Source organism: Impatiens glandulifera, chromosome 3 (assembly GCF_907164915.1).
Source record: "Impatiens glandulifera chromosome 3, dImpGla2.1, whole genome shotgun sequence".
In the NCBI taxonomy this organism is placed as follows: Eukaryota; Viridiplantae; Streptophyta; class Magnoliopsida; order Ericales; family Balsaminaceae; genus Impatiens; species Impatiens glandulifera.
This window is the reverse complement of record NC_061864.1, coordinates 24,069,158-24,141,246: the sequence shown is the minus strand read 5'-3', so window position 1 is coordinate 24,141,246 and position 72,089 is coordinate 24,069,158. Positions and strand designations below refer to the sequence as shown.

Sequence of the window (72,089 nt, the reverse complement as noted above, 5' to 3'; positions counted from 1 at the left end):
CGCTTGGTTTGATAAATTCTCTACTGTGATCACTTCAATAAGATTTCATCGTAGTCATCATGATTCGGCATTGTTCATCAAGTGTACAGATCGAGGCCGTATTCTTCTATCTTTATACGTTGATGATATGATTATTACAAGTGATGATATTGACGGGATTGGGCTCTTGAAATCCGAATTGGCTCGTAGTTTTGTGATGAAAGATTTGGGGATGCTACATTATTTCCTTGGGATTGAGGTTGGTTTATCTCCAAAGGGGTATATTTTATCTCAGTCAAAATATATAGGTGATATATTTGATCGTTCTCGTCTTACTGATAATAAGATTGTGGATACTCCAATTGAAAACAATGCTCGGTATTCCCTAACCGATGGCTCATCTTTGCCAGATCCAGCCTTGTATCGTACTATTGTTGGCAGCTTGGTTTACCTCACCATCACCCGTCCTGATATTGCTCATGATGTACACATTGTTTGTCAGTTTGTTACTGCGCCTACTACAGTTCATTGGAGTGATGTTCTTCGTATTCTCCGGTATCTTCGGGGAACTCAATTTCAGAGCCTTCTCCTTTCTTCCTCTTCTTCCTTGGATCTTCGAGCGTTCTCTGATGCTGATTGGGCTGTTGATCCCTCCGATCACAAGTCCATCACAGGGTTTTGTATCTTTCTTGGTGATTCTTTGATTTCATGGAAGAGTAAGAAGCAAGATGTGATCTCTAGAACTTCCACGGAAGCTGAGTATCATGTTATGGCCTCTACGACCTTTGAGACTGTTTGGTTACGATGGTTACTTGCCGACATGGGAGTCTTTCTTCATGAGCCTACTCCGTTGTTCTGTGATAATTAGAGTGTCATCCAGATTGCTCGTAATTCGGTGTTCCATGAGAGGACGAAACACATTGAGATTGATTGTCATGTTGTTCGACATCACTTTGCAATCGGTACCATCACATTACCATTTGTTTCTTCCTTTGTGCAAATCGCCGACTTGTTCACCAAAGCTCTATCCTCTTCTCGTTTTCGTTTTTTTGTTACCAAACTCTCAATGCTCATTGTTGCTGCATCATGAGTTTGACGGGGATATTAGCATTTTAGACCTTTACTTTTATATATTTTATTATTTAGTCTCTTTGTTGGCTTATAAATAAGTCTTTCATTGTTTTCTATTTTATTACATTTAATCAATAATAAAACCCTAGTTTCTCTTTTCTCTGTTTTCTATCAAAAAGAATATATGACTTTAGAATTTTTTTTGCCAGTATTTTATTAATATGAAAAAATCAATTTATAACTTATAAAAATAAAATGACTTAGTTTTAATTTCATTAGGTGCTGAAACGCTAACGGATCGCTCGATCGCTGATGGAACCAAACGAAACACGGATGGAATGCTCTGCGTTCGCGTTTTCATTTGAAACAAATTCATTTTACGCCTAGTTCGTCTTCCTCATCGCGGTCGCCGAAGGGATAAGGACGAACCCCATCTTTGATTTTTTAAAGATGGAACTTAGTCGTTACTCAACCTTTCCGGCTGATTCGAAAGGTGTAATGATCACCCTACCACGGTGATCATTTCTCCTATAAATCTAGGCATCAATTATGCCTATTCTGGCAAGTTGATCCAATAATATAGCCAAAAAGTCATTAATGACTTTTGGCTGATTAGATCCACTTGAAGTTTCCACCGACTCAATAATGCTCTAAATAGTCTCCCTCAACACTTTCGACGGTATGAGATAACATCTCAAGCCTCAAATCAGAAGAAATAAAAATTCGACATTAAAGCTCAAAACTTCGGATGTTTCAAAATTTCTGTATAAGGCTATAAAGCATGGATCCATGCATCCCAAAAGCTTCATTAAGGTCTAAGAAGTGTTCTCCAATCTTTGGCATGCTTCCAATCACCCTTTAATTCATACTTCTAGTTTGATATTGAAATTTTTATATTTTCAGATTTCATACGTTTGTATACTGTCTGTTTGTTGAATTTTAGGTTTGGAAATCGATCCTAAGATCATGTTCAAGCTTTCTGTTAGGTTAAAATCAATCAATAAACCTTAAATAGAAAAACCCAAATTTGAATTTTAAAAATCCAAAAAATCTGGTTTGATGTTGTTGTGCTAATCATCAAGAAAAGTAGTTCAAAAAGCTTCCCAACATGTTTCTATCGATGTTGAAAAACTATTTAGTTCATGGAGAAACACGTTGAAAAACTATTTAGTTCATGTTTGATCCACCTCGATCATATTTGATCAAAATTAAAAACTTCAAAATAATTGAAAATTTTGAGTTTTTGAATTAGTCCAAACGAATAATTAGTGTTCATGTTTTAGTACCAATCAAGTATATGAAGTATAAGGAAGCGATTGCGAGCTCCTTTTACTTCAAAACAACTTTAAAACCAAAAACCAATTTTAGGCTATAAACTATTTTGAACGAATTGATCATCACCCAGGTCGATTGATACATTGCGATGATGTTCTGAATGTTCCTGAGAGCTTTGTAAAGCTACCCAGCCCCTTGGATCAAAGAATCCAAGCCTCCATAAAAATTACAAAATCTATAATTTTGTAAAGCTATCCCGACCTAGGACCAAGATATTCAACCGAGAGTCTTCGGTCAGGACCGAGAGATCTGACCGATAAAACTTAGCTAGGACCAAGAGGTCCAACCGATGTTCTTCATCTACGACTGAGAGCTCCGACCGATGATTTTTACATCCGACCAAGAAGTTAGATCTAGGACCGAGGAGTCTTGTATCCGACCGAGAACTCATGCATCTAGGACCGATGACTTCCACCAAGAACTGTTGTATCCGATCGAGAATTCTGGCACCCGATCGAGAATTCTAGTCTAGGACCGATAAGTCTTAGCACCCCAACCGAGGGACTCCCGCATCTTGACCGATAAAATGAACTCAGGACCTAGGACACCGGTCGTAAGGAATGTTTCGTTTTCTTTTTCAAATTCCAAAATTCTTTTTTTAATTTTGAAATCTCAATCCATATTCTGAAAATCCCGAAAAATTAGAAAACGACTTCAAAATATTTCCACAAAAACATATTTTTGACAAATGCTCGCTTAAGATTTATTTTTAAACTCTAATACCTTTTAAACTGATGTTCTTCAAGTATTTTCCTCCATAGTCAACACCATGTGCAACTGGTACTAGCCTTTAAATAATTGTTGTTACAATTATTTAAATAAAACTAAAACCTATGCATGCTTAGGACCGGAAGAATAATCTATTAAAATAAAACGTTATACAAATAATTTTCAAAAACTCAATTTATAAGTAGAGACTATTTTTAAAACGTGTATGGAGGATGAAGCGCAAAAACCTTTTCCCAATTATCACCAAGTTACGAACTAAAAGAAACTCTGTCTAAAAATATGTTTGCACACGTATTCCATTTTTATTGACAATTGAAAGTAAGGTTTCGTGCACGTCCACCGACGAAAAGAAAATAGTCCAAGCTTGAGCAAATTGTGAGAAATACAGTGGTCAAACGTTGGAAAAAGATTTGGGTTGTATTTTTAGTAATTATTGATTATAGTTTTTTTTATTAACACTGATTTTAATATATCATAGTAAGAAGAGGTATCGTTTTGGACCATACAATTGAGACATTCGATACTCAGTCCAGTCTAAATGTAAGTCATATACATTAAATTCATTCAATTTTTTTATATATTATTTTCAACTTCAATTGCCTATAGTTTTATTAATCTCCTCTTTTTTGGGTTAGGTTGTAGTAGAACCAGTTGTATGTTCTACAAACTAGAGTTGAGTTTGCCCAGAATTAATTTTAATAGACCTATTATCCTCATTTATGGAGATGTTATTGGATTAATAAAGTCAAGTCACCTTTGTTGATTAATCTATCTTCAATTATTGATCTAACTAGGAAGTTTTTTTTTACGATAAAGTTGTATGTAACGCCTATATGACAAAAAGCGAGCATGCATGTTATGTGGAAGAACATATATGTAATACTGCCAAAGGATTTTGAAAATGATATAGGACCAATGTCAAGAAGACATACACTGATTTTGAGTTCTACAAGTGATAAGGTTGCTGCACTCCCAAAAATACCCTACTACAATTACACAATATTCATTCTACTTATGCAAATTTTGTCTCTATGTTTTCACACAATTTAGTTGAATTAACTATCTCATTATCTCGACACATGATTGTATTCAAATTGTGTTATAGTATATATTTTGTTACATCATTAAATGCATTAGTTATAAATGTGCATTGCATCCTTAAATTAAACACGACTTATTTATTTAAGCAAATACATTTTTGTCCCTACAAGTCATGCTTGATTTTTTTGTTATTTAATTTCATGCTAAATACTGACCTTACATGAATTAAATAAAGCCGTTTTTAGTGCTTAAAATATTAGCTTAAAACATATAATAATAATAACCATAATATTGGAGGGTTGTTTTAGGTTCAATGGACAGCGTTCGTTTGGGGTGTTTTTGGTATTCGAAAGGCTGAATTACTCTCGAGGGCGGTAAGATGATTAATCCTTAACCAGATTTCTTGATTCTTTCTATGATTTTATTTTTATTTATTGAGAGATATTTCTATTATTATATCAGGATGATGTCAATGAATTAATCCCTATTTAAATATGGTACATAACCAATCAAAAATCAAATGCTTATGGTTTATGCAACGGTGTAGAAATAATTAAATTGTGCTCACTAGTTGATAAAAACAGTCAATAAATAAGAATTATGGCTCAAACAAAAAAATCACAGCAATAAATTCATATTTAAACACAAAATATATTACACGTTATTATTGTAATACATGATTATTGTTATGGTGCCACTATATTCAATTGCTATGGTAATACATTGTTATTTATGGCACCCTGTATTAACCATATGATCATTACAAGTCTTCTCTTCATATTTACAATTTTTAGTTCTCAATTCTTTTAAAAAGTTCTATCATTCTCAGCCTCCAGCGTTTTTAGTATCCACCTTCAGCGTGTTTATTTTTCTTAGCAAGTCTAGTATTAACAATGTCAATTTACTACATATCTGGATCAACCAAAGCCCATAAATCACATCCTAGTCGAGGTTTCAATATTTAGTTTGAACCGAATATTTGACCAAATTTGAATTCACATAATTCAAATTTCATTTTCGGTTTTCGAATCGAATTTCAAACCAATTCGAATTCAAATACAGTTTTCGACTTGGTTTTCGAGTTGGAGTTTATACTCGAAAACCAAATCGAAAACCAAATTTATTTATTATTATTTATTATATATAATATATAATAATTTCTCTTTTATCTAATATATTCTCTAAACATAATTCATTGCGGCCGGCCACTCATGAGTTGCTGCCACCTTATCTATATTCTCTAAGGGTGTGTTTGATGAGGGGGAATTAGAATTGGAATTGACATTGGAATTCTAATTCCAATTCCATGAGAATTGACATTGAATTACAATTCAATTCCTATGTTTGGAAAAATAATAGAATTGTAATTCAATTCCAATTCCTATGTTTGGGAAAATGATAGAATTGTAATTCAATTCTAATTCCTATTTTTGTAAAATAAAATATTGATTCAAAATATTAACTTTTTAAATATGTTTTCACGTTTTTGGCACGTTTAATACGTTTTTGACATGTTTAACACATTTTTACACGTTTTTGGCACGTTCAAACACGTTTTTGACATGTTTAACACATTTTCACACTTAAAACACATTTTCACACGTTTAACATGTTTTTCACGTTTTTGGTATGCTTAACACGTTTTTGACATTTTTAATACGTTTAACATGTTTTTCACACGTTTTAACAAGTTTAACACGTTTTGACACGTTTTTAACATGTTTAAACGTTTTTCACACGTTTAACATGTTTTTCACGTTTTCACACGTTTAACACGTTTTTGGCATGTCTAACACGTTTAATACATTTTTGACATGTTTAACACGTTTTTTCACGTTTTGGCACATTTAACACGTTTTTCACACATTATCCACACATTTTCACACGTTTTTCACGTTTAACACATTTTTCACACGATAAACATGTTTTTCACGTTTTTCACACATTTTCACACGTTTCCACACGTTTTTCACGTTTTAACACGTTTTCCACACGTTTTAACACGTTTTCACGTTTTTCACGTTTTTCACACGTTTTAACAAGTTTAACATGTTTTTCACATTTTCACACGTTTTTCACGTTTTTCATACGTTTTAACATGTTTAACACGTTTTTCAAGTTTTTCACATTTTCACACGTTTAATATGTTTTTCACGTTTTGGCACATTTTTAACATGTTTAATACATTTTTCACACGTTTAACATGTTTTCACGTTTTTCACACGTTTAACACGTTTTTGGCATTTCAAACACGTTTTACACATTTTTGACACGTTTAACATGATTTTTCACGTATTGGCACATTTAACACGTTTTTCACATTTAACACGTTTTTCACACGTTTAACATGTTTTTCACATTTTGGCACGTTAAACACATTTTTGGCATGTCTAACACGTTTTCACACGTTTTACATAATTTTTATACGTTTAACATGTTATTCACGTTTTGACAAGTTTAACACGTTTTTCACACAATTTTCACATTTTCACACATTTTAACACGTTTTTCACATTTTCACACATTTCTCACGTTTATAACACGCTTTTCACATTTTTGGCACATTTAACACGTTTTTGCCATTTTTAATACGTTTAACATGTTTTTCACACATTTTGTCAAAAACGTGTTAAACATGTCAAAAACGTAAAAATATGTTAAAAATATCAAAAATGTGTTAAACGTGCCAAATAAGTGAAAAACTTGTTAAACGTGCCAAAACGTGAAAAACGTGTTAAATGTGTCAAAAACGTGATAACGTGTCAAAAACGTGATAACGTGTTAAATATATGAAAAACTTGTTAAACGTGCCAAAACGTGCAAAATGTGCCAAAATGTTAAAAACGTGTTAAATGTATTAAAAACGTAAAAATCATGTTAAACGTGTTAAACATGTCAAGGACATGTTAAACGTGTCAAGGACGTGAAAAACGTGTTAAATGTGTCAAAAATGTGTTAAACGTGTCAAGGACGTGAAAAACGTGTTAAATGTGTCAAAATATGTTAAACGTGTCAAAAACCTGTTAAACGTGTCAAAAACGTGTCAAAACGTGTTAAATGTGTTAAAAAAGTGAAAATAATGTTAAACATGTCAAAAACGTGTTAACGTGTCAAGGATGTAAAAATGTGTCAAGGACGTAAAAAACGTGTTAAATGTGTCAAAAACGTGTTAAACATGTCAAAGACATGAAAAACGTGTTAAATGTGTCAAAACGTGTTAAACGTGTTAAAACGTGTTAAACGTGTCAAAAACGTGTTAAACGTGCCAAAAACGTGTTAAACGTGTTAAAAACGTGAAAATCATGTTAAACGTATCAAAAACGCGTTGAACGTGTCAAGGACGTGTTAAATGTGTTAAGGACGTGAAAAATGTGTTAAATGTGTCAAAAACGTGTTAAACGTGTCAAGGGCGTGAAAACGTATTTAATGTGTCAAAACGTGTTAAACGTGTCAAAAACGTGTTAAACGTGCCATAAACGTGTTAAACGTGTAAAAAACTTGTTAAACGTGTTAAAAACGTGAAAATCATGTTAAACGTGTTAAACGTGTCAAGGACGTGTTAAATGTGTCAATGACGTGAAAAACGTGTTAAACGTGTCAATGACGTGAAAAACGTGTTAAAAGTGTCAAAACGTGTTAAATGTCCCAAAAACGTATTAAACGTGTCAAAAACGTGTTAAACGTGTTAAACACGTGAAAATCATGTTAAACGTGTCAAAAACGTGTTAAATGTGTCAATGACGTAAAAAACGTCTTAAATGTGTCAAAAACATGTTAAACGTGCCAAAATATGAAAATATGTTAAACGTGTGAAAAACATGTTAAAAACGTGTTTAATGTGTGAAAAACGTGTTAAACATGTAAAAAAATGAAAAACATGTTAATTTGGAATTACAATTCCGACCTAAAATGATTGGAATTGAGAACTATCAAATTACACTATATTGAATTCCATTGGAATTCTAATTCCAATTCCAATTCTTAATATTAAAGTGTTTGACAAACATAAGAATTAGAATTGGACCCTCCAATTCCAATTCCAATGCCAATTCCAGGGTTATCAAACACACCCTAAACCTAATTCCTCAGTCGCCTACCTCATAAATATTCTTTAAACCTAATCGTTCTCTATTCTCTAACATAATCAAATAATCTCTCTAGTCTCCTTCATCTCTATTCTCTTAATTAACATAATCCTCCAACCGTCATCTCTCTCCCTCATTTTTATTATCTTAACCTAATACTCTAGCTGCCACCTCCCTCATTTTTATCTTTATTCTCTTAACCTAATACTTTAGGCGCCATCTCCCTCTTTCATCTCTATTCTCTTAACCTAATACTCCAACCGCCACCTTCCTCTTTCATCTCTATTATCATATTAAAGAGCCTCATGTGCCCACCTCTTGTCCAGCCATCCACTTCAAAAATTAGACTATAGATCTAATCTCACCATCTTTGCCCTCTAGAACTTTGATCTATCTAATTTCGTTATTTCTGGAGTACTTCTTTTCCAAGACTCTTTAAGTATTGATCTATCTCCGTCGTTTAACATATATTTCGAATTCAAAATCTTTCTGCATCGTTCAACGTCTATCTCTGTCTTTCTACATCTTAATTCAAATTTTGTTTTGAATTAAAATATTTTGAATTCAAGATTTGACAATAAAAGAAAAATAATATCGAATTCGGTTCAAATTCGAATTATTCAAAATTCGAACCGAATATCAAATTTGAATTCAGTTCGGTTTTCGAATTAGCTATAAAAAAATAAAAATCCGAAGAAACCAAACTCTGGACTCGAATAACTCGAAAACTAAACTGATGAACACTCCTACGTACCCTCGACCCTAAAATGTAAATATAATAATGAGAACTTATATTAAAAACTCATGCAACAAAAAAATGACAAAAAATATAGGTAATTTAACTCAAAAATATATTCACGTCTAAAATTACTAATTAATTGTGATTTAAATCCCCCAACAAACTCACAAATAATAATTTACAAGAATCAGTTTCAATTTGCAGAAGACTTGAAAAAAAATTAAATTATAATCCCAACTAATATCCTTTAAGGTGGGTGAAATGTATATAATAGTTGTTTCATCAATACATTAAAAATCAAGGAGTCTCATCTTCTCACACATATCAATACTAATACCTTCACTAATGCCCTCTAATGGCAGCGGAAAAATCATTTCCACTCTTAATTCCCTTTTCTCTTTTAACAAAATGAACAGTAAAGGAAGGTTTCATATGATTCCGAAAAGTGACTCACTTTCAGATTATCAATACCTTCATTTCTATCTCATAGCAAGGTTAAAAAAAACAGTAGATGTGAAATTAACAATGGGATGCCGAAAATAATCTTTCCGATCTACACAAAACAAAGCATAAAACAAGATATCTATACAGAAAATTCACACACAAAAAAAAATAGATCTACAAAATAAAATTCAGAAAATTCACACAAAAATAATAGATCTACAAAATAAAAATTTGCATTTCTGATCCGCAAGAAGACAAAGAAATGGCATAATCCAATGAAGATTTTCGTCGGTAGAAGAAGATTTTCGTTCGGTCAAAGACGGAGGTTGAGAAGGGAGAAGAAACGAAGGTGCGAGAACGAACTAAGAATAAAAAATAATTGTTCAGTGAATGTGAGCATATGAGACCCAAAAATATTTGGGTTTGAGGAGACTTAGGCATTGTTTAGAAGAAGGGGTTTTTTGATTTTGTTTGGGTTTTATAAGAAAAAAAAAAAAAATAATAATTCTCACTTGATAAAAAGTAAAAAAAATCTGGTTTTTAAAATTTAAATATTAATTTGCCCTTTGACATTAGAAGATATGGTGTAAGTGAGAGAATGATGGTTTAGAGAGAAAAGATAAAATTAGAGGGTAATTTTGGTATTTAAACGAAAAAATTATTTGATTTAATGATTGATAAAATATTTGGGTTTTGGGATAAAAACTAAGTTTTATCCGAAAAACCCTTTATCAAACAAGACTTAGGGAATAAGACACAAAACTAAACAAATTTGACATGTAAGCTCTCCCATGACATTCCTCCATACTACCGACATCATTTACCCTCCTCTATCTTTTTCAGTGAAATTTATTCGATAATATAAATATAATTAAAATGTCATTTTATATTTATTATTCAATAGATAGAACACACGATGAAGATCAAATGATTACTAAAAAGCAGAATTTGAAATGTTAATAGGCCTCAAGGGCTGGTCTAATTCGATAGGTTATTTAAGTAGTAGTTTTAACAACTCAATAACGACGACTTATACTGCAGTCGGACCGTCGTGATCACTTTCGCCGGTGGCGGCTGTTGTACCAGAATCAGTTATCATCTTCTTAAACTCATCGAAACTAACAGATCCATCTCCATTAGAATCCACAGGTTTGATCATCAATTCACAATCATCAACAGAACATTTCTCACCTATATTCGTCATCATCTGTTGGAGTTCACCTGATGAAATCAGTCCATTGTTGTCCTTATCGTACAACTCGAACGCGTCCTTCAGTTCCCGCACGCCATTCTCTGAATCATCGCCGCCGCTGCTGCCGCAGAAGGTGGTGAATTCCTCGAGATTGAAGAATCCATCGCGATCTGTATCGATTGCCTCCATCATTCGTTGAACTTCATCTTCGGAGGTATTCGAACCGCATGCTTTCATTACGTGGACAAGCTCTGTTACGGAGATCTTGCCGTCGCCGTTGGTGTCGAAACGACTGAATACTTTCTTTACTTCATCTGGGTTTTGGAGATAAACCGACTTATTATTGGTAGCCATTGATGTTCTTTTACAGAGTTTGTGATTTGAGAAAGAAGAAGACTGAATGATTCAATTATTTAAAGACAACCAACAAAACCCTTCACATTTACATGTCCACCATTGGAGGTGCTTTCTTTTTTCTTTTTCTTTTTACTTTATAAATAAATTGATTAGAATATTTTTATTTAGTAATATAAAAAGAAGGGCAAATATGTTTCTTTCATTGTGTCCATACACGTGGTCATAGTGTATGGAAAATCTTGTCTAGTTGAGGGCCCACTTTGATAGGATAAGATAACAAAAGTCTCAAGAAAAAGATATTTTTTATATGAATATCCTAATATAGAAATCAGTTGGTTTGATATGGGTTATTTCATTTATTTTGAAAAAAAATAAAAATAATAATTACTTCATTTATTAAAAAAATTAATTAAAATTCGTGCGAGAATATTAGATTCTGGTGACTCGTGAGCATGTTTCTTATTATAGTTTTCATTGAACTTTAATAAACATAATTAAATTTATATATTTATTTTTTTATATTTTATAATAATTTAATAATTTAATAATAATATAAAATTTTCAAAATATTAAATATATATTATATTAAAAAACTTAATTTATATAATTTTATTATAAATTTATTGTATTGTTTTAAATGATATGATATAAACTGTGAGCGTGAATTTCTAACGTAGGAATTGTAATAAAATAAAATTTTGAACTAAAATAAGAGGGAAGGTAATTAGGGCCTTGTTCGGTTATGGTTTTTTTTAAATTTAAGAGTGAGAAAAATTGAATGATGGATAATAATTTTGATGAAGTAATGATTATTTTGGGTAAAAAGACTTACAGAATATTGAGACATATAAATAAAATATAAAATAATAATTTAAATTAGAGGCTATTTTAATATTTTGGTTAATTAAATAAGTGATGTGATTGTTAAAAAATGATTAATAGAAAAAATAATTTGATTTGAATTTTTAAAATAACCAAAAAGAACAAGACCTAGGTAAATAGGTTAATTGCGTCATTGTCAATGACCAAGAACATATTGTGTGTTAATGCCGTTGCAACATCCATATATTTTGTGATTTTGGTAAGAACATAATAATTCGATTATTTAAGAACGGATTCTGATTGTGAGAGTAAACAAATTTACTCCCGTTTACACACATCTGATGTGCTTTTTTTTTTCTCTTTCATTAGTCAATAAATCAATAATTTTAAAACTTTTTAAAAGTTTTGATTGATTATTAGTTGGTCATAAACTCTTTAAAACTGAAATTAACTAAAAAAGGAGTACTAGTGTTACAAGTTATAATTAAAGTAGAACATCAATAAATGAATGTTCGATAAATAAATAATTTCGTTTAATCAATAAATTTATCTGGTCCCAACTTTAATGAATAACATCGTTTAATACATTAATGAATAAATACAAATTAAGTCTTTACATTCCCTAGGTAAATATAAATGAATAATTATTATATTTTAAATAATATATTTTATTTATATAATATATCATGAATAATACATCTCATCGGTTAAATTTCAAACACATTAATTAATAAGTCATATTTTTTCGAAAAATACCTCCAAAGTTGATATTTTTTTCTAATACAATTAATCCACATTGCGTTTCAGGAACATTTGAATTTAATATATATATATAAAATGATATAATTAATAAAAGTCAAAATATCATCTAAATGAATTATTATTCATTTATCAATAAATAAATATTATATTTATTAATGGATAAATAAATAATCTCATCAAATGATTTTTTTCCCAATATATTCTAGGAAGATCCCCGTGCGATGTACATGGATAAAATATATTGTTATAACGTCTCGTGTTCATCAAATTTGGTGTTGAATTAAAAATATAAAGTGTTATTAACCTAGTTGGTTAAAAAGTTATACTTGCGAGTTCGAAACATACCTATAACATTTTTAATTTTATTTTTAACCGTTTTAAGTTTATGGGCGGGTCAACTCAGAATTCGACCCAAATATTCACTTACTCTCACAAATATATCCAAATTAATCACAACTCTCGACCCGACAATTCAGACACTTTCAAAATTAAGCATCATTATATATATATATATATATATATATATATATATATATTAGTTAGTTAAAAGTTGAACTTATATTGTTACAACGTTCCATGTTCATCAAATTTGGTGTTGAATTAAAAATATAAAATGTTATTAACCTAGTTGATTAAAGAGTGATACTTGTTTTGTTAGGTTGCGAGTTCGAAACATACCTATAGCATTTTTAATTTTATTTTTAACCGTTTAAAGTTTATGGGCGGGTCAACCCAGAATCCGACACAAGTATCCATTTACTCTCACATATATATTCAAATTAACCACAGCTCTCCCGGCAATCCGGACACTTTCAATATTAAGCGTCATTATATATATATATATATATATATATATATATTAGTTAGTTAAAAAAGTTGAACTTATATTGTTACAACGTTATGCGTTCATCATATTTGGTGTTAAATTAAAAATATAAAGTGTTATTAGCCTAGTTGGTTAAAGAGTTGTACTTATTTTATTAGGTTGCGAGTTCAAAACATACCTATAAAATTTTTAATTTTATTTTTAACCGTTTTAAATTTATGGGCGGGTCAACCAAGAATCTGACCCAAGTATCCATTTACTCTCACACATATATCAAAATTAAGCAAAGCTCTCGACCCGACAATTCAGACACTTTCAAAATTAAACATTATTATATATATATATATATATATATATATATATATATATATATATATATATATATATATTAGTTAGTTAAAAAGTTGAACTTATATTGTTACAATGTCCCACGTTCATCAAATTTGGTGTTGAATTAAAAATTTAAAATGTTATTAGCTTAGTTGGTTAAAGAGTTTTACTTGTTTAGTTAGGTTGCGAGTTCGAAACATACCTATAACATTTTTTATTTTATTTTTAACCATTTATGGACGGTCAATTTAGAATCCGACCCAAGTATCAATTTATTTTCACATATATATCCAAATTAACCACAGCTCTTGACCCGACAATTCGGACACTTTTAAAATTAAGCATCATTATATATATATATAATAGAATAGAGTACGAGAAATTGATGTCATAAATTATGTCGAGAATAATGTCTAGTATTTGAGTGGAATTGAAAAAATTATGTTCATTTCATTCACAAGCTTCATATAAACATCCACTCTCTCTTCTAATTAAATAAATATTTACTCTCACCTAATTAAATAAAATATGCTCTCTCTCATGATTCTATTCTCTTGTAGTAAAATAATTCTTAATTATTTTTTTCACGTCTTTCTGGAAGATTTGCTCTCTCATAATTCTATTATCTCATAACAAAAGTAAAATAAAATAATTCTTAATTTATTTTCTTTCCACGTCTTCTCTTTTATAATTATAAAAGTGTGTTTGATTGCTTACGAGTGATTTCAATATTAAATCTTATGTCAGAATAGTCAGTGTTGTTATGTTAGGATCATGATCAACGATAGAGACGGGGTCTGACTATGTTGAACGCTTACACATATTAACTCTGTTAGAAGTTAATATCCATTTCTATTATTCGCAAGTCATCACAAACTCCCGAACGGATTTCAAGTGCATAAATGTTTGTTTAGACTTGAAGCAGTAAGTGAATGAAATTGAAAAGAAATTAACACAAGAGACAAGAGATTTTATGGATGTTCGTAACGAAAGCTCCTACGTCACCCCTTCTTCTCAACATTGAAAAGGATATTCACTAGAAGATTTTGTTTAAATACAACACTTGTACAAACCCAGCCGGACAACCAGGACTTAAACACTTCCTGTTTCTAAACTCCTAGCACACAAAAACTCTATTGAACAGAAACAACTTTTGTCAACTTACAACACTGAATACTCACACAGAATAGGTAGTATGTAATACAATTTTAATACTCTAACAAACTCGAAAGCTTTTAGGACTCTGAGAGCTTGAGAGAGTAGTGAGAACAATTGGTGTTTTGCTTGTAAAAGCAGTTGATTGTTAGAAAACTTGTGTGTAAAAATGATGATAAAATTGATAAGGCTTTTTGAAAACTTGTTGAAAAACTTGTGAGACAAATTGTCCTCTGTCTTCTTAAGTATGTAAACTGCGACAGACATGTAACAAACATATTTGCTTTAGAGGACGCTTGTTCTAATTTGATTGGCTGAGTTCCAGAATGGTAAATCAAGGAGGATCTTATTTGATCTTGTCTCTACTTGGATGATATTTAACCAAATTCTCATTAAAGGGATTACGATGTACGAGGATTGTACAACTTAGAGGGTTTGAGTTATCTTGGTTCATAATAGTCTTTTATATGAATGGTTTTGATGCCGTGTTAGAGTGCTCATAACGAATACTTATTTAGGAACTAAGGTTGATCAGATATAGGAAAGTTCTTTGTCAAAATGTCGGACTTGGAAATTACCGGAAGCGCCTTGTGTAGGACCGAAGTGGTAAAATATCGGAGACGCTTAGTATAAAGCCGAATTGATAAATAACTGGAGACGTTTATCCAAAAATAATTTGGATAAACTACCGTTTGCGCCTCTCGATAAAATACCGACTTGATATAAAACTGGAAGCTTACTTAATACCGGACACATCCTAGTATAAAATGCCGATTTCATTATAATACCGGATACGTCTCAATATGAAACTGAATATAAAATATCGGACGCGCCTTTGTAAAATACCGAGTCACAAACTACCGGAAGCGCTCCAATATATAACCGAAGATATAAAATACCGGATATGTATTTGTATAAAACCGAACTTGCAAACTACCGGATACGTATTTCTATAAAACTGAACTTGTATAATATCGGATACGTGTTTGTATAAAACTGAACTTGCAAACTATCAAATACGTGTTTGTATAGAACCGAACTTGCAAACTACCGGATACATGTTTGTATAAAACCGAACTTGTATAATACCGATTTGGAGATAAAATTGGAAGCCTCTTTTTAAAAACCGAAGTTAGATCAAATGTCAGATTTGATCTATTACTGGACAACTTTTATTTTTCGGTTTTCTTCAATCAGTACAGAATTGATTTAACACATTTCAGTTCTTTATTTATACACTTATAGTTATAGTTTATACTTTTATTTAACATGTTATGAATGCTTTAATCATAACTAAGCAATTTGAACTTGCTTTGAATCTATTCGACGGGGTTTCAATTACAAATTTATAGCCCGATCCCTTCATGCCAGGGACGGACCCATGATTCGGTGGTGGGGTGAGCTTAAAAGGAATTTAGGGTGGGCTTAAATAAATAACGAGAAAATTTTGAATAAAATAAGTAAATAAAGGTAGGTTTTACCATTTTTTAATAACTAAATAAACAAAATAGTGAATTATATTGATTTTATTTTTAAAATTAGGAGTAATGTCACATTTTAATCGTAAAAAAAATAAAATTGAGTGGGCTGAAGTCCAACCTGAGCCTCTACATAAATCCTTCCCTTCATGCTAACTTTAACAATCAAAAGCTTATGCGAATTGTAAAGTTTAGAGAGGGCTAATGAAATGGTTATGTTAAGGAGAATCAAATGTATGTGAGTTAAATATTGTAACATGTAATATCCTTATTCATGACTTTGCAAAGGCAAGAGAACCTCATATTTCAGTTTATTCAAAATTGAAAATAATTGAAGAGTTAATAATTGAGATGTTGGAACTAGATTTCATTTGTAAGATTGAGAATTATTTAATAATTTATATAATTATATATTATAAATATATTTAACACTTATTTAAAAATTATTTTGTCGTATATTTAAATAAAAATAAATTAATCACATTTATCTATTTGCCTCCCTTTTATATTACTATATTTTTTCTCTTTACATATTTATTAAATTAATCTTTTAATATTTATTACAATTTATATTTTTATATATTTATTAAATATACGATTATTTTATTTTTTTTAAATTTAATTTTCTTAAATATTATATTTTTTAATAAATAATTATATATATAGATAGTTCTGTTTGTATTAATTATCTTATAATATATAATTATATAATAAAATTTAAAATATTTTCACATCCCTCTCACTAAAATATTCAAATAATTTTATAAAAAATATTTTTTTTATACATTCTCTCTACATATTTATTATATTTATAATTAATTAATAAAAATTATTCATTATATATTTTATTTGTTATTCATTCACAATGTTTAAATATATATAAATTCATAAAATTATAAATTAAATTTAATAATCACAAGCGGTCCAATGGTTAAAATATTCACATGTCAAACTCGAGACCAATGTTTGAATCCCAACACATCTGAATTCTAGAGTAGGTATAATAAGAATTAAAATGAAAATGGTGATGGTATATTTGAGTGTGAATGAAGGGAATTAATACGTGAATGAGAATTTGAAGGTGATGAATCCTTTAAGGATAAGATATGATATATGTGAGGTGATGTTAATAGGGGTGTTCAACCGGTTAAACGGTTCCAATTAATTTTAGTTTTTACCTATTATTTTACAAACCGGTTAACCAACCAATATTGGTATCCGAACCAAAGCAGCGCTAGAAGAGGAGAAAAAAAAAATACGAAGACTAAAATTATATTATAAATATTTAATTTTTGAGCTTTTATCTAAATTTTTTATTTTTTCGTGTGTGAGGTTGTTTGAGTGTTAGTTAACTATTCAAGAAATTTTTAGCATTTTAGGAAACAATTTAAAACTACTATAAGCTCTCATTTTGTCATAATTCAATTTATAAATTTCAATTTGATACATTTGAGTTTGATATATTTGATTAACAATTTATAAATTTCAATTTAAATTATTGATTGAGAATCACTACTAACCTAATTTAAAAAACTTTATTTTTTTTTTTGAATTAAATTTATTCTATTAACTTTATATTGTAAATATTCAAATTTAAATTGTGAAAATAGAAAAATGGATTTGCCCTCAAGAACGAAAACTCCAAAGATATCACAAGAAACTAAATTATTTGTCAACAACTTGCCAGCAACGGTTAACGTATCATATAGAAGAAAGGAAGAGAGAGAAAAGCTATAGAGATTTTAGGTTTTTGGCGAAAATTTCGGCAACAATTTATCTCATCACGAATACACAAATAACATGATCGGCACGAACGACACGATCGGTACGAACAACACAATTGACACGAACAGAATGATCAACAAGATATTATGCTCGCGGTTCGCTCGTTATGTTCGTAGTTGCTAGTTGCTTTGGGTCTCTTTCGGCACAATCGATAAAATCGACACGTACGACACGAACGACATAATAACTTTAATAGCTATGTCGTTCATTCATCTGCAAAACTTGGTTGGAAGGATAAAGTTTCTAGTTTACCCTATTCTGTAATAGTTAGGATTTCTAGTGTACCCTGTTCTATAATTGCTCTTTTTGTTGTTGTTTTCTGTTCTTCATTAAATTGGAAGAAAGAAAAACAATAAGGATAAGGAAGTCAAAGAATTTGTGATGGAAGGTGTAAGGGAGGCAACTGAAAATGAAATTGATAGCATTGCTTAAAGAGATTATTCATAAAAAACAGGAATGCAACAAAAGTCAATAACCAATTGCTGATAAAAATTCTGAAGAAAATTTAGTAGGAAAACAGGGGAAGAAAAAAGGAATTTGGAAAGTTGTTTACAATGAAAGAACAAATCTCTTTGGACTTAAAAATCAAATCACAAAGTTCCTGATGCACGCAAAGAAATGAGAGATTGTTCTCAACAAAGAAAAAATGCAGCAAACAACCGTCCAATTAAATGTACAATATCTTAAAGACTGAAATTTACTAAAAAAAAGGAAGAGTATGAAAAGATAGTAAACTGGTTAGTTTAAACAATGAGGGAGCTGATGAAGTCCCCTAAATCTAAGACTTATACTATCAGGAGCAATTTCAGTTGGAGAGTAAACGAAGTCTATATAAATAATGTAGGAAAGAAAGTATAGGATCATGCTTATAAAGGAAAAATCTACTTGGAAGATGTTAAAACAAAAGTGGAGGTACTCACTTCTCCTTTTGAATTTAAACTGCCAACTGAAGTGGAGGAAAAATGTGTTAAAGAATGGGAAAATGTATTGGTTGGAAACTATATAGGGAAGAATAAAATATCATTCTCAGTCACCAAGGAAGTCTTAATGAAACAATGTGAGTAAAAGGGACTAGAGAAGGTTTCTGCAAATATACATGATCTCTATTTTTTACAGTTCAAAAAAGAATCAAATTTGGATGATATTCTTAAACATGGGCATACTTATATTGGATCCAACTGTATGAAGTTGGAGAGATGATATGAAGAATTGAACTTACTAAGCAAACCAAAAGAAACAACCCAAATATGGTTTAAGCTTTGGAACATCCCAGCACACATGTATAATGCAGAAGTTATAAGTCACTTTGCAAGTTTATTAGGGAAACCAGTATACATAGATCCAATTATAGAAGGAGGAGAACAACTTACCTTTGCTAGAATAAGTATTAAAGTGCATCCTCGAAGTACGCTTCCAAAGAACATGACAGTAGTTGACAGGAAATGAAAGTCTACAATAATGGAAATCTCATATGAATGGAGGCTAAACATGTGTGTTTTTTGTAATACTTTTCAATATGTTAATACTAAATGTGAAAAAGTAATTGAGGAAGAGCATAAAATCCTAAAAGTCCAAGATGAAGAAAACAGAAAAATGAAACGGAAGACTCAAGGATCAAAGAGCATATTGGGGAAGTTAAAGATCAACAAGGAAAAAATACAGAGGAATAAATTAAGGAAAAATCAGAGAAGTAAGAAAGTAATGTTGTAGAGGAAGAAAGCAAGGTAGAATCAGATAATGAAGAAATCAATGAAATTGATGAAACAGGGGATTCTGAAGAAGATAAACATAAATGCAAGGAAGAGGAAGAGGCAGAAGATGAAAGCAAAGATACAACAGGGGGGAAGGAAACTAAGGTTGTTGATCCTCAATCACGGAAAACTAAAGTAGAGAAAAGTAGTGACAAAAACCTTGAAATCCTAAAAAAGAATACATTTTATTATGTTAGTACGAGTTCATATAGAGAAAGATTAAACAATAAGAGCAGACATACATCATCATCTGCTTCAATTCAATCTCCCTTCATAAAGAACACGAGAAGATTGAGACGTGGAAGAAGGCTATATGGTCAAAAGTTGGATATAGAGACAACATAGGTTGGGATAGCTAGATTGTAGTCTTTGTTTATTTTAATCTGTATTTTGTAATGTGATTTGATTGCCACAATTCAGAAACTTTTGGGTATTTTGTTTGTCATCTTACAATCAAAACTAGGGTTTGTCTAGTTTTGATTATTGACCTCTCCCACTTTTGGGCTTTTTAATAAAATGGTATTAAACTGTTTTCAAAAAAAAAAAAAACTTGCCAGCAACAGGAATGTTGAAGATAAAATTCGTTGACCAAGTCACAACTCACGATTTGTTTCTATTTTATTTTATTTTTCTTATTTATTTCATTTAAATGACTTTGAAAAATTTATAAAAACTCAAGAAAATAAAGATAATATGTTTTATAAATTTAATTTTTGGATATATTTTTTTAAATATTTATTTTAATTTTTGTGTCCCAATTATAAAACTCCAAAAATTGATGCGTTGATTTATTTATAATCATAAAATTAATTTATGAATATAATAAATTTTAATTTCCTTTATTTTCTTAGTTTATTTTTTTATTTGTGAATAATTATTATCATCCGTTATTATATTTAATAAGTATTATCTTTAGATTTAATATTAATATTTTAGATCGGATAGAAATTGACTAATAAACGAATAAAAGAAGTGTAAAATATTTTTTAAAAATGGGCAAAATTTTAGGAGTAAAGACTGTGTTTTTACCGAACATGTGAGACATAGCGCAAAAGCTCATTTTCACGTGTAACTAAGCACTGAACCCTTAAATAATCTCTTTTCAATTGTTTTACATGCCAATAATTTATTTTTCCTAATTTTATAAGAAAATTTAGTTGGCGACTCTTTAGTCACAAACTGGTATTTAAATAATTCCCCGATTTGATTTATTTTTATTTCAAAATTTTCAAAGAGATATTTATATTTTATATTTATTTCTTAAAAGTCGATATTTATTTCTTTATTTTGGTCCACCTCGATACTAAGATAGTAAGAAAGTAGCCCGAAATCACTAATCTCGAACTCCTTCATCATCTGTTTTTTGAACTCCTCAACACCCTTGATTCTTGATCCTGTCACGATCAAGTTGTCGACGTATACGCCAACAATTAGTACTTCTTATCCATGGTTTCTCGTGTACATAGGCTGCTCTTGAAAACATTTCATGAAGCCAAGACTTGTCATTCTCTTGTTGAGGAAAATGTTACACGCCCTTGATGTTTAACGTAGTCCGTAGAGAGTCTTGTATAACTTGTACACCTTGTGCTCTTTATGCTTGATGATGAAGCCTTCAAGTTGAGCGACATAGACTTCTTCTTCGATATCACCATTGAGAAATGCTGATTTGACATCCATGTGGTGGATCTCCCATCAACGGTAAACTAGGATGGCAAGAATTAGCTTTACTATGTTAAGTGCAAAGGTCTCCTCTAAGTTAACGCCTTGCTTCTGCACGTAATCTTTCGCTACCAATCTCTCTTTGTGTTTAAGGATGTTGCCTTTACTTTCTCTTTTTAACTTGAAAATTCACTTTAACCCAATGGTCTTGTGATCGGATGGTAATTCGGTGAGCTCCCATGTCTTGTTGTTCCTAGTGGACTCGAGCCTTTCTTCATGGCCACATACCATGGCTCTTTGGTTCTCACCTCGTGATATGTTGTTTGCTCGTCGGTGGTGAGCAACAACAATTCATCACGATTCATTTCTATTAGTGGTGCTTCTACATAGACATCCCATTATAAGATTTCGAACTCCGCGAAATTTTTTACAAGCTCATTGTTGTCGTTGCACCACTACCACTTCTTCTCCTCCTCGAACACGATATCATTACTCATACAAATTTTCCCGCAAGCTGGATCAGGAAACCTATGCACCTTGTTTCCGTCTTCGAAACTCACATTTCCGGTGATTTTCTTGTCGAGCTCACTGAGCTTCTCTTGATGGCTCGTCATATGGTTGTTTGCTCCATTGTGAAGGTACCACACATCGGTCTGATTATACTCATCGCCACTTGCGAGAAGTTTCTCCTTGACTTTCTTTTCATTGAACATCACCACCTCTAGTTCCTCTTTGGACGACTCTTGCACGAACTCTTCGAGGTTTGTCTCATTGTCTTCGGGCAATGCATTCATCATTCCCTCAATAAACATTAATGCAGACTCCTTTTCATAGAAGCTAGTGAGGTTTGCCTCATCGTCATGCCTTTTATTAGGGAACTCAGACGCGTAGTGCCCGTACTTTTGACAAGCGTAACACTTCAATGTGCTCTTTGTCTTTGCGAGGCTTGGTGTTTTCTTGTCGAGGTGAACTTTATGCATGACCTCGTCCTCAACCTTGCCTTTTACCACCACCTCGGTTATTTCCACCGTTCCCACTACAATTCGATGATCCGGAAGAAAAATTGGTTTCCCCAATTTTCTTCATTCATGACATCCATTCATCTTGCATGAACAATATATACTCCTCCTATTGGTCTCTACAGCCACGAAGTCTCTCCTCATGGACTTTGAGATGACCAACGATCCTCGACGGTCATATTCTTGAGGTCACCAAATTGCTCAATCACTGTAATGATCTGCATGTATGTTTGTGGTACAACTCTAAGGAAGTTCTTGACGACGAAGATCTCCTCCATCTTCTCTCCTAATGAGCAAATACCAGTCGCGATGGTTGTTAATTTCATGGAGAAATCATCCATCGATTCCCCATTCTTCATACAAATCACCTCAAATTGTGTCTTCAAGGTTTGCAGTTTTGCCTCCTTGACTCTATCCACTCCAACATACATTGTCTTTAGCGTCTTCCGCGCTAGTTTGGTATAATCTTTCTCGGCCACCATTAGAAGGACGTCATCGGAGAGCACTTGATAGATGGCGACGAGGCTCATCGTCAAAAGATCATCTAATTAACATAAAAGACGATAAATGCTCAAGTCCAATAATAATTAAATAAGGCATAATTGCATAAAAGATAATAAAACAATCAATGCTTAGACTCACACTAATTGGAATTTCACATCATGTTGAAAGAATATCAACACAATTAAGGTTTTTCACAAAAATAGATTATGTTGTTATCACCTAGCTTTGATATTAATTGTTCGACCAACAATGCATACATCATCGGGGAGTCACTCATAAAATTATCATATTGTAATAGTTTAATTAACCTAGGTTATATTATCTATATTTATTGAGGTACATATTTATAAACATAATTCCAATAGAGCGCGCCTATTAAGATATAAATTCTAAACAAATAAGCCCAAACTTATATATTTTTAACAGTAGGTCAAACCACTCCTCCATCACGACTAACATGATGGCTATGGAGCGGTTGGAGGTCATCGAATATGCTAAAATTAACTTGTAGAGATTTATCATTGGATTAATGTGACCTCTCACTAGATTATGAATTAATGTAATCATGATTTTGCTACTCCATAGATAGCGATGTAGTACCTTCACAATCTTGAAGGCGCTCAAGGAATCCAATCCCGATTTGGGTTCGTTGAGGAATAGGACAATTGGGACGTGAATTATATTGATTCTGATCAAAACCCGACGATGCTCACCGTTAAAAGCTCATCTAACCTTCAGTTCCGCAGCTTCCTAGAGTCCTCTAACCCCCGGACAATTAGTTTATTGTAGTAGTCAAGGAGGGGCATGTAATAACAATAAAATCTTGATTGATATCTATTCATTTGGTTTTTGTACTCTAAAGTTGGTTACTTGTAGAAACTCAATTTTTATACCCAAAATTAAAACAAGTCTACCCAATTTTGTATGATGATCATACTTGATTATTGAATCGGGAGAACAAAGTCAAAAAAATCACTTTGAGGAATTGGCATGGAGGGACCCTCGATTAGTGGTATAAACGCCAATTTCCAAAAATATTTGAGCTTCATATTTTTTCATACGTTTAGAATTTTTGTATTGAAAAATCATGAACTTTGAGTGTAATATTGTTGTTGGACAAAATGTACTGAACAACTGGTTTAGGCTCATTTGTGTGTCCAAACGTTAATTTTAAAAAAGAATCGGATATCGGTAAACCATAAATATTTCGACTGACCGGTTCAAAAAACATTGAATTTTGAGTATATTATTATCGTTGGTAATTTTGTGCAGAAGGCATTGAAAAGGGAAAAAACGTCAAAACCGAGTTGAAATTAGATGAGTCGGGAGCAACTATACGGGGTCATCATTCCAAACTTCGCGCCCAAAAGGATTCAAAATCGTGTGTGTTGATGTCATGTTAATGCCAGGCACACAGATCATTTGAAAAGTGGCTAAAACCATGTGTTTTTGGTTGATTTTTGCTAAAGAAAAACTGGGAGGAGCTCCAACTTCAAAATATCACCCAGGACGCTACACTAAATGAATTTAAGTGTTCTTGGATGTTTTGAAAATTTGGGAGAGTGCTCTACCACATTCGTTTCTGCCCGGATAATATCAACGCTCTTAGACTCCTCAAATCGGTGATTGAAGACGATACGACTAAAACAGGATCAAACCAGACATGTCTTCAGTGTTTAATTCATAACTAATGCTACATGGCTTAGTTTTTGTATTGTGACCTATGGTTGGAAAGCTAAGTCATTGCTTGTTCGAATGGATCTAGTCCCTTGTCCTCATGCAATGGCTAAGATAGTCAATTTAGCTTGACAGCATGATACAAGTTTACCCATCTCGTTCCAAGAGCGATCTGGAGCATGAGGTGACTTTGAAAATTTATATCATTTGTTTGGCTCAACTATTTTGAGAAAACGAGATACTATTGGAAATTTATTTGAGTTATATTTCATTTGATACCAAGTAGCGGTCATGGTTCGAATTACAGCCCACGTGAGGTTGCCCATTTGGCCGATAAAAATGATTGAAATATAGAGTGTCCAGTTACCTACAAGGAAAAAATATGTTCGGGGCGCGACTATGAAGAATGTTAGGTCGATTGAACTCAAAGAAGAAGTTGAAGCATTGCCTAAAATTTAATTCCTAAGTTACCCCTTTCCTAAGGGGTATTTAAAGAGATTGCCTCATTTGGGACGAGTGAGTTACGACCATCGAGATTCATTTTTACTAAAATCACACTTGAAGGAGATCCAGATGGATCTTAAAAGTTTCCAGTGAGTTGAACTTCAATTGTCTTCTTTGTTTCTTGTCTGCTTCAGGTAGGTTTCCTTGCTTCATGTTATCATAATCATGTAGGACGCCAGTTATGTACACCGACACCTTTGAACATTTATTTGATTAATTAATTTATGTTTGAATTTATTAATTGTTGAATGATATTTGGATTGATGTCTGATTATTGGTTAAACATAGCTGCTAGAGTCCTAGGATAGTTGAGTCTAGTTCTAAAAGAGGCTTGGTCATGGTTAGTCTCAATTCAAACATTCTTCTTCACCGGAATATTCAAATATTGGTCGCCGGAGGAAGAACCGTTGGCTAATTCTTCAGCGACGTTTCATATGGCTTCTTCGGTGCGGTGTTGGTGCATTCAGATCTTTAGAGGAGAAGGAAGGCTCCTATGATGATTGTGAAGCCATTGCATCGTCGAAGAGGAAGTTACATACGTTAATCGTCGTCTATATTCTCAAATCCGTATGAGAATCAATCTTGGATTCCCCTACTTGTCGTTTCTTCATCTCAAAATTCCTATATGAAGTCGTCATTGCTTCGGTGAGCCTACATTGCATTCAGTCCTTATCTTCAAGTGCATCAGCATAGTTAGGACGGAGTCCGCTGGAGGCGTTGATGTTCCAGATCGGAAGAACATAGTGCCTATTTGTTCTTCGACTTCAGATTCTGGAATACTTTGAACAAGCAACAAGATGACGAGATTGAGGAGAACTCCTAGGAGACCGTGGTTGTCTTCACCTGCTGTTGGAGATTCTCCTACGCCGCATCGGGAAGGAGCACGAACAGACTGTCCGAGGAAGACAACGAAGGCGACATGCCTTTTTCCTGTTCTTCTGTCCGAATTCCCAAAGTTTCAAGGGATATTAAAAGAGGCACTTGGAATTTTTATTAATTTAAATTTGTCTAGAAAGTTAAAATCCGGAATTAATTCTTAATTAAGAATTAATTAGGCCCCTAAACTTCCAGCTTTGTCCAATTTCAACCCCAAATTTCCAAAATCGAATTATTTTTTGAAAATTCGATTTCATTTGGTCCCTGGATTTTTTTTCAACGTCCAATTTGGCCCTTCAACTTTATATTCATCTAATTTTGGATATAAAGTTTCAATTTTCTAACTTTTGGGAAATTCCTTAGGACTTATTTGGATTCTTTTTATGTCAAACAATCGTGTTCTTCCAATTGAAGCTTTCAAAAGATTTTATAAAAATTTCAAAACTTCAGGGATGGTTTAAAATATCATTTTTAAAAAAAATAATATTATCCATAATTTGTTAGACACGTTTGAAAAATGGCTTATTTTGGAATGCTCAATTCGGTAGTTTCATAGCCTAAAAAATTATGAAATTATCGCAGTAGGTTCATAAATATATTTTTGACCTCCTTACAAATTTTTAGAACACTTTCAAAAAATAGATCGTTTTATTAGAGTCATATCGGGTGTCTTGCAACCCCGAAAAATTCCGTAATAAAGAGTAAAGTGTTTCTAAAAATATGTTCGACATGCACAAGGATTATCAAGAATTTCCAACTCCTTTGGGAAAATCCTCGATTTCGGTTGTTGCATACATTAGGGCTCCAATTTCCCTCTTCGTTTTTTTAATCCATATTTTCGTGAACTAGTGAAGTCCTTCATGTACAAGGATTCACAGTCTACTAACAAGTAAACAATTAAGAAAATTAACAAATTTGAGAGTTCACATTGTGGTTCACATGTGTGCCCAATAAGCGCATTTGAGGATCCATTTCATCTTTTTTACGTCTAAGAATATCTAAGGAGAGTCCAGAATCACCTTTAGACTAAGCTTATGATATCTTGTTAAATAGACTTAAGACGCGATAAATGATTCAATAATTCTAATGGCTTGATATCAATTTGTTATTGGAATCTAATCAAGAGGTAAGATTACTCTTTCTGGATTAGAGACAAGGTTAGTGCATTCACAAATAAATAATTATGAACTCATAATGCAATTGTGTAATGTACCTTCACAAATAATGACCAACTAAATAGGAGTAGAGACTATCCCACGGGATAGGCGCATATGACATAGTTGCTACAACCCATTTCTCATGTTAACCAAGCACCGAACCCTTAATCCGTGAATACTCTATTTTCTTTCTTTAGTTTCTTTGTGAAGTAAACTAAAGTGATGACTATTAAAGTTAACTAGTTTATTATATTTTGAACACGTACTAATCTGGAACATGTACATTCCAATCATGGAAAGATCTATGATATAGAATCCACTTTGGTTCATCATCTCAAATAGATAAGACAACATCATATATGGATAGTTCCCTTATCTACTTTTTTTGTGAGATTCGAGAAGAAATTAAGCCACGGGGTTCTATAGTATATCTTTCATAGAATAAACATTTTTCTAAAAGTGCACGGTTCGTGTTTACCATTTAAATATTTCAATGTGTCCCCTCCATGGGCAGAGGATTCAAATGGATAGGTAAGGCATGGGACTGGCCAACTTCGGATCGTAGAAATGCTCTTAAAGAAGGAACATTCGATTGGATAAATCAATCTTAAGATTAGATCCTTCATACCCTAAAATACAAGATGTTAGGTGGGCTCTTAAAATTGGTAGGCGCTTAGATAAAGATGGAGAAAGTCTCGCGTACAGAAAACATTCTAGGTACGTGGGGTGAGCGAATTAAATGTGTACATTACTTATGAAATGTCATTTAGTGAATGTAAAGATGATGGGTCATGGGAGATTTATAGGAGGATAACAGGAGGCTTTGAAGAAATTGGGAAACATCCTCGTTAAAGATTCATAGAAAAGTGCATTTGTTATAAAAAGAGAAAAACAAGTGAATACAGGTGTTATAGAAAGTGGGAAACGTGTCCTTTGTGTTAGGATATTTATCTCACAAATTCGACCTACTTGAAAACAATCTGTAAAAACACAAGAAAGAAAAACACAAGAACACACAGATTTATAGTGGTTCACTCAAATTGAGCTACATCCACTTCAGCCACCACCAGATTTACTATGAAAAAGAAGAAGGAATACAAAGTTTTTGCCTCACACTTTATCTCTCTAGAATTCTGTCTCCACAATGTAAACCCTTAATAATTACATATTTATAGGGTTAACATTCAGGTAATAAACCTAAATAACTTTGGTCAGGCCCAAGACCAAAACCATAAAGAAAACCCAATAAACTCTAATTAACAAAGTAAAGTTTATTATAAGTGTAGGCTCCATAACTCAACAATCTCCCACTTGGAGACTAACTTCATCATCTCTCGATCGGTAGTGGCTTTCCATTCGGTGTCTTAACGAATAAGACCAACTGAAGTTGCACACAACTTCAGTTTCTCATTTGTCACAACTTTCGTCAACATATCAGCTGGATTCTCACTCCCGAGAATCTTCTCAAGAGCTAATACTCCATCTTCTAAAGTTGACCAGATGAAATGATAACGAACATGTATATGCTTCGTCCTGCCATGATAAACAGGATTCTTTGCCAAATGAATGGCACTCTAACTATTGCATCACAACACACTTCCCTCGTAATCTTGACCCAATTCTCGCAAAAAGGGTTGTAACCACATCATTTCCTTAGCAGCTTCTGTCACAGCAACATACTCTGCCTCACAACTAGAAAGAGAAACAATCTTCTGCAATTTAGAAACCCAACTGATTGCAGTACCTCCCAGAGTATAAATATACCCTGTTGTGCTCCTCCTATTATCAACATCACCACCATTGTCAGCATCAACATATCCTTCCAAACCCATATTAGACTTTCGAAAATACAAAGCGAGACTCGTACTTCCTCTTAAGTATCGTAGTATCCACTTTACTGCTTCCCAATGTTGTCTATCCGGATTTCTCATGAATCTGCTAACAACTACCACTACATGTGCTATGTCTGGTCTTGTGCAAACCATCACATATATAATACAACCAATGGTAGAGGCATACAGAACAGTGGCCATGTAATTTTTCACCTCCACTTTTGAAGGCGGCTGATCTTTAGATAGTTTGAAGTGACTAACTAAGGGGGTAGTAACTGGTTTTGCATCATACAAGTTAAACCTGCTAAGAACTTTATTCACATATTCTTCTTGTGAAAGCTTGAGAACTTTTTTATCCCTGAAAATTCTCATCACAAGGATTTATTTAGCAGCACCCAAATCCTTCATTGCAAACTTTTCAGACAACTCTTTCTTGAGCTTGTTAATATCATACAAGCTTGCTCCAACAATCAACATGTTATCAACGTAGAGGAGCAAAATAATGTACGATTTATCAAATCTCTTGATATAACAACATTGATCAGCTTCACACCTTAGAAAATTATTATTTTTCATGAAGCTATCGAACTTCTTGTACCATTGCCTTGGAGCCTGTTTCAAACCATACAGACTCTTCTGAAGCTTACACACAAGCTCATCTTTTCCTTTGATTTCAAATCCTTCTGGTTGTCGCATATAAATCTCTTCATCTAAATCACCATGAAGAAAAGCAGTTTTGACATCCATTTGTTGAAGATGAAGGTCTTCTTTCACAACCAAACTCAAAATAGTTCTGATTGTCATCAATTTAACTATTGGAGAGAAGATTTCATTGTATTCAATACCTTCTTTCTGTTGAAATACTTTCACAACCAACCTTGCCTTGTACCTCATGGTTTTATCATGTTCTTCTTTAATCCTGAAGATCCATTTGTTGTGAAGTGCTTTCTTTCCTTTTGGTAGCTTAGTGAGCTCCCAAGTCTGATTCAACATCAAAGAATCCATCTCATCTTTCATAGTAGACTCCCACTTAATCGATTCATCAGATTGTATTGCTTCCTCGTAACATTCAGGTTCACCTCTATCTGTCAACACGATATAGTTTAGAGATGGAGACCACCTCTCAACTGATTTTCGATTCCTTGATGATCTTCTCAACTGTATAACCGGTGTTTGCTGATTTACCTCTAGTGCCACGTTCTCAACGATTTCATCTTCAATAACACATTGTTCTTCTTCGACAACCGGTATATATTCAGCTGAAAATTCTCTCAAATTGACTGTACCAGTCTCTTCCAACTTGGAATCGCCATCTGATGTCTTCCCAACACAATCTTTGTAGAGAACCTGTTCATTGAAGATAACATTTCTTCTACGAATGATCTTCCGATTTTGATTATCCTAGAAACGATAACCAAACTCGATATCACCATAACCAATGAAAAAACATTTATTAGACTTTGGATCAAGTTTTCTCCTATCACATTCATTAATATGAACATATGATAAATAACCAAACACCTTCAAATAAGAAAGGTTTACCTTTTTATTGCTCCAAGCTTCTTCAGGAATTCTGAATTCAAGAGGGACAGAGGGTCTCCTGTTTATCAAATAGGAAGCAGTATTAATAGCTTCTGCCCAGAAGGTTTTAGGTAGCCCTACATGCAATCTCATGCTTCTAGCACGCTCGTTCAATGTTCGATTCATTCGTTCAGCTACTTCATTCTCTTGAGGCGTTCGGGGAATAGTCTTCACCATATTGATCCCATTCACGTCACAATACTCTTTGAAATCTGAATTGATATATTCACCTCCGTTGTCGGATCTCAAACACTTAACTTTCTGATTTGTTTTATTTTCAACCAAAGCCTTCCATTTCTTGAAAATAGCAAATACTTTAGACTTGTGCTTCATAAAATATACCCATACCTTTCTTGTCGAATCATCTATAAATGTCTACACCTTTCTTGTCGAATCATCTATAAATGTCATGTAGTATTGTGATCCGCCAATAAAAGAAACAGGTGCAGGTCCCCACACATCAGTGTGTACTCTAGCCTTTCGTTCTTGAGCTCCTTCCCAATTTTTAAAAAACTCACCCGTTTCTGTTTTTTCAAAGAATGCAGGTTTCACATAACTGATGTTCAACAAACTTCAGTTCTGGAATCTGCCCATTCTTCAAAAGAATTTTCATCCCTTTTTTGCTCATATGGCCCAACCAACAATGCCACAGTTCATTGTTCTTCGAATCATCAACTACAGCAGCAACTGATTCTCTACAAGTTGAAGTCGTGTATAACGTTCCATTTTTGTGACCTCGAGCAATAACTATTGCTCCTTTAGTCACCTTCCACACACCATTTCCACAACTGAAATTATGACCTTCTTCATCAAGTTGTGTAACAGATCAAATTGCACCTTAAACCTGGAATGTGTCTCACCTTATTAATATTCCAAACAGAACCATTTGCCATCTTCAATTTGATGTCCCCCATGCCAACAATATCTAGTGCCTCACCATCTGCGAGATAAACTTTCCCACAGTTTCTAGACACATAATTCTCCATTAATTCTTTGTGGACAGTGGTGTGGAAAGACGCTCCTGAGTCCAAAACTCATTAATCTATCAGACTATCAACAAACAGAAGTAACGCATCAGTGACAGATTCTATAACAACGTTGGCTACATCATTTTTATCATCACCATTTTTCTTCGGTACTTTGCAGTTCCTCTTTAAATGACCCTGTTTACCACAATTCCACACTCAAATGTTCACCCAGACTTGGACTGACTCCTCCTGCTCCTTGACATAGATCTGCTCTTACCTCGGTTGAAATTTCTATCATTACATCTTCCCCTGTTTTCCACATTCAGAGCAGAACCATTGAATGTTTCACCAGAATCAATTTTACGAACCTTTTCAGCAAGAATAAGATCTCTAACTTCAACAAATTTCAGTTTAGCATTTCCAACTGAATTACTAATTGCTGCCCTCATAGGTTTCCAACTATTTAGTAGGGATGCTAACAAAATTAGGGCGCTAACTTCATCCCCAAAATCAATCTCAACATATAGAAATTAATTCAAAATTGTATTGAATTCATTCAAATGAGTAGTGACAAAAGTACCATCAACCATTCTTAAGTAAAAGAGTCTTTTCATTAAGTGTACCTTGTTGTTAGCAGATGGTTTCTCATACATATCAGAAAGAGCTTTCATCAGACTCATGGTGGTCTTCTCCTTTGCTACATTGTGAGCAACTGTCTTGGCTAGCGTCAATCGGACAACTCCCAAACCTGTCTATCAAGGAGTTTCCATTCAGCTTCATCCATCTTCTCTGATTTCTCGCTCAAAGGAACATGAAGTTTTTTTCCATAGAGATAATCTTCAATCTGCATTCTCCAGAAGGCATAATCTGTCCCATCAAATCTTCCAATCTCATGTCCTATACTGTTCTCACTTTCCATTGTTTCTAATGCTCAGATCTAGCCTAGCTGCTCTGATACCAGTTGTTAGGATTTTTATCTCCTAAATCCGACCTGCTTGAAAACAATCTGTAAAAACACAAGAAAGAATAACACAAGAACACACAGATTTATAGTGGTTCACTCAAATTGAGCTACATCCACTTCAGCCACCACCAGATTTACTATGAAGAAGAAGAAGAAATACAGAGTTTTTGCCTCACACTTTATCTCTCTAGAATTCTGTCTCCACAATGTAAACCCTTAATAATTACATATTTATATGGTAAACCTTCAGGTAATAAACCTAAATAATTTTGGTCAAGCCCAAGCCCAAAACCAAAACCAAAAAGAAAACCCAATAAACTCTAATTAACAAAGTAGAGTTTATTATAAGTGTAGGCTCCATAACTCAACACTTTGAAGAGTTGTTGAAAGATGTATTATTTTCATATGAAATATGTCTTCTTTCAAAAGGTGAATACATGTGTTCGAATTATAAGAAGGAGTTCAAATTAAGCGGAGAGTATGGGTGTAGTGAAAATGTAATATTGCTAAGATTGTTGATCATCGATCAGTAGAAGCATGTAAGGTAAAGAAGGATGGTGGAGGAGAGGAGGCTAAGAAGAAGATAGAATTCCTGAGGATCACAACTATAATAGCAAAAAAAATCACAATTATTCATAGCAAACAAATTTTAGAGATTATGTAATTGGTTCGGTACTTGGTTACACGTTAGAAAAGATTCTTGCACTATATTTAATTTGTCTATCATATGACAGTCTCTATTTTAAACTTTTGATCACTAAAAAAAATATTATTCTAAACCTTATTTATTTATCCAATCTTATGGCATGCGTCTACAAGTGAATCCAAACATAAATATGTGTCTAGTTTTGTATTGTTATGATAACCTAAACATGCGTCTAGGTTATCATAGTGCGAAAAATGAATTAATAGATAAAATTGAAAGAATACTTTTAGAATATGGTAGAATTTTGAAAATACCTTTGGGATATGGTAAAATTTCAATATGCCGGTCAAAAGCAGCAGAATGAGTGCATCTTTAAATTACACTTTATTTATTTATCCTATCATATAGCATGCGTCTAAAAATGAATCCAAATATAAACATGTGTCTATTTTTATCTCGTTATATCCCTAAAAACATGCATCTATGTTATCATAGTGAAAAAAAATAATTAATAGATAAAATCAAAATAATACATTTAGAATAAGATAGAATTTTGAAAATATATTTGGGATATGTTAAAATTTGAAAAATACTAGTCAAAAGCATAATGAGACCCTCTTCAAAAATTGTGTCCTCGTTTTTCCTCCTCTTCTACTGCTCTTCTTCTTCCTCCATTTTCTTCTCAAAGCCATTTTATTTAGAACTTCTTCATGGCCTCGTGATTCTTGTGTTTCAAAGGTTATTTGGCCTTTTGTTTTGTTTTGGATGATTTAATCCAACAAATTAGAAATCAGGTTTTTCTCATAGAAGATCTTTGTTGTCCATGTTGGCTCTTCTCCAAGGAGAGAGAATAGAGCATGCCAAGATGAAATAGGAAAGCCTTACTTTATACTTTAGGCGTGTTTATTTGGTTGCTGTTATTCGTGGAAGAAAAAGAAGGCAAATGAAAGTCAAATAGACAAATAATTAAATCTTATTTAAATTTGTTTGGTTTATTTAAATTAGTCTAAAATTAAATTATAATATTAGGGTATAAAAGATAAGTGTTTACAAACATGTTAATAATTTTATTAAAAAATATATATTTAAATAAAAATAATAATTAACTTTAATAAATAAAAATTAAAGTGATTCTGTTAATTAAAATAATTTATATGTGTTCTTATAAGATTTGGTTTGCTTTTGAATTTATTAAGAAAATAATTTTTTTTAAAATAAATTATAATAAATAAAAAAATACTAAATAAACTAATTATAATTATTTTGTTAAAATAATTAATAGTAAAATATAAAACAAAGTAGGCCTAATAAAAAATAAATAATATTACAAGAATAATTTTCAAACCTAATTTAATATTAAAATATTTATTATATAAAAAATAAATTATAAAGGTATTTTAGTATTTTAATGTGATTGATAATAAAATTGATTGATTGGAATTTTATTTTTGTTTGTTTTAAAAAAAAAAATATTCTCTAATGATAAATGGCTCAAGGATCTAAATTGCAACTGACTTTCGGAAACATGGATGAGAGGCTAGAAATTAAGTGATGCGAAGCGTATGTGGTCTCGGCATGTGGGGTCGATGGTGCGAGACCCTCAACTCATCTCGCATCGCCAATTAAAGTGGAGAGCTTTGAGTACCGACCAACTCGATTCACTATGGCGTGCTATGACGGTAAAAAATTGAACCTTAATTAACATTCAAATGAAGTTTTATAACATTTGGTGATTTTATATTTTAGGATCCATTTGAGAATACAGATATGTCTATAGATATAGGATAGGTGGCGCTCCGATTTGAGTTGGGATTACGTCCAAATTCATAATCGGAGATGAGGCGGTCGTACTTGCGAATCCACCACCATGTTATGATCCAGCAGATTGGGAGTTCCTCTGCATAGGCATGGCAAATTTCCGGGTTTCGGGGGACCCGACCCGGACCCGATATTGCCCCGAAAAAACGGGTATTTAAATTACCCGAAATATCGGTTCGGAACCGATGGGTACCCGGAACCGAACTAGACCCAGTTTTTTAAAATAATATCTTTTTTACTTATTTAATTAATTTGTTTTTTTTTAGTTTTTATTTATAAGTTATTATATTTTTAGTTTTTATTTATGTTCAACATAATTTGAATGAAATGGAATAAAATTTATATTTTAAAAATATTAGATGAAACATTCAAAAAAATTAATATATTTTAAGTTTTAAAAAATTATTTAATAAAAAAATTTATAAATATTATATTAAATAAAATAAAATAAACGGTTTATAAATAAATAATATTTAAAAAAAATATATATTAAAAAAAAAATCAATTTTTCTTACCTACAGTACCTAACATTCATCTTCTTCCCCATCTCTTACTCTCTCTCTCATTTTCAGTTTTTTCTATTCTTTCATTTTCAGTTTTTTCTGCTGTATAACTCATCTATCAATACAGTTTGAATCTTAGTACCCAAGCTTGAGATGATCTATGAATGAAATTATGGAATATCATCTTCTTCCCGGCAGCATAAATGTAAAAAAGAAGAGAATCTGAACGGAAAAGTGAGAACCAGAAAAAAAAAATAATAATTATCGAAATTTCTTTCGGGTACCCGGATCCGAACCGGACCCGAACCGGACCCGAACCGGAACCGATTAGTCCCGACCCGAAATTACCCGGAACCGAAAAATAAGAAAATTACCCAAACCGATCGGTTCAGTTTCTTCGGGTACCCGACCCGTCGGGGCTAAAATGACATGCCTACCTCTGCAGACACCACTTCTTCACCGAGAATTTCAAGGTACGTATAATTTCAGAATTGAAATATGTACTAATGACACTAGTTTTAACTTCTTTTTTATTTAAAATGCAGAAAAAAGCTATATCAATATTGACAAAAGTAAACAAGTGAAGTTTCTCCACCATACATGCAGTAAACTATTTTCACGCGTAGAAGAAGAATTGGTATGTACATTATTCAGTTATACCTATTATAAATAATTTAACTAATTTATTTATGAACACTAACTAAATTATTTGTACAGACGATTGAACTCGGACGTCCACCAACTATCATATAGAGGTTCAGAAAGACTCAAACTTTTAGACCCACCAAAGACAACCCGATCCCGACGTTGAACCCATTATCACAAGAGAAGATTGTAATTAATAAATAAGTTTAGTTGAAATTTTAATAGAACTATATATACATCTTATATAATGAAACTTTAAAATGTGCAGGCGGAGATGGAGCAAATAATTAGTCAAACACCCGATATCTCCGGCTTTGAGGTGACCGAGAAAGCCTTCGGGCCCCAACGACACAGGCAGGTGATGCGTATGGGGTCAGGCATCCGGCCATCACGCTTTCACGGTGATCGGTGGAGGGCGACAATTCTCAACGTGGAAGGTCGTCGTTAAGAGAAGAGAACCAACAACTCCGGGCGCGGGTCAATGAACTAGAATAGATAGTTCAAATTAATAACGAAAGAACGCAACAATAGATTGCAGAAATATTAGCAAGGTTATCGAATCAACCACCGAGTTAGTACGTTTATTATGTAGTTTTTGGATAATGTTATCGTATTTGGAACAAGTATGTTGGATTATATTTTTGGATTAGTACACGTGTGTTTGTAACACGTGTTTGTAATACGTATTGATTTAGAATTTTGGAAAATATAATGAATTTTTTTGATTATTGTATTTCTTTGGTTTGACTGATAATTAAACAGGTTAAGATTATGTAAAAAACAAACAAAATATTAAAAATCTGTAAAGAGAAAATACCGATATATGCATATCTTTTGGTAATAGTGGTAAAGCAAAACCGAAATATTTATGCATATCTTTCAGTAAAAGCAGTAAAGCAAAACCGAAAGATATGCATATATCTTTCGGTAAAAGTACTAAAGTAAAAACCGAAAGATATGCATATATCTTTCGGTAAAAGCAGTAAAGCAAAACTGAAAGATATACATATATCTTTTGGTAGAGAAAGTAAGCAGAGCCGAAAGGAAGTAAAGCAAAGCCGAAAGATATGCATAAATCTTTCGGCAAAGGAAGTAAAGTAGAGCCGAAAGATATGCATAAATCTTTCGAGAAAGGAAGTAAAGCATTTCCGAAAGATTTCAATAAATCTTTCAATAAACGTAGTAAAAAGCATTTCCAAAAGATTTTACTAAAACTTTCGGAAAAGGTTATACCGAAAGATATGAAAGCTATCGGCTTAGGTCTCTACATCTTTACCGACAAGATCACTACCGACGGATGCCGACAGTCTTATGGGTTGTCGGGAAAAGACTTTTACCGACATATATAAAGTTTTTACCGAGAGGTTATACTTTCGGTAAAAGACCTGTTTTTACCATTTATTCAAAAATACTACATTTGATGAATAACAAATAAAATTACTGTAACAATAGCTTATATTAAATTAAATTTTAGGTCAAACTAATTAAAACTAATTTATATAAATTATTTTGAAATAAATTATTCTCTTGACAATCAAATTTCTGAGTTTCTAACTAACTAAATAAATAAATATCACTTGTAACATATTTTTAATGAGCAGCCTAAAGTCTATTTTTAAAAAATAAATTATTTTAAATAGATCTATTATGAGTTGTAGTGCCTCCAAATCTAGACCTTATTAAGTTTAAGTAAGATAATTTTAACTATATTCTTTTTTTTTTCTTTGAGAAATTATAAAATATATTGTGTTTTTCAGATTAGATAATAAAACATTCTAAGTGAAAAAAAAAATAACACTTAATTTCTTAAAAATCATTCATGTCATTTAAGCTACATTATTTAGTTAGTTTTGATATATATAATTCATAAAATCACACTAACTGATTTGAAATGCATGTAGAGAGAAAGAAGTTTCTTTTTAACAAGATACATGGTTTAAATCTTTCATGCCTAAATAAATTATGTAACTCTTCGAATAAATAAACAAATTATTTTCAAACAAAACAAAACATGAATATAAATAGAATCGAGAGTTATAACATTGAATCTATATATATAAAGAGAATGAAGACTCCGTGGTATTATCATCTACTAGTGATAGTAATGAAGCACAACTATAAAGGTGACACACATTATTTTTGTAAGAAAATCTAGCTTCCTATCATAGTCCTTTTGAAAAATTCCATATATAGTTTTGATTTTAATCCCTTTTTGGCATTTTATATAGGGTTGTTTTTTTTATGTCTTTCAAACATTATTTTTTCTTTTGATTTAATTTTTAACAATTTTTTATTGTCTTTTCTCCATTATATACATATATATATATAATAAAATAAAATTTTCACAAAAACAGTACTGAATCAATGGAAGTTTCTGAATTATTCTAAAATGAAATTTGTTAATTTGGCATGCTTTGTTGTTGCCTTTTAGCCTATATAAATTTTAAATAATTATTTAATTAGAGAAACACCAAGACTTTATCTTGACTTTCCAATTGCAAAAACAAAATAATAATAATAATAATAAATATTATTGAAATCTAACATTCGGTATTAAACCGAACAGTCAATCCAACGAACCTTAAATATCACGTGTTCTCTATTCTCATCTACCAAATATTAACAAATAAAAATCTACATTTATACCATATATATGTATCTTCTCTCTCTTACTTATAGCATTCATTTTATTAAATAATGTAAAATGAATAACCGGTGGAAATTAAAAAATATAACAATGTTTTCTTAAGGTGAAACAAAAATGATTAGGGAGCAAAAATATTAAAATGAAACAATTTGTTATTGATTTCTTCACATTTTAACGATTCTCTTCTTATTTTGTGTTTTTCTTATAATTGATGTCATATCTTTATTACATTTTTACTTAATATAAACATTTTTTTTTAATTATGGGGTTAAAACATAATATAGACATTTAAAGAAACTCTTTGAAATTTTGATCTGGTGTTATATATTGGAATTACTATAAAAAAAATTCTATCACATTATTAATTAAATTTCTAAAATATTTTTATTTCTAAAAATAAAATTAACTTTTAAATAAAAATATAATAATAATAATTTAGCCTAAATAATTTATATATTCTTGGACGAAACCTAAAAGGATAAATAGATATGTGGGTAAACCCTTTATTATTATTTTTCAATAAAAAAATATGAAATGGTATATTATTAATTTATTATATCATGATCGATAAGAGAATGAAAGCTTCCATTGTAGAAAAGTGAACATGTGGTTATTGGCTAAAAACATTAATAAATAGAAAGTGGTAAATTTATATCATTTCATTTCTCTCAACAAAAGGAATCAAATAAATAATAATAATAATATATATATATATATATATATATATTGGTTTGAATATTTTATACACATTAACCTTACAAATATATATAAAAAAAAATAGATTACATGGACTGTTTCTATAACTTTGCAAGATTTAGAATCTCAAGAAATTTCATTAATTGGGATATAAATAAATTACAATTATCATTATACATTATAAAAATATTTATAAAACTAAACAACTACTCAAAATCATTACTAATTAATATTTTTAAAAAATTAAAATTATTTAAAAACGACTACGGAACAAGCTCCTATGTTGTTTTTTTATATTATATCTTATTTATTGTTACAAAATTATTTATGAAAAAAAATAAAATAGATATATATAATGGGGAACTCTAATTTAATGAAAAAATGTTTGATCTAGTGACATTTTTAGTGGTTTAAAATAACAAAATTCATCGATTTAATATTTTTTAAAAACGTCTTAAATTAGTGAAGATTATAGTTATTTTCTTTTTAAAATTAATTATCAATAATTTAAATAAGGAGTTACATCTAATTTTTTTTTTTTATAAAATAATATTAACAAAGTCAAAACAACTAAATGAGAATTTTAAATTTAAATAATATGATAAATTTGATATAATTAAATTTCTAATTAACAAGATTCAATAATCTTGTAAATTTGATTATAATAACTCCAAAGAATCATAAAGTAATTAAATAGAGTAACTAACCAAACTCGAAAATTCGAACACGAATTTAAAAATTATCATCAAAATAATCGGAGGTTATATATGAGAAGCAAACGGCCCACTAACAACTTGAAATATTATTTGAATTATAAATATTCTAGATGAAAATTTTAATCTAATTAAGTAAGAGGCAAAATCGAATAAAACACAACGCCAACTCAAAACTGAATATTATAAAATAAATAAGGCATACCTTAATACTAAAAAAAGTCATTAAATGAGCTAAAAAAAAATGTTTTAATTTCAGTTATCCTAGAGTTTATATATAGAGAGACCAAATTTTTGTTTTTGTTTTAAAGCTAAGAAATTAACATAATTTCAACTATCTTAACTTCAACTTAAAATATTGTAAGTAGGAATCGAACCCGTGATTTTCGTGTCCCGAAGAAACCAAACCTCTCTAGACTATGGCGGCTACAGGGGATATATGTACTACTAGCTTTCCATTAGCCATCTCAACTTACATTTAAATATATATATATATATATATATATATAGAATGTGATGATAACAAAGTGAACTATTTTGTTTTCTTACAAAGTAACCTCAACATTGTTTTAGTAATAGGTCGGTCCCTTTGATTGATTTCCTTCTCCCCACAAGATCATTTTGATATGGATTGTTCTTTGATTTTAGTTTTCTTCCTTTCTTCTTCAGCAATTGGACATTCTCATTATGATGCAAGCATGTCCCCCCACTTTCCCGTTTTTGAATTCTATTGTAGAAGAGTGTACAATAAATAAATATTTATAATTTAGTGTAGGACTTATAAGTTATAACAATAGTTTTTATACAAATGTATATAGAAAGAGGCCTTTTACAAGAAAAGTTGTTACAAGTACCATAATAATACGAAATGTGAATTAAGGTCAATTATTTATTTTCTTATTCTACTTTCGAACCAACTTTTTATTTTCTAAACTAACCGTCGTCATGAGTCTTTGTGTCAACTTCAATAATGAATATGTATTGATTGTGAAAGGAAACTACAAGATGTCTTAAACTTTGAAAATAACTATAAAGACTATGTGATTCCGGTCGAATTTACCTACCTAAGGGGAATGTACCTAATCCCACGGTTTTGGTAATTAAACTTTCACCATGACTTGAGATTTGTGTTTAATTTATGTTTATTCAATACTTCGAAATTAAAAACAAAGTGTTTTTTATTATTAGAAAAAAAAATTCACCAAGAAGTTCAACTAATATATATATATATTCCGTAGTAATTTATAAGTGAGTTTAATTAATCTCTACTAGGTAATAAGGGTAGATAGATGTTTACTTCACCTCAAACGAGGATATTTATTAATGGATTTAATTCCCAAAAAAATTATAATTTTTTTTTTTTTGCATGACTGTCAGTCAACCTAGTTTTGTCCTTTTTTTTTTTTTTTTTACTATTTTGTTTATATACAATTTTTTCTCTCTTATTTTAAATCAAGTTCGTATCATCGTAATAATAACCCATATGTAAGTGAATATGGGTGATATGAATTATAGTTACTAAAACAATGACTTTTGTATTAAGAAAAAAAATTAAAACTTGAAGCCATGAACCATGAAACCCTAGAAAGGGCAATAGAATGATTGTTATATATATATATATATATATATATATATATATATATATATATATATATATATATATATATATATATATATATATATATATATACAATAACAATATCCGTTATAAGATAGATCAAACCACCAGTCCAAGTCAAACCTAGGGCGTGCATGTTTTTCTATATATATAACTTGTTTTAAGAAGAGCTAGTACTCATGCTAACTAAATTTCTAAGAGAGATTATAAGATCATGAGACAGCCTTGCTGTGAAACCCTAGAAAAAAACAAAGGAGCTTGGTCCAAACAAGAAGATCAGAAGCTTTCTGATTACATTGAAAAGCATGGTGAAGGCCATTGGCGCAAGATCCCTCAAGCTGCAGGTTCAAATCGATAGATTTATTAAGAAAAATAATTGATCGACAATTTCATAATACTAGTTTTGTAATTGCTTGACTTTCTCGATTATCAGGTTTGCTTCGGTGTGGTAAAAGTTGTCGATTAAGATGGATAAACTATTTAAGGCCCGATGTTAAAAGGGGTAACTTTGGTGAAGATGAAGATGATCTCATTTTCAAGCTCCATGCTCTCTTGGGAAACAGGTGGATTCAATAAATTTTTACTATACCTTCTTCAACTCTTTCCTTTGTTCTAAAATATTCACTTCAATTCCTTCCTAAATCTTATATTTTTAAGCATGTTCTATAATAAATTATTCAATAGATCATGTAGAAGTTGGTAAACAAAATATATATATGTTTTTAAATAAGTGAGATTATTTTTTATTAATTATCCATAAATACTAAAATTTTGTTTACGGGAACAACCAAAACCCATTACAAATCAAATAATGACTTTGTTTTTGAAAAGTTACTAATTAACAAAATGAAAATACATCGAAACAACATCAAAAAGGTTGAAGAAGTTGAGATCAACATCGATTTGACTCTCTTGGTGTCATGTGCATAATCTAATCTTGCTCCCTTACGTTAGTTCATTATATCGAGTTTGTACGTTTCTATTTTGATCTTGGACTTTGTTCTCATCGCTCCTCACTGTTTGTTTAGTTACTTTCTCTTTATATCGAGTGAATAGTTAACAGGTAGAAGATTATAATATACATGTGATCAATTCCAATTTATTTCTTTCTAACATGGTCGACCTTATTATTAGGTGGTCACTCATAGCAGGAAGACTGCCGGGACGAACTGATAACGAGATTAAAAACTATTGGAATTCCCATCTCAAAAATAAGTTGGTAGTAAATGGAAATATTGATCCAAATAAGAATTACATGCATGGTGTCGGAATTCAAAAATCTCAACCGGGCAAATCACAAGAGGAGAACAAACCACTTGATCCCGAAGCAAATGCATCGATTGTAGGAGAAACAAATAGTAAGTTGCCTGATCTGAATCTCAACATTGAAGTGAATAAAGAACAAGTCATACCAATTGTAGTGGAGGAAAGCATTGAGGGCAAGACTTCATCAACACTCATCCTATTCACATGATGATCATATATATATCATCTATATTCATGAAAATTACCTCAATTTATATATATATTTCTTTTATGAGTGTTTATTTGAAGCAATATCCTCATTTATAATTACTTGAAGTAGAAGGAACAATTATATTAAGTTGGTGTACGTCTATCTGTCTATGGCAATCACATAATATATAAGCGTTTGGCAATTGAATAATATATTGATTTGGTAAATTTGGTTGTTTTATTTTAAATATTGCATTCCATTGGTTACAACTTAATTTGTTATACAACATCTAATATTAAACAATCTTGTAAGTCTATCAATTTAAAATAATTTACATTTATTTTTATATAAGAGGAGGTGTTATGTTTAATCTACATCAATATACTTGTATAATCACTCGTCAACAAAATTGTCAAGAACCACTTACAAAATACTTAGAAAAAAAGGGTTTAACTCATACGGGTGTTATGTCATTGTGATGCAAAGTTGATTATATATTTTGTGTGTATTTATCTGAAATTCAAAAATAAAAATTATTAAAAATTATTATTTTCAATAGTTAGTTTAATTATGTTTATCCTTCCGCCGCCTGTAGCTCGTCGTCGATCTACCTGTCGCCGCGTCTCTAGCTCGTCGTCGATCTGCCTGCCGCCGTACTTCTTCTCTTCAACTTCTACGTTAGTTTAATTATGTTTATATTATATGGTTAGATTTATGTTTGATGTTGGTTAGTTTTAAGTTTGATTTAGGTTACAGTTTCTTGAATTAAGTTTGATTTATGTTAGATTTAGGTTTAAATGATGTTAGTTTTATGTTTGATTTAAGTTAAATTTTGTTAGATTTAAGTTTGATTGATGTTAGTTTTATGTTTTATTTATGTTAAATTTTGTTAGATTTAGGTTAGATTTTGTTAGATTTAAGAATTATATTAGATTTAGGTTTGAATGATGTTAGTTTTATGTTTGATTTATGTTATATTTTGTTGGATTTAGGTTTGATTAAAGTTTGTGAATGAATGGATTAATATTGATGTTAGTTTTAGGTTTGATTATTATTGATGTTAGATTTATGTTTGATTTAAGTTTGTGAATGAATTGATTATTATTGATGTTAGTTTTAGGTTTGATTATTATTGATGTTAGATTTAGGTTTGATTTAAGTTTCTGAATGAATTGATTATTATTGATGTTAGATTTAGTTTGATTTAAGTTTGTGAATGAATTGATTATCATGGATGTTACTAATTTCATAAATCATTTATTTCAACATGCGGGTGAAATAAGACGGACCCCCTCTATCGTTGAGTTTTCAACAGGACTCGTACCCCAAAAGCTACAAAAGAAAACTCCAACCCGATCCCGGACGAACGAGCGCTAGAGAAGATTGTAAGTTAATTGACTTTAATAAAATTATATATAACTTATTTATATAAATGAAAATTAATTTCAAATGTGCAGGCAGAGATGGAGGAAGTAAGAAGCAATGAATCAAATATCTCTGACTTCGACTTGACGAAGAAAGTGTTCAAACGCCAAATACATGGGACAATGATCGATATGAAATCCGGCGTCCGGCCCACACAAGAGGATCGTCGGAGTGGCAACAATTCTCAACGATCCACTAATCGGTTGTTGGAGGAGAATGAATAGCTAAAGGCGGATGTGAGACACATAACGTTGACAATTGAGGAAAATCAAAGGAGGGATATATAAATAGAGGAAATGATTAGTGAAATGGAAAAGAGAGAGAGATAAAATCGCAAAGGTAGAGTCAAATGAAATCGGAGAGGATGCAAATGACGCAAAGAATGGAGAAATATGAACAACAAATTGAATTCTTAATGACAACCCCCTCCCTTAACTAGTTAGTACATTATAATTTTTGAACAATTGTAAACATTTTGGTTCGACTGATTGGGTTATTTTGTTATTTGGATGATTGAGTTTGGTTTAGAATTTTGGATTATAATGATCTTTGGGTTTATGAATATTATTGTATATGTATTGGTTTGGCTGAACAGGTTTTGGTTGCACACAAAATGATTAGCCTATTTGAGATATTTATAGAGGCAATATCGAAAGTTATTTGAAAAACTCTCGGTTTTTCCCTTACAAGAAACCCGAGAGTTATTTGAAAAACTCTCAATTTTTCCCTTACATGAAAACACGAGAGTTATTTGATATACTCTTGATTTTTCTTGCAAGGGAAAAACTGAGAATTTTTCAAATAACTCTCGGGTTTTCTTGTAAGGGAAAAACCGAGAGTTTTCCAAATAACTCTCAGATTTTCTTGTAAGGAAAAACCAAGAGTTATTCAAATAACTCTCGATTTTTCTTGCGAGGGAAAATTTGAGAGTTTTTCAAATAACTCTCGGGTTTTCTTGTAAGGAAAAATCGAGAGTTTTTTAAATAACTCTCGTTTTTTCTCTCTGGTATCTAAACCGAAAGATTTATGAAATCTCTCGATAAATACCCAATTAAATTTACCGAAAGTGGCAATACCGACGATTGCCGAGAGTTACCCAAACTCTTGGTATTATATCTATACCGACAGATATAGAGCCATTACCGAGAGTTTATACTCTCGGTAATAACCCTTTTTTCACCCGTGTTTATAAACATCAATAAAAATTTCAAAAAATATATTACTGGTTGTATTATAAGATTAAATAAGTCAATAATATATTTTGAGTGTACTAAAAAATGATTTATTCTTATGCTTAGGAAGGACTAATCATGTTATGTAGGAATCAATTTAATTTCATTGATGAATAAGAAACAAAGTTCAATTAGATTAAAAAGGGATTACAAAATCTAAGATAAATTCAAGTTGAAGAGACAAACATGTAAACCTCTTAGTGACATGAAATGTGATGTTTTAATAAGATAGAAACAAATCTTATAACGATGATTAAAACTGATTTTTGTTTACTAATTCTTGTGATCTGATTTTTATTTTGGTTTTGATGATGATCTCTACTTCTTTTACTTTTTTTTTTTTGTTAAGTTTGTTAATGTCATTGTTTGACTTGAAATATTTGTTGGTGTTAGTCCACCATACATTACAATATTACATTAATAAGAGTTTTTCTTGAAATGAAGAAAGGATAAAGAATAATTTTTATTTTAAACGGTATTGTGATAACACAATTTAACATGACTTAAATTTGAATTGAAAAATATTGACTATAGTGTCAAACTGATTGTGGATTATGTGAGTTTTGTTTTTTTCAAAATTACATAGCATGAGTTGGAAAAGTTGGGACATGATGGAAAATGTTTGGAATAAGAATATATTAAACAAGGAAGATTTAAATAATATTTACTAAGGCATTCAATTGATAATTTTAACTCTCCAACCCTTGACTTGAGATGATTAATTATTGTGGATATTGATTTCATTTGTTTTTTTATCATTTAGTTGAAACTTTGTATTATATAGTAAACGATTAATGACACACATTATTTTTTGTCTTTTTGCCTAGACTAGATATTTATATTTGTTTGTTTTTCCTATATAATCTCCTTTACTTTGTTTTTCTTATTATTTTATTTTGCATTCACTTGTGTTTGTGACATTAACATTTTGTTGTTTATGCATTAGACATTGAAGTTTTCATTGCCTTTGAAATCAAAATTTCATGTTGAGATTAAAATCACTATATGATGGTCATCTTTAGGTCCTTGATATATTCATGGGACTCCATGGTAGTAGCTAATGAAAGAAATGACACATTATTTTGATATTTTCTTTGATCTTACTTCCGACCGCCACGAAAATAGGTTATCAATAGGAGAGTATTTTATATATCTCAAAATTATCTCTTTCATCTAGCGTTTATGTTTAGTGGTAAAAGTCGGCTTAAGATACCAAAATATCATGGTTCGATTCTATCTGAAAGCACTTTGAGTTTAAGCGAGGGTCATGGTTGTAGGGTGTCATGTTAGCTCTCCTTTATTAAAAAAAATATATCATTTATTCTTATCACTTATGAATCACATGTCATATAATAAAAATGAAATTCTGAAATGATATATGAGAATATCTCTATTATACAATAAATGAATTCTTTATTATGTGGATTGTAATTGCAAACTACTCCTTGTAATTTAGTCTCCCAAATTTATTCATATTCATCTTCAATTAAGATATTTTAGTGTTTCGTGTTTGTTATTATTAATACAAACATATAAATTATAATAAAAATAATTTTTTACTTTGATTTTTATAAAGTACAAATATGAATTTGTTAAATAAAACTCAAAATATTGAATTATGTTATTAGATATTTTAATTTTAATATTTTTAATTATTTGAAACATTTTTCATAATTTCTGTATACAGACTAAACAATACATTTTTTTGTTTGTCACATAACCATTTAGAACTAGATATTTGATTAATTAAAAAAATAAAGTAATCCCCTCTTTCTTATTTTGCAAAGTATTCATATTGTAACTACTCAAATGATACCATTTAAAGTCTTAATTTTGTATTATAAAAATAGCTCAAATTCGAGCCATGGAATAGTAATTGGGCTTTTATTCATTTTTATTTTTATTTTAAATTGCCTTTATAAAAAGAATAATAATAATATAGTGTGCACATTGTATTTACAAACATTGTCAATTGAATAGTGATTGAATATTTATTTGTGCATCCTTTGGTGGGAATTGTTGGCATGTTAGGGCTCGTTTGTTTCCTTCTTTTTTTCTTCTGATTACAATCACCTCTTTCAAATACCTAATGTTATTAGTTTGACCTCAAACTTGGTTATTTATAATAATAGTCAAATAATATACTTATACTTATGATAAAAAAAAAATTAAGGTACATTTCTCTCAATAATCCAAAATCAAACAAGCCACAAGTAACCAACTCCCTCGTTAACATTGAAAAAGAGGTAGGAAAAGAAGGCATGAAAAATCTTCATATCTACCATTCAAGACATGCAGACTTCTAGGGCTCATCAAATAATCTTTTGGTTAAGGGCCATTTTAATTTATCTTCAAATAGCAAATAAGTTGTAATTAATTACATAATAAGTTGATTTAGTAGTTTGAGCTAATATACTATCATTAATAAATCAAATAAAAAAAATGAATCAAATTAACAGAATAAATAAAAATGTTTAAGCATGTCAAAATATTCGAATAAGCTAACACTACCAAAAAAACGATCAGCAACATATAGGTAAAACATTTATTTTAATGCAAGTTTTTAAGAAATTCAATCCACGTTGCAATCAAAAATTGAAATATTACAAATCTTCAAACTATATTTTCAACCAAAACATATTTTTCGAAAAATATAATCTAGAAAATATATATTACAAAATATATCACTAGAAATGAAAAATCTATTTTTTTAAAGTTCTATACATCCTTGTAACTAATCTAGTAATAAAGAAAAACAGAATAATGCTAATAATATCAGCAACATATATTCACGTCAATTTTACAGTCAATGTTTGTAAAAGAATTTACAATAAAATATATTTCCATTAACAATAGTAATAAATATTATATAAATAAAGCTGTCATTATTACGAATTAAATTCTGAAATAACTAGGCTAATTGATAATGAAATTTGTAATATATATTTCATTAACACATTATTGATATCTTATTATTCCAAGCTATATTGCAATAATATTTAATAATTTTAAAAACAATTATTAATAATCTATTAGAAGTAGGTTTCACATTAACAATTATAGATAATCTTTTAACATTATAATGTGCATTTTGTTTTTGAAAAAACGACTTAGCGTCATTTTAATAAAAATTCCCAAAAATGAGGAAAAAAAACCACGAGTTTAAGAGATAATTCTAGACAGGCCTAGAATAATTTTGAAGTCGTAACATTCTGAATAAAAGCTAAAATGCTAAAAACGTAAATGAATTAACTAATTACAATGTTTTCAATTCTAGTGAGTTACAAAAACAGTAAATTTCAGTTCCTATAGATATTCCAGTTATGCTCCGTGCTTAGAATTCTTCTCCACATTCCCGCGAGGGCGCTGCAATCCGATACAATATCTTTCCATAACTCTTCAACGCTCCTGTGGGTTCTGCCATGTACCTTTGCATTCCGTTCTTGCCAAATGTTATACACCACTATTCTAAAGCCGCACTTGAACACGTTTGTTGCAAATCTATTTCCATTGGCTTTGAGTAGTGTCGCTTATTTGATTTCATTCCCTTCGCTCGAGAAACTGATCAGCTCCAAGTTTTTATAGAATCTGTCTCAAAGCTCCGAAGCAATACAACAGCTCCTGAATATGTGATCTATGGTTTCTTTATTTCCTCTACATAGAAGACAGCTTGCATCCAGGATGCTCATATACTTGTTGATACGATCATGAGTGTTAAGTCTTTCCCAGAAGGCGAGCCATATCTAGTCGAGAGTTGTGGTTAATTTGAATATATATATATATATGAAAATAATGAATACTTGGGTCGGATTGTGGGTAGATCCGTCCATAAACTTAAAACGATTAAAAATAAAATTAAAAATGTTATATATTTCGAACTTTCAACCTAATAAAACAAGTACAACGATTTAACCAACTTGGCTAATATAATTTATATTTTAAATTTAACACCAAATTTGATGAACGTATGACATTCTTAACATTATAAGTTAATCTTTTTAACTAACTATAATATATATATATAATGCTTGATTTCAAAGTGTCAATTTTAAAATATCCGAATTGTCGGGCGAGAGTTGTGGTTAATTTAGATATACAGTTAAACCTTTTTTAAAGTAATATCTGATAAACTAATAGCCACGCTGAAGTAGTAAATTTCGTCGGTCCTAATTTGGGTCAATGTTATAAAGTAATATTCTTGCTAAAAGCATAAGATAATAAAAAAAAATTAGAAAGTCATTAAGGCCCAAGTTATATGTAATATGTAAAGTAATAATTCCATAATTATATATATGTATATTGTATATGAGTTGCAAAATTCAATTATTTTAAAATATGAATATATAGTAGCTTGTTTCTTCTTTCTACCAAAGTCAAAATTAATCTCATTCTTAACTTTATGTAAAGCATAAATAACTTTTGGTATGTTTTCCTCGTGTTGTAAGAAGTTATTAATTGTTCAATGAATTTTTCATCCGTAGGTGATTCCAAAACCGCATCATTCTCGTTTGGATAATTTAAGAGATGTTAGTTTCATTACCGACTCAATGATTTCTTCATCCGAAGGTGATTCCATAACCGCATCTTTCTCGCTTAGATAATTTAAGAGATGCTCAACATCCTTTATATTGTTATATCGTAAATTAGAGATAGATTCATTTAATCCTTCAATGCCTTCATTTATTTCACCAAGTTCTTGTTCAAAAGTAATTTTAGATCAAATACATTGCATGGGATTGATTCTTATTTTTAAACAATGTATTGTAATATTATACATAAATACGGTATAAAACTTCGATAAAGTAATAAAATATTATATATCGATAAATTAATAAATTTGGTAAAATAATATTTTTTCTCGGTCCCAATAGTATTACTTTAAATAGGTTTAACTGTATATGTGAGAGTAAATGGATACTTGGATCGGATTGTGGTTGACCCACCATAAATTTAAAATAAAATTAAAAATGGTATATGTATGTTTCGAACTTACAACCTAAGAAAATAAATATAATCATTTAACCAACTAGGCTAATAAGACTTCATATTTTAAATTCAACAACAAATTTGATAAACGTGAGACATTCTTAACAATATAAGTTCAACTTTTTAAATAACTAATCTATATATATATAATAATGCTTTATTTCAATGTGTCCGAATTTTCAAGTCTACTGTTTTGGTTAATTTGGATATATATGTGAGAGTAAATAGATACTTGAGTCGGATTGTGGATTGACCCGCCGATAAACTTAAAACGTTTAAAAATAAAATTAAAAATGCTATATGTATGTTTTGAACTTGCAACCTAACAAAAATAAATACAATAAAATTAAGGTTTTATTATATATAAAATTAAGGTTTTATTATATATATATATATATATATATATATATATATATATATATATATATATATATATATATATAATAAAACCTTAATAATAAAAAATAGAGTTTAGTTAGTTATGAGAGAAATTAACACATTTCTTTATTTTTATTTTAATAATAAATTTAAATAAATAAAATTAATAATTTAAAATTTATTTAAAACAATAATAAAAAAAATCAACAGTAATAGTACAATAATAATAATAATTCATTTATATATATATATATATATATATATATAACAAACCTTAGTAAAAAAAATTAATAAATTTTACAAATAAATATTTAATTTAAATATATTAAAATAATAAATATTTATTAAATACTTTTAAAATACAAATATTATATATATAAGTATGTTTTAATGGTTAATAATGTGAATTATATATGTATACATAAAATTATAAATATAAATCAATAATCTTAAGTGGTCCAATGGAATTGTTAATGCTGCATAATGGAGACGATGGTTCAAATCCTGTTAGGCACAAATTTTAAACTATTAAAAAATATTGATGGTTAATATGTAAAATAAAAATATTGGTTTATCGAATTGAGGAGATGGTTGGATGCGAATGATATTGGTTAAAATTTGTGATGAAATTAGTGGGTGGGTAAATGACATTCATAAAATTAGAGGTCGATCGAGATGGACGGTTAAAATATGCGATAAAATTGATGGTTGGGTAAATGACATTCATGATATGGAAGATGGTTTGTTGTTTGTTGTTTGTTGATTTGATTGAAGTAAAAGTATTAGTGGGTGGGTAAATGACATTCATAAAATTAGAGGTCGATCGAGATGGACGGTTAAAATATGCGATAAAATTGATGGTTGGGTAAATGACATTCATGATATGGAAGATGGTTTGTTGTTTGTTGTTTGTTGATTTGATTGAAGTAAAAGTGTAAGGTCGCAAAATTATAAGTCAATTGAGATGGATAAAATATAGAAGGAGATGGTTGGTTAGTCGAAGTGAGTATGCCACACAATGACATGTTGACTGGGTTAATTGAGGTGAATAAAATATGGAATAAGATGGTTGGTTAGTCGAAGTGAGTATGCCACACGATGAGAGGTCGATTGGGAATTGGTGGGCCAAAGTGAGGGTAAAAGAGATTGGTAATGTACCAAAGTAAAAGTTTAAGGTCACAGTATGAGATGTCCGATTAGGGTGGATAAATTTGAAATGAGATGGGCTGGTTAGTCGAAGTGAAGATAAGTAAGTCAGATTGTTTATTGTAAAATATGTGAGGTATGGATGGATTGTTTGACCGAAATGAAAGTAAAGTCTCGAGATGAGAGGTCGATTGAGAATAGTGGGATAAAATATGGAATGAGATTGTTTTGATTAATCAAAGTAAGTAAGGTCACTCTATGAGAGGTCGATTGGAGGATTGATGAGTCAAAGTGAGGGTAAAAGAGATTGGTAACGTTGGAGATGTTTGATTTGACCGAAATGAAATTCTGCAAGGTCACACAATATGAGAGGTTTATTAAAGTGTGGATAAATATGGAATGGGATGGTTAGTTATCCGAAGTGAGGATAAAAAAGTCAGGTTGTATATTGTAAATATGTGAGGAGATGTGTCACGAGATAAGAGGTACGTTGGGGATTAGTGATGTTAGAGATGGTTGATTTCACTGAAGTGAAAGTATAAGGTCACATATGAGAGGTCGATTATTTGGGTGAATAGATGTGTAATGAGATGGATGGTTAGCCGAATTGAGGATAAAGAATGTGGGGTTGTATGCGAATGATATTGGTTAAAATTTGCGATGAAATTCGTGGGTTGATATATAAGAGTGTTTTATTTTTATTTTAATATATTATTCGTGATTTATTAAGAATTGTAAATATTAATATACTTTTTTTAATAATTTATTTTGTTTATATTTTTATCTGTGTGCATCGCACTAAATCTTTTAGTTATATTAAGTTGGTATCTATCTTTTTATGCCAATATTGTCACATAATATATATAAGCCTTTGGCAATTCATGAATAATATATTGATTTGGTAAATTTTGTTGTTTTATTTAAATAGTGCATTACATTGGTTACAATTTAATTTGTTATACAACATCTAATATTAAATAGATCTTGTAAGTCTCTACAAATTTATCATAATTTACATTTATTTTATATAAGAGATATTATATATATATATATATATATATATATATATATATATATATATATATATAAAACTAAAAATAAAAATATAAGTTAATTTTTAATATATTTTAAAATAAGATTAATATATATATATATATATATATATATATATATATATATATATATATATATAAAACTAAAAATAAAAATAAAAGTTAATTTTTAATATATTTTAAAATAAGATTAAAATATATTACTGGTTGTATTACAAGATTAAAATAAGTCAATAATATATTTTGAGTATAAAAAAAAATTATCGTATACTTAGGAAGGACTAATCTTGTTATGTAGGAATCTATTTAATTTTATGGGGTAGAATAGACAACATTCAATTAAATTGAGAAAGTGATTAAGAAACTTAAGAGGTCATAAGAAGAAAAAAGCAAAAGATAATAAATTAAGTTGAAGAGACAAATAGGGTTGTGATTAACAATGATATTTCTTCATACGAATTCTTGTGATCTAATTTTTGTTTTTGTTTTGATGATGATCTCTATTTCTTTTAAAAAAATTGTTTTTGTTAAAATTGTGACAACTAATGTCATGGTTTTACTTGATATTTTTTTTTTTTTTTGGTATTAGTCCACAGTACATTACAATAAGAGTATTTCTTGAAATGAAGAAAGGATAAAGAATAATTTTTATTTTAAATAATATTTTGATAACACGATATAACACTTAAATTTGAATTGAAAAAATATTGACTATGGTGTCAATACTGATTGTGGATTATGTGTTTTTTTTTTCAAAATTACATAGTATGAGTTGGGAAAGTTGGGACATGGAAAATGTTTGGAATAAAAATATATTAAAAAATGAAATTTTAAATAATATTTACTAAGTCAGTTCAATTGATAATTTTAACTATCTCCGACACTTGATTTGAGATGATTATTTAATTGTTGTGGATGATGATTTCATTGGACAATTAAGTGACAAGATATTTATGATCATTTGTTTTTGATTATTTAGTTGAAAAATCCTATTAGTTGGTAAACGATGAATGACTCACATTTTTTTGGTCATTTTGTCTGGACAAGATATTTATATTTGTTTGTTTTTCCTATATCATCTCTTTTACTTTGTTTTTTCTTACTATTTTATTTGCATTCAATTGTGTTTGTGACATTTACAACATTTTGTTGTTTATGCATTTGACCAAAATTTGATGTTGACATTAAAGTCACTATATGATGGTCATCTTTAGGTTTCTGGTGTATTCATGGATTCCATGGTTCTTTCTAATGAAAGAAATGACACATTTGCAATATTTCTTTTGATCTTAATTCCGACCACCACAATAATAGGTAATTAATAAGAGAGTATTTTATATATGACATGTTATCTCTTTCATCTACAATTTATGCTTATCACTTATAAATGACATACCACATAATAAAAATGATATATAAGAATTTTTATTGTATAATAAATGAATTTATTTTTAAAATTAAAAAAGAACTAAAAGGACACCCGATAATTATAGCCCCGCTTAAACTCAAAGCTTTTTAAGATAAATCGAACCGTGACCTAATAAATGAATTCTTTATTATGTTCATTGTAATTGCAGACTACTCACTTGTAATTTAGTCTCCTAAATTTATTCTTATTCATTTTCAATTAAGATATTTTGGTGTTTGTTATTATTAATACAAGCATATAAATTGTATTAAAAATAAAAATTTTAATTTAATTTTTATAAAGTACTGATGAATTTGTAATATAAAACTCAAATTTTGAATTGTGTTATTAGATATTTGAATTTTAATATTTTTAATTTTTTGAGACATTTTCAAAATTTCTGAACATTACTTTTTTTTCATTTAGAAGTAGATATTTGATTAATCAAAAAATGAATTAATCCCTTCTTTTTTCTTATTTAGCGGTTTTAAAATATTTGAGCCCCAGAATAGTTTTGTAAATAATATAGTGTGTACTAGTGATTTATTTGTGTATCCTTTTCTTGGTGAGAATTGTTGGCATGTTAGGCCTTGTTTGTTTCCTTCTTTTAAAACAATCACCTCTTTCAAATACCTAATGTTTATTAGTTTGACCAATTTGGTTATTTATAATAATAGTCAAATAATATACTTATACTTGTGATAAAAAAAAAGGTATATTTTAATGTTATAGAATTATTTTAATCTAGAAAATGGACTTCCCTCAATAATCCAAAATCAAACAAGCCACAAGTAACCAACTCCCTCGTTAATATTCATGAAAGGTAGGAAAAGAAGGCATGAAAAATCTCCATATCTATCATTCAAGACCTGCAGACTTCTGGGGCTCATCAAATAATCTTTAATAGTTAAAGGTCATTTTAATTCATCTTCTAATTGCGAATAAGTTGTAATTATATAATAATAAGTATATATCATCATTAATAAATCAAATCAAAAACTGAATCAAATAAGCCTAGTTAATTGAAATGATTAAGCACAGTGCTGTCAAAATTGAGAGTTTACGTAGAATCGTTTTCTAGTTGTAAACTCGTAAAATCTAGAGTATACATGAAATCGTAAGAGTTTAGTTTGAAAAAATAATAGTTATATATTATTATTATTTATATATATAATTAAATATTTTATATTTATCTAATTTTAAAAAATTATATATTTTAATATAAAATTAATTAAAAAATAATAATAAGTAAATAACACTATAAAAAATTATACTTACAAAATTAATTATATTAATTTATTTATTTAAATAAATAATAACTTTATTTTTAATTTTTAAATATAAATTTATTTTTTTTTAAGTAAAATCGTATAAAATCGTAAAATCGAAATTATTTATAAACTCGTAAAATCTTATTATCGTAAATTTAAAAACGTAAGAGTTTACATATTTAAGAGTTTGCTTAAAATCAGACTCGTTAACATAATGCAAAACCGTAAAATTTTAAGAGTTAACTCGAGATTTTAATAGCCTTAAGCATATAATCATATTTGGCGTAGCGATTCGAATAAGTTTCACTACGAATAAGTTGAATAATATAGGAGATTCTTAATTTGATTTAATGAGTTGAATCAAATTAGCTCTAAATATGTACACCTAATTATTTCAGGCTCCTTATCATCTGATATAAATATATGTTGAATTTAATCGGTATTATTTGGGTCAGTTAAACCTAAGAATTTTCCTTTTTTCTTTTCTTCCCTAGATAAAAAAAAAAAAAAGTTTATAAAAGTTGAAATGTATTCATTTTTTCTTGGCTCTCTAAGTAGGGTAACTCATCTATTTTCCTATCACTCAGATTTGAGTTGATTTTTTTTCGATAAGACATCTTGTTTAGTCAGATTAGATTTTTCAACTTCAAATTTTATAATCTGAATAAGACTCTCAACATTTGATGGGTCATTGCTGCTCATACACTCCGATTATTTTGGTGATTTTTTCTCGAGTTCGTGTCCGTATCATTCCTAGTAACAAACGAGACAAAATTATCGAATTTAGAGTTCCTTTTCATATTTAATAAAGATTTATTGGATTTTATATTGTATATGAAGACCCTCTTGCATATATCATCTCATCATCTATTTGAGTTCTCACTATTTCGATTATATATGTTGATGATCAATTATCATTTGACAATATCTTTTTTGACGTTGTTTACTAACAATTGGCTAAGGATAATTTCAATTTTCGCAAATAATATTTGATAAAAAAAAATCTTTCGACGTCGTTTCATTGATTTGTACTACAAATTACTCTATTTCAACCATCGTCATTTAAAAAATTCAAATGAGCTTGTTCTTCGAGTAATCCTCAACAAATTGTTTTCTTGTTGAATCTTCTTTATTGAGAATTTAGTTTTATAATTTTTTATACAATTTTGAATCCACCAAAGTAGTCCAGTTGTAAGAGTCGGATTAAAAGACCAAAAAGTCACGAATTCGTTTTTAACTATCGCTTTGAGTTGAAACGGATAATGACTGGGATTAAATTAGAAGATTTTTCAATAATCACTAATTTACAAATTGGATGATTTTATTTGGTCATCTCCTCTTCAAATATCAGATTAATGGATCATGAAATTCAGTTGAGTGTGAAAATACAGTCTAGTCTTGACTTTTGAACTGCACATACTGTTTCTTTTATTTAACTTAACCATTTCACTTTGATAAATTTTCTTTATTTTAAGAGACATATATATTATGTTTTATTTGTTAAGAGAAGTATAAAAATAAAATAAAAAGGATTAAATTTGGTCCAATAGAGTATTGGGGCTGATGGTTCTAATATGTTTATTTTTAAAAACTTACTAACCTAATATATACATTTTTCAGAAGAATAAAAAATGGGTCAAACCGACCTTAAACCGAGCTAACCCGGAGGTCAACGAGTTACCCCGGTCAAAGGAAGCCCAACTGAGCTAGACCCGGCCCAGAAGGCCAGGCCCATTATAATACCTTACAATAAGATTCCCTAAGTTATTTTAATTCTAAAGTCATGAGTAATGAAAAATGAATTAAATTGGGTGGGAAATGTGTCCTTAATTAACTCCAAAGTACTCATATGATCATCTATAATATATGTCTTACTCATATATATTATCAACTTATTTAAATCTTAACTAAAATTATTTATACTTGTGTTTCATTAATTCAATTTCAATCCTAATTAATCTAACTAAATATTCCTATAATTCTCTAGATCCTTACGATAATGTTTGGATCTTGATATCGATCTTTTGAGGAGGAGACCTATGTTCTCTTTATTATTATTGCTTATTAGAGGCAAAATAAGTTGATAACTCCAAATGTGTTTTTTTATGTTTATTACTTTTTATAATGAGAAAATGGGGTATGTGCTTTCGGGATTTTGTTTTTGTAAAATAAGAAGATTTTTCATTTATGTCTAGTTTCGTGAAGATAGACAGAATTAGGAGCAAAATAAATATATACAAATTAAATTATGACATTATTTATCACAAGTAAAATAAATAAAACTTAAATAAAATGAAGAAAAACAAAACAACAAGTTCAAAACAAAATAAAGAAATGAATCAAAACATGTCAAAAAAGTTAAGATCGATATTTGATTATAACTTTTCTTTGCATTGAATCTGTTTTATCTTTATAGACGTCAGAGTTAGAGGTTAATTGAGTCAATTTTTAATTTTTAATAAGAGGAGGTTTTAATTTTTCATATGTTTGAATGAGTTATTTTTACTTTTATAACTATTTGTGTTTAGACTAGTGTTTTCTTCTTTACCAAAATTGATATTTTTCCTGCAACATTTGGTGTCATTTTTGCAACATGCATACATTTGAACTTTTTAATAAATTGTTATGAAAAAAAATTGCACATGTGAACATTTTATTTTAGGTACAATATTATTGTCGTGTTAATAATATATATCAACACCATAGATAACATTTGATCCAACTTGGGGCAAATTTCCGCCAAAGAATATCTCAATAAATTTCATGAAAAGACGATAAGTGAGTAGACTATCGGATCCCGCCTGATGGGCAATACCGACTCTCGTAAGATTCATTTGAGTTGCCATACTATCCAACCCTCCAAAAATTTGACAAAACATAGCTAGGTGTTTCACATCATAAAAATTTGGGGTAAACACATTCATCAATTTAAGAAATTCTTGTGGCGTGTTCGGAAGTTCTTTTCGCCCCGTTAACATTTTCAGCAAGTACCCGAAATCACTAGATCCGTGAAAGTAAATCAACCGAACATCATTGTTCATGAAGATGCCCGAAGACATGGCCAACTCCGCGAAATCAACTAGGAGAATGCCATTAGCTTGATTCTTCTTGAAGTCTATGCCATTTCTTGTTAGAAGTTCAATGGATTCTTTGACATAATTATCCTTCTTAACATTGAAATCGCAAAAATTAAACTGCCAAACACATGAAGACCTATTAGACCCGCATTTAGGAAGGTTTCCTTTTTCGTCACCCAAAGTTAAACCAAGTTGAATCAACTTTGTCGCGTTTATATTGTTCCTTAAGCAAGAATACGAGACTTTGGTTTTGTTGATGCGTTTGGATTGTTCGGGGATCACATTTCCAGGAAATTCTGTGTCTATAGAGACGTAAGGATATGATGACACGCAATCTGCAATCGTTTTAAATTCTTGTTGAAGATTATATGACCAAACTTCTCTAATCTCAATCGATTCATTCGATGAAGAAGTCGACATTGTCCTTCTTTTGGTCCCTTACCGAATCAAGATAAGGAAGTAGAGTAGAGAAAAGAATAGACTATCAATCAGCAATAAGAAAGGAATGAAAATATGATGACAAATTGACATGCATGGGGAAGAAAATAGATATAGATTAGAAAGATTGTGCATGTTGACAATAAATTCAATATTTTTATTTTTGGTGTAAAGTTTGTCACGAACAAAATCCCTTTTAAATCGAGTTTGGATGAAGATTCAAATTTGGATTTGGAGGGTAAATTTTAAGTATCAGACATTCTAGTTTAATGTTAAAATATATTGATAGACGAGAAAGATTGTGTATATTGACAATAAATTCAATATTTTTATTTTTGGTGTAAAGTTTGTCACGAATAAAATCTTTTTTAAATCGGGTTTGGATATAGATTCAAATTTGGAGTGCAAATTTTATGTATTGGACATTCTATTTCAATGTTAAAATATAGTGAAAATAGAAATAGACGAGAAAGATTGTGAATGTTGACAATAAATTCAAGATTTTTATTTTTGGTATAAAGTTTGTCACAAATAAAATCTCTTTTAAATCGGATTTGGATATATATTTGGATTTGGAGTGCAAATTTTGAGCATTGGACGTTATATTTCGACGTTAAAATATAATATTTGTTTAATAGGTAATATATTTTAAATTTACTAGTTATTTACTTGTTATATATATATATATATATTAAAATAACTTTTCATTAATAGAGAAGATTTTTTTATGGATTATAAATTTTAATACAAATTTTATTTAATTGACACGATAATTTTATAGTCAGGGACTCTCATTTAAAACACCTAATGAAATCAAAACTAAGACATTTTGTTTTTATAAGTTATTACTTATTTTTTTCATATTAATAAAATAATGAACAAAAAAAAAAAATCTAAACTCATGATTTTTAATAATCATTTTTTATATAATTATAAAAACATTTATTTATCTCTTAAATCTTGTAAATAAGTTTTAAAGTTTTTTTTCCTAGGACTTTCATATGACTTATTTAACATTGTAGTGTGTCTCTTTATTTTTCTATTACCAGATTTTAGTTAGTGCCATATTTTGATCGGTCTAACTTGGTGTCATATTTGGTACGATCTGACATTTAATTTAGCTTGATCGAATTTTGTGTTCTGTGTTTTTATAATCTCAATAATACTCCAAGATTTTTGTGAATCGTTTCTTACTCATACTCATCCATTGTTTTTTTTAATGCTTTCTTGAATTTGTGTACAACATCTTCTTAGCAGTAAAGATAAAATTTGTTAATTTTGAAATTATTTATCTTTTTTCAATAAAGAGTTTTTTAAGTTAATCTTACATTTGGAGTCCCTCTTACATTTATTCTTCTTTCGTTGATTTGTACGAGTTTCTTGTTATTTTGACTATAGATGTAGTGGTCAATTATCACATGACAAAACATATTCTTGCATTGTATATCAATCTACGGGCAATGACAAATTTCAATGTCGTTCAGAATATTTTATAGAAATTTTGCTGATACCGCATTATAGATTTGTTTGGTTTGCTCTACTTTTTCACTCATAGTTATGAATATGGGCGTTTAATATTTTGTGTGAATCGAATATCCGACCGAATTCGAATAAATCGAATTCAAAATTCAATTTCGAATTTTGAATCGAATTTTAAATTAATTCAAATTCAAATACATTTTTCAATTTGATTTTCAAGTTGGGATTTTATCTCAAACCAAATCGAAAACTGAATTCATTTTCTGTTATTTATTTTAATTATATATTATATAATTTATTATATATAATTAAATTAGGTTTAGGTCAATCGTGACCTACTAGATTTAAAAAAATTTGATTTGAATTCGAATAATTTAAATTCAAAATTAATTCGTCAATAAAATTAAAATCAAATCAAATCGAATTCGAACCAAAATTTATATCGAATTCGGTTCAAATTTATTTGAATTTGATTCGGTTTTCGAATTGGATAAAAAATAAAATTTTAAAAATTTGAACCAAGGAACTTGAATAACCGAACCAATAAATACCTTAGTTATGGAACTCAAAAGAGTTTGTATTTAAAGCACTTAAATAAATTTCAATGAAATAATTTGTGATATTGCAAATTTATAACTCAATCCAAAGTGACTGAAAAATAAAAGATCCATCTAGTATTCTCTCCTTCAATCTCCCTTTTTAACATTCCTCTTATTTTATAGTGTCTAGAATTTAGAGTTGTGATAGAGAGTAAATGGTGTTGATGAGGGATTGATATGGCAGAGCTTACGTGTCAATTTTGTTCAATTTTGTTCAATTTTCCGTCTCCATTCCCTCCGTCTGTTTTAACCCTACAATTATCTTTCATTGTCTGTCTCCTCAAACCCAGTTTTCTTTCTATCTCCATCTGCTCACATTCACTAAAAAAACATTTGTGATTCTCGTTCGTTCTCGCACATTCGCCGCTTCTCCTTCTCTCTGATCTCTGTGTCGACCGAATGAAAATCTTCATCCACCGATCCTACCGCTTCTCTATCTTCTCGCCGATTAGAAATTTAAAGTTTTAATTTGTAGATCTATTATTTTTATGTGAATTTTCTGTATAGATCTCTTGTATTTTTCTTTGTTTAAGTGTACATCAGAAAGGTGTATGCCTGATTTTAGGTAATTAGGTCGCATCTAGTTTTTGACATCCACATTTTTTACATTTACTGCTCTTTAACCTAAAAAAAAACTTTCGGTGATGCTTAAAAAGACTTCTGTGAATCTTTAAAAGCGTCACCAAAAATAATACCGACACTTATTCTTGCGTCGCCAGAAGCAGGTGGATACAAGTTATAACGACGCTTAATTAAGCGTCGGTAACATTAATTTAAGCGTGGCCAAAAATCTGTTTTAATTTTTTGCAATTCTTTATATTATAATATTATTATTTTTTTTTATAATCTTCTCTTAATATTTTTTTATTTAATCATTATTCAGAAAAATTATTTCATACTAATTATTGACATTTTAAATTATAATAAAATTAATATAAATTCTATCAACAAAATTATTTCTTAAAATCATATTAAAGGCAAAATATTCAAATTATCTCAAACAAACCAAATAATTTTAAACAACAAAACTGAAATATAAAACTAGAAATGGATAATTTTCATCTACTTAATCTTCTTCTTGGGTTTTCACTGCAATTAAGTAAAAAAATATTCTTTTTAAGATAAGAAATAAAAAAGATACATTTATATGAATTAAATATAGACAAAATCTGAAAAAAAAAAGCTGGTTGCTTTGTCCGCACTTCTTCTTCTTGTAGTTGACAACTCGACGATGAATACTTCTGTCAATGGAATAAAACTCGAGGATGAACTCTAGAGAAACTGGAGTCTGTAATACACCATATTTGTTGAAAAATATGAAATCAACATAATAAAAAAAATGATCATCAAGTTAGGTTCTTTATGGTTGATGGTAAGCATTGCAAACGAATTGTAAGACTCAAGCGAAAATGTTTTTTTTTCAGAAAAAACAAAGGTAGTGATAACAAAATATGTGTTGGTATTTAATCATCCACTAGTATCATTTGGTAGTGATAAAAGAAAATTTATATGTAGTTATCAGAGTATGATTGACATTCATCGTCTGATAAAAACAAAGGTAGAACTTTGGTCAACCTGCAATGAAAGTTTTGAAACCATAATAAGAATAACAAAATTTAGAAAAGTGGAGAATTCCTATATGGAATGGCATACTTACGTAAACATTTAATTAAGATTTTTTTGTCGAAACCTGTTGTGGGAGAACTTTACCTTCTTTAAAAATAAGTTGTACAAGCGTATGTACTCTGACATAATAGAAATAGTAAAATAAGAAATATTAAAAATAAATTTAATAGAAGAATGTAACTTACAATAATAACATATAAAAAATTATAGAAAATCAATTTAGGATGAATGTACAATTCAATAATAACAAATGGCACTGACAGTATACCAAATAAAATTTGATTGATATTCAAGTAAATTAAATTCATTGTAGTGTTAAGAAGAATAAAGTTGTATATATGTGAGTTATCATTGGAGCAGGAAATCACACATGAAGGGACATAAATACGTTGATTAATTTAGTAATGGTATCTTTAAGTCTACCATTAGAGTTTGTCGATCCTCTCCCTATCCACATATATTTGAAAGCCTCTCATAAGTTTTAGTTTCAGTATAATATAATAAAGAATGCAACTTGATTCATATATTAAGATTAGAAAAGAGACTTTGCATCAATTCTGATACAGCTGATTTTTGCATAAATTAGTTCAAATAAGACATATCGTTTATAGATCCAAACATTTAATCAAGTGTCAGAAGACCTATACCATTTAATCCAGCAACTAATATATACATGACATATCTAGTTATATAATCTAGATAAAATTGAGTTTGTTTGAAAGAATTCAAAATGCAGCTTTAGTTATTCATGGAGGGGTAAACAATTGTGTTAAAAACTTTACTATCTACTAACATCTCCAAAATAACAAGTTCTTGTGAATATGAAAAAGAAACACATAGATCTTTCTAAGAACAGCTATGAAGATATGAAACTCTAAAAAATAGATATTTGCTAAAAAAGAAAAAGCCTTGAAAATCTTTAGTGTTGTATATTCAACCTTTACAAACAATCCTTATATAGGAGTAATTAGCCTAGAACCCTAAATTACTTATACATATAGGCTCAAGCCCATTAATAATTAAATATACCATAATGGTATAAAAGACAATATAATAATATAATATATTATATTGTATAATATAACAATATATCAATATAATATATTATTATATTATATACACTAACATCAATAAAGGCCTACAACTTTATATTTTCTGACAATCAATGCTTAAACTCACAATCTCCCCCATAAGCTTGATTTGGTTCGAGATACTTCACGCCGAGCATCTCTCGAATCTCTGCAAATTTGACTCTTTCTAGTGCCTTAGTGAGAATGTCTGCACGCTGCTCTCTAGTGCCTACAAACTCTACAACGATCTGTTGATTCTTGACGCATTCACGGATGAAGTGGAACCGAATGTCGATGTGTTTTCTGCGTCCATGAAACACCGGGTTCTTCATTAATTCTATTGTAGACTTGTTGCCGACATAGAGGGTTACCGGCCTCAGCTCGCATCCGAGCACCTCGCTCAACAAGTTTCTTAGCCAAAGTCTTTGGCACGACGCTGCAGTAGCTGCCATAAACTTCGCCTCACATGAAGATAAAACAACAGTTCGTTGTTTCTGAGATTGCCACGTGATCAGATTCCCGTTGAGATAAAACACCATCCCTCCAGTACTTTTTCTGTCATCTGTGTCATCGGCTAGGTCGCTGTCAGTAAAACCAACGAGTTCTTCAACTTCTCGTCCTCTTCTTAACTGAATCCCATAATTCATCATTCCCTTCACGTAACGAAGAATGTCTTTTACTGCCTGTTGGTGTAGAGTGGCAGGCTTCTCCATGTATCGACTCGGTATGTCAACTACATAAGAGATATCCGGTCGAGTGTGTGTCAAGTACCTGAGACACCCGATGATACGCCAATACTCCTTCGGATCCACTAAACTTCCTTCCACATCCTTTCCGAGCTGCAACTTTGCTTCCATAGGATACTTGCTCGAGTTACAATCCTGCATTACAAATTGTTTCAACATCTTCTTCGCATAAGCTTCCTGCTTTACCTTAATGCTATCTTTCTTCTGGTCCACCTCGATACCAAGAATTAACCTGACTGTGTAATGTTTCGCCACCGGTGCAAAGTTCTCCTCAAAATCATTGCATTGCTTCTGCACATAGCCTTTTGCTACCAATCTCGCTTTGTGCTTGAAGATGTTGCCTTCGCAGTCTCTTTTCAACTTGAAAAACCACTTTAACTCGATGGTCTTGTGACTGGGTGGTAAGTCGGTGAGCTCCCATGTCTTATTCTTCCTGATAGACTCGAGCTCTTTGTTCATGTCTTCATTCCACGACTCTTCCAATACCGCCTCGTGATATGTTGTTGGCTCATCGGTGGTGAGCAACAACAATTCATCAAGATCCATCTCTACTACTGGTGCCTCCACATAGACATCTCGTAGGATTCCGAACTCCACGAGATTTTGTACGAGCTTGTTGTTATTGTTGCACCACTCCCACTTCTTCTCTTTCTTGAATATAGCGTCTCTGCTCACATAAATTTCCCTGTAAGATGAATTAGGAAACTTGTGCGCCTCGCTTCCGTCTTCGAACTTCACATTTCCAGTAATTTTCTCGTCGAGCTCATTGAGCTTCTCTCGATGGCCCTTCATATGGTTGTTTGCTCCATTGTCAAGGTACCACACATTAATGTGATTACACTCATCGCCACTTGCGAAGAGTTTCTCCATGACTTTCTCTTCACTGAACAACACCACATCTGGTTCATCCTTGGACGGTTCTTGCATGAACTCTTCAAGGTTTGTCTTCTCGTCTCCCTCAGCAAACATTAATGCTGGCTCCTCGTCATAGAAGCTAGCGAGGTTTGCATCATCTTCTTCGGACAAAGCTTTCGTCACTAACTCAGCAAACATTAATGATGGCTCCTCATCATAGAAGCTAGTGAGGTTTGCCTCACCATCAGACCTATTGTTAGGGCACTTAGACGCGTAGTGCTCATACTTTTGACAAGTGTAACACTTCACTGTGCTCTTGTCTTTGCGGGGCTTGGTACCTTCTTGTCGAGGTGAGCTTTCTACACAACCTCGCCCTTGACCTTGCCATTGCCCTTTGCCACGACCTCAGTTATCTCCACCGTTGCCGCTACGACTCGATGATCCAGAAGAAAAAACCGGCTTCTCCGTTTTTCTTCATTCGTGACATCCATTCATCATGCGTGAGCAATAGATGCTCCTCCTCTTGGTCTCCGTATCCGCGAAGTCTCTCCTCGTGGACTTTGAGACGACCGATGATCTCTTCGACGGTCATATTCTTGAGGTCACCAAATTGCTCGATCGCTGTAACGATCTGCATGTATGTTTGTGGTAAGGCTCTAAGGAACTTCTTGACGACGGAGATCTTCTCCACCTTCTCTCCTAACGAGCGGATACCAGTCACAATGGATGTCAATTTCATGGCGAAATCATCCACCGATTCCCCATTCTTCATACGAATTGCCTCAAATTGTGTCTTCAAGGTTTGCACTTTTGCCTCCTTGACTCTCTCCATCCAACATGCATTGTCTTTAGCGTCTCCCACGCTAGCTTGACGGAATCCTTCTCAGCCACCATGAGAATGACGTCCTCAGGGAGTGCTTGATAGATTGTGGCGAGAGCCATTCTATACATCCGTTCATCGACATCTTCGAGCATCACGGCTTCCCACACTCCTTGTGCTTGTAAGTTTACCCGCATCTTCAATGCCCAAACCGAGTAGTTACTCTTCGTGAGTAACGGATAGGAGAGCGTCATGTTCCCTTCTCTTCCAATCTTTATTGCCGCCGCATCTCTAGTTGATCTTATTGACGACATGTTCTTCAATCTAGCTCTGATACCAAATGTTGGCTTTGACTATTGGATCTTTCTAAGAACAGCTATGAAGATATGAAACTCTAGAAAATAGATACTTGTTAAAGAAGAAAAAGTCTTGAAAATCTTTAGTGTTGTATATTCAACCTTTACAAACAATCCTTATATAGGAGTAATTAGCCTAGAACCCTAAATTACTTATAATTAAATATACCATAATGGTATAAAAGACAATATAATAATATAATATATTATATTGTATAATATAACAATATATCAATATAATATATTATTATATTATATACACTAACATCAATAAAGGCCTACAACTTTATATTTTCTGACAATCAATGCTTAAACTCACAATACGTGATTCTAGAATGAGCTAACACACTTGATACAATAACATAAAAAATTCCAGGCCTACCAGAGTTCAATTTAAGGGTAGGTTGTTTGCCTTTGTCTAAAATAGATGAAGCAACAAAAAGAAACCAAATGGTGAATAATTGATCAACTAATCCTCACACCAAATGCTAGAACATCTAAAAAGGTTTAGTAGCCATTTAATAGGCTTAATTCTCAGTGTACTAGAATGATTCTAAAAAAACCACATGTATATATTCAATACTCTCCGAGCTGGAATTGTCAGTCAATAGAGCTTGGAGCATCAATCATTGACACTATTTTATTTAGCTCATAGAATCATATATATCTCTTTTTCTTTACCTGTCTTCAAGTTGTTAGATGATACAATTTGACACGGTTTAATTAGTCAAAACTGACAGGTTGAAACCTTGTGAATTATACATGTTCAAGCATATTATATAACTAGATTACATACTAATTAGTAGATTACATACATATTATATAACTAGATTACATACAGAAAACATGACAGCAACTCAAAAAAAACATGATACAATTTTACAAGTTAAAGATTAGAAACCTACTAACTTTGAGGCAGTTAAATAGGAAATTGCATTATATCAACAAACCTTCCCTAAAGCCCAATGATTGAGGAGTGGATCAACATTGGGAGCAGGGGCATTAACTGCATTCTCGTAACCAACACTTGTTGGGTTAGTTGTCTGCATTCTCGTAAACAACACTTGTTGGGTTAGTTATTTGATCCCTAACATGACCCAACCATCCACCTGCTGTGCCCAGGAGAGATCAATCAGAGATTGAAGGTTAAGTTATTTCTAGTATCTCTGCCATAACAGTTGTACATGAAAGTATGACTCATCAATGAAATGAGAACCTGCTAACAAAATCAATGCATAACTTATGATATTCTCTACTTTATTATAACAAAAACAATATACCCTACATAGTCTACATAATAGACACTCAGTTACAATATAAAGAGAAACACGTGATCACCAAATTAAGCTACAATCGTGTGTATAATTATATAAATTGGATCATGAACTTACTACATTATTTTACTACAAATACAACTTTATATGTTTCGTTCCTAACAATTGAACCAACAGACATATAGGATATAAGTCCCTATGATTTAAGCTCAAAACTTTGTAATTCTGGTTTTAGGAAACAAATGAGTGTATTTGGCCATATTGAAGCAACTTTTTGGAAACACTCTATTTCATCTATCAGTATGATTGACTTGGTGTCTCATGAAATTAACCAGAATTGACTTTGAAAATATGACTCTATTATCATCTATCAGTATTGTTGAAGGAATGAATAAGTAATAAAAAAAGTATTAGTAATATGATTGAGTTATTGCCTCATAAAATTACCTGAAATTTGAGCTTGAGATATGGCTCAATTGTTTTCATTATATGTAAGATTTGGATAACATCATATAGACAATACATTCTAGTTCGTTGTTTGAGTCTGACTTACAATATTATTGTGCAAGCTAAAATAAGAATGAAGTGCTGCAAATAAAAACATTGTATTGATAGAAAGAGTTAATAGCGAGATACCGAGAGAAAGGAAGGGAATCTAACCTTGGAGGTCTTGCAGCTCACTTTTTCAGCTCGAGAAAGCGATTCGTGAACTTTACCAATAAAAATAAGTCTCACACTATATAAATTAGGCTAAGAACCTCCATTAATCCTCCGCGAATCCCTACGAACCGTCATTTCTCAGCCCAAAGGGGCCTCTATTCCGCGGTCGGCAACACAACCAACCATCCTGAGGGTTAGTGTCTCTCTACGGATCTCATGCTAGGTAACCTTAATGTGAACTCCATCGACAATCGTTCGTCTTCTTCCCTAATGCGGCTCTGGTGGCTAGGGCTCAACTTCGGTATTTATGTTCTACCGACGCATATTATACGTTGGTATTTGTGTGTTGGTACAAGTGACATATGTTGTAGTGAGCTAGAGAAAAAGATATTGATAATCTTAAAGTATAGTAATCATCTGAAACTTTCATTTACTGTTAATTTTGTTAAAAGAGACAATTTATGAGGAACTAAGATAATGTTGTTTATAATTATCTCATATGAGTAAGATAATTTATATATATATATATATATGTTTAAAATGGTCACCAATCTATATTAGTAATATAATTGTAGATAACGAATATATGAATAAGATAATTAAAACTTCAAACTTTGGGAAGTTAGTTAATACTTGTGTGCTCTATTTATAATAATAATATCTCTAACCTACCAATTAATATCATTTTAACAAATTCAAACTTGGTAACTTATATATTTCACAAGTCATGACCATTAATTTCAAGCCTATATATAGTGTTTATTCAAAATGGGTACACCATGTTAATTCAATTCAATTCAATTTTGTCTCAATTATTATTATTATTTATCATCAACGTCATTTATAATAATAGTTATCTAACACTTATCATCAATAAAGTAACTATAGTGATATTATTATTATTATTATTATTCATCAGAAGAGTTTTCTTAAAATCTACACATTAATACTCTCTATTATAAGTTGATAATTTATTCAAACTGTTTAATGTTCATTGTTGGTCATAAATTAACTTTTGTAGAAATTTATATTCATTTCATTTTGCATGTTCTATTTTCATTTTCATTAATTGGGTGCATTAATAATTATTATAGAGATTTTTTTTTATAAATACTTTGTTTGAGTGTAGACTGAAGCTAATATTGATAAAAAAAAAAAAAAAAAAAAAAAAAAAAAAAAAACTCAAGTGTGTCATTGAATGAGAGTGATGTGCAATGTTTGGGTGGTTCGTCAACAACAAATCAAGTTGAAACTCCACACCTTATGATGCTTTTCTCATCCGAAAATGAAGTTCGTGATTTTTATAAGTCCTATGCCCAAGGTGTTGGTTTTGGAATTTCTAAGCAAAGTTAAAAAAAAGGAAATGATGGCCAACCGAGGTATTTTTGATTTGGATGCTCTAAACAACGTAAGCCTATTAGTAACGGAAAAAAATTATTTTCATCCTAGACCTTCTAGCTGATGCAAGATGTAAGGCTATATATGAGTATTTTTTAGATGTCATTACGTTTAATACTACTTATATGAATAAAGCATATGATATTCTTTTTGCTCCATTTGTTGGAGTAAATTATCATGGTGAATTTGTGTTGCTTAGTTGTGGTTTGATTTCTAAAGAAAATTCACAAAACTTTTATTTGGTTATTTAAATCATGGTTGACATGCATGGGAGGTGAGCTGCACAAAGTATTATTACTAATCAATGTAAAGCCATAAAAAATATCATTTTTGAAGTATTTCTTAATACTCATCATCGTTTATGTCTTTGGAATATCATGAAAAACATTCCAACCAAGTTTAGTAGTCATGTCAAATATAAGTTGTTAAATAAAATTTTGAAGAATGTTGTTTACAATTCATTGACTTCTGACGAATGTGAGACTAACTGGAATAAATTCATTGAAGAATTCAATATGGGGGGAATGATTGGTTGAATTCTTTATATGAAATCCGTCAAAAGTGGTTGTCATCTTTTGTGAATGATAAATTTTGGGTTGGGATGTCAACGAGTCACAGAAGTGAGAGTATGAATGCATTTTTTTTATGTATATGTTCATTCAAAAACAACGTTGAAACATTTTGTTGAACAATATGACAATGCCATGAAAAACAAGATTGAAAAGGAAAAAAAAAACTTCTAATTTTGTGTCCTACCATTATTGTTTTATGGCTATTAGTGCTTATTCAATTGAGAAACAGTTTCAAAATATCTACACCAATAAAATATTCACGATGGCTCAAACTGAAATTAGGGATTTGATATATTGCATCACTTCATTAGTGAAACTACTTTGTTTGAAGTGGTAGAAATAGTCTTTGGGAAAGGAGGCGCAAATGGAAATGGCATTCTATTTTGGTGCACTATAACGAGTCATAGAGTGAGATGAAGTGTTTGTGTCGCCTTTTTGAGTTTCGAGGAATTGTGTGTAGACATTTGATTTATGTTCTTTTCCGACTAAAAGTCTCTATAGTTCTTGACAAATATGTTATGAACAGATGGATGAAAAATGTTAATCGTGGTTATTAAGGAATCACCTATATTTATGATGACTCGGGTCATATTGAGGAAGATAAACAAAGAAAAAATAGCTTTCAACCATTGTGAAATGAAGTCTAAGACCTTGGGTCAAAAATAATGAAAACTTCTTGATTGTAGAGAAGATGCTGAAAGAAACAAAATAGGGGTTAGGATGTAACCAAATTCATTCTTTGGAAGGTGATGAGAGTAGAGTTGCGAAGAGTTTGCATAATCCATTGAAAGCAATGTCTCGTGCACGTTGTCACGGCCCAATCTTCCTGGCCCAAGAAGAGGAGGCTTAAGGAGAAT

General features: G+C 30.5%; 5 protein-coding genes across 5 annotated transcripts in view; 2 read left to right on the top strand and 3 right to left on the bottom strand.

The window, feature by feature from the left end:
- LOC124930047 (uncharacterized mitochondrial protein AtMg00810-like) overlaps nt 1-847 on the top strand; it is a 984-nt gene extending 137 nt beyond the window's left edge. Inside the window, exon 2 of the mRNA XM_047470415.1 lies at nt 83-847. Within this exon, the coding sequence (XP_047326371.1) occupies nt 83-847 (765 nt within the window). The remainder of the gene's footprint in view (nt 1-82) is intronic.
- Nucleotides 848-10,285: 9,438 nt separating this feature from the next.
- On the bottom strand, nt 10,286-11,065 carry LOC124932471 (probable calcium-binding protein CML27). Its single transcript, XM_047473104.1, has one exon. It carries the CDS (start codon nt 10,967-10,969, stop codon nt 10,454-10,456), a length of 516 nt encoding a protein of 171 aa, XP_047329060.1. The 5' UTR covers nt 10,970-11,065; the 3' UTR covers nt 10,286-10,453.
- Nucleotides 11,066-21,995: 10,930 nt separating this feature from the next.
- On the bottom strand, nt 21,996-23,089 carry LOC124930046. Its single transcript, XM_047470414.1, has 2 exons — nt 22,723-23,089; nt 21,996-22,576 (listed from the first exon to the last, which is right to left on the bottom strand). The coding sequence occupies exons 1-2, from the start codon at nt 23,087-23,089 to the stop codon at nt 21,996-21,998; spliced, it is 948 nt and encodes a 315-aa protein (XP_047326370.1).
- A 19,019-nt stretch (nt 23,090-42,108) lies between these two features.
- Nucleotides 42,109-43,432, top strand: LOC124931358 (MYB-like transcription factor 4). The gene is made up of 3 exons (XM_047471806.1): nt 42,109-42,252; nt 42,342-42,471; nt 43,043-43,432. The coding sequence occupies exons 1-3, from the start codon at nt 42,123-42,125 to the stop codon at nt 43,380-43,382; spliced, it is 600 nt and encodes a 199-aa protein (XP_047327762.1). The 5' UTR covers nt 42,109-42,122; the 3' UTR covers nt 43,383-43,432.
- Nucleotides 43,433-58,943: 15,511 nt separating this feature from the next.
- LOC124930044 (probable CCR4-associated factor 1 homolog 10) lies at nt 58,944-59,759 on the bottom strand. Its single transcript, XM_047470412.1, has one exon. The coding sequence runs from the start codon at nt 59,757-59,759 to the stop codon at nt 58,944-58,946; it is 816 nt and encodes a 271-aa protein (XP_047326368.1).
- Nucleotides 59,760-72,089: the final 12,330 nt, after the last annotated feature.

Bases quoted from the DNA above. Each gene is read 5' to 3' on its own strand.
- LOC124932471 (XM_047473104.1), bottom strand. From the start codon at position 10,969: ATGGCTACCAATAATAAGTCGGTTTATCTCCAAAACCCAGATGAAGTA.
- LOC124930046 (XM_047470414.1), bottom strand. From the start codon at position 23,089: ATGAGCCTCGTCGCCATCTATCAAGTGCTCTCCGATGACGTCCTTCTA. The intron at 22,577-22,722 runs GTTGGTCATCTC...ATCGAATTGTAG, and splicing joins GAATATGACCGTCGAGGATC to TGGGAACGGTGGAAATAACC.
- LOC124931358 (XM_047471806.1), top strand. From the start codon at position 42,123: ATGAGACAGCCTTGCTGTGAAACCCTAGAAAAAAACAAAGGAGCTTGG. The intron at 42,253-42,341 runs GTTCAAATCGAT...CTCGATTATCAG, and splicing joins CAAGATCCCTCAAGCTGCAG to GTTTGCTTCGGTGTGGTAAA. The intron at 42,472-43,042 runs GTGGATTCAATA...CCTTATTATTAG, and splicing joins CATGCTCTCTTGGGAAACAG to GTGGTCACTCATAGCAGGAA.
- LOC124930044 (XM_047470412.1), bottom strand. From the start codon at position 59,759: ATGTCGACTTCTTCATCGAATGAATCGATTGAGATTAGAGAAGTTTGG.